General features: G+C 43.7%; 2 long non-coding RNA genes across 2 annotated transcripts; both read right to left on the reverse strand.

Annotated features, from left to right (window-relative positions):
• Positions 1–5,165: 5,165 nt before the first annotated feature.
• LOC143805175 (uncharacterized) lies at positions 5,166–38,827 on the reverse strand. Its single transcript, XR_013221197.1, has 3 exons — positions 38,744–38,827; positions 6,187–6,318; positions 5,166–5,522 (listed from the first exon to the last, which is right to left on the reverse strand). It is a non-coding gene; the product is annotated as an uncharacterized LOC143805175 (long non-coding RNA).
• Positions 38,828–48,101: 9,274 nt separating this feature from the next.
• On the reverse strand, positions 48,102–52,664 carry LOC143768718 (uncharacterized). Its single transcript, XR_013213999.1, has 4 exons — positions 52,547–52,664; positions 50,740–50,853; positions 48,456–49,132; positions 48,102–48,116 (listed from the first exon to the last, which is right to left on the reverse strand). It is a non-coding gene; the product is annotated as an uncharacterized LOC143768718 (long non-coding RNA).
• Positions 52,665–72,089: the final 19,425 nt, after the last annotated feature.

Here is a 72,089-nt window from a genome sequence, read left to right on the forward strand (position 1 = left end):
ATTTTGCTTTATGTTTGGGATCATTGTCTTGTTGGAAGACAAATCTCTGTCCCACTCTCAGGTCTTTTGCAGACTCCAACAGGTTCTCTTCAAGAATGGTCTTGTATTTGGCTCCATCCTTCTTCCTTCTTCTTCTTGACGAGGGCCAAGAGCCCGAAACACCATGTCTGCGAATTGAGATACTGATTTGGCTTTTATCCTAAGTCATATTGCACGACTCATTAAAGGGTTGATTGTGACTTGTAGGATCGCTACTTCCAATAGGTGGCGCTATAGAGTTAAGTCCTTTTTTTCTCAGAAGAGGCAATTTGCATATTTAATTTCCCAGAGGAGCATTGCACGGCGAATAAGCCTCCTTACCTTGACAAGCCAGCTGGTATGTCACTCTCCATAAGGAGAAACGTTACCCCTTAGACCCCAGTCCAGAGCCTCTCACCTAGCCAAATCAGTTCTCATGCTTCGCACTGACGAGGGCCAACAGCCCGAAACAACGTGTCTGCGAACTGAGATACTGATTTGGCTTTTATCCTAAGTCATATTGCACGACTCATTAAAGGCTTGATTGTGACTTGTAGGATCGCTACTTCCAACAGGTGGCGCTATAGAGTTAAGTCCTCTTTTTCTCAGAAGAGGCAATTTGCATATCCTTCTTTCCATTAATTTTAACCATTGTCCCTGTTCCTGCTGAAGAAAAGCAGGCCCAAACCATGATGCTACCACCACCATGTTTGACAGTGGGGATGGTGTGTTCAGGTTGATGAGCTGTGTTGCCTTTACGCCAAACATATCGTTTGGCATTGTTGCCAAAAAGTTTAATTTTGATTTCATCTGACCAGAGCACCTTCTTCCACATGTTTGGTGTGTCTCCCAGATGGCTAGTTGCAAACTTTAAATGACACTTTTGATGGCTATCTTTGAGAAATGGCTTTCTTCTCGCCACTCTTCCATAAAGGCCAGATTGATTTGTGCAGTGTACGACTGATTGTTGTCCTATGGACAGACTGTCCCACCTCAGCTGTAGATCTCTGCAGTTCATCCAGGGTGATCATGGGCCTCTTGGCTGCATCTCTGATCAGTCTTCTCCATGTTTGAGATGAAAGTTTAGAGGGATGGCCGGGACTTCGTAGATTTGCAGTGGTATGATACTCCTTCCATTTCAATATGATCGCTTGCACAGTGTTCCTTGGGATGTTTAAAGTTTCGGAAATCATTTTGTATCCAAAAACTTTAAACTTATCCACAACAGCATCACGGATCTGCCTGTTGTGTTCCTTGGTCTTCTTGATGCTCTCTGTGCTTCAAACAGAACCCCGAGACTATCACAGAGCAGGTGCATTTATACGGAGACTTGATTACACACAGGTGGATTATATTTATCATCATTAGGCATTTAGGACAACATTGGATTATTCAGAGATCCACAACGAACTGCTGGAGTAAGTTTGCTGCACTGAAAGTAAAGGGGCCGAATAATATTGCACGCCCCACTTTTCAGTTTTTGAATTTCCACAAAAATTTAAAATAACCAACAAATTTCGTTCAACTTCACAATAGTGTTCCTCTTGTTGATTCTTCACCAAAAAATTTACATTTGGTATCTTTATGTTTGAAGCATGATATGTGGGAAAAGGTTGAAAAGTTACAGGGAGCCGAATACTTTTGCTAGGCACTGTGTATAGCTGCTGCACGTGACCACGTTCTTAATTTTTGGGGTAAAAAATTGCCTATATTGTCATCCATTCAGTTTAACGTGCCTAGTGTTACATTATGGTGTGTCACAAATGCAGCTGGTGCATGTGGTTTCTGGACCCACTGTTCCACAGACTGGACTTACCTTGCAGCTATCTTGGTGTTCACTGGAGCCTCTATTGATGAGGTCAGACTTGTGTGGCAGGTACCTGCCAGGTGCCAGTCCAGGGCTGCGTCCAGCAGTAGCAGTTGACCCCAAGTGTCTAAGCTGTTAATCTGATTCCTAGACAGGACAGGACGTCCACTGCGACACAGGAACAAATACTAATGGAACACAGCACACAGGAAACAATAACAGACTAGGGATCGGGGGGCGTGGCAACATACAGTTGCTCACACTAAATCATCTCACAGAAACTATAGGGGTTACTCAGGCACCTCCCTATTGGGGGTGCCTTTAATACAAGATGCCTCCCAGCTATTGGCTGGGAGACACCTTGCATGTGCCCACATTAAATGCCTCCCAGCTGTTAGCTGTGGGCATTTTATGATGCGTGCGCTCTGCCCCTTTAACAACAGGTGAGCCCATGCACACGCACACGCACACCAACTAACACAGTGTGGACACAATGCACAGGGAAGGAGGAAGAAGCATGCGGGGAAGCTGCGGCGGCCGGGGTGGTGATCAAGCTGGTGTTTCAGCATGAAAAGACTAACAAATTCTGCAATTCAGCCAAGTTCCCACTGGTTTAGGTCTCTTGCAAAAACTGTGGATCAATTGATACCCCCAATGGACGTCTCCTTGTATGTGATTTTTGGCTTATTGAACTTAACATCTCCCAATGTTCCAATGTCTTTTTACCATTGATTTTGTTATCAAAGGTGCCAATAATAATTCCCTCCTAGCTGGGCTAAGAAGTGGATGCAGTATCTGTCCTTCCCCAGGGCTAGGATGTCAGTGGGATATCCTTCATGACTGATATTATGGTCTTAAGATATACCCTACGTGCACTGCCTTCATAATGCAGGTGTGAATGTGACCGTCTGATTGACTGCGCTGGTCCAAAAGACTTTATTTTTTCATGGGAGGACTTGTTTGTTTTGTTTTGCATTCATTCATTCATTCATTCATTTTGTTACATAATATTCTGAAATATTTGTGAAAAAAATTTAGGTGAGGTCAAATGGTGAAAAAAAACCCCTAAAACACAATTCTACCATGGTCTTTTGTATTTTGTTTGTATGGCTTTACCTGAGTAGGAACAATGACCCAGCTGTGCGATTTTCCAGGTCAGTATGAACATGACAATTACAAACTCTTAAAGGTAACCTGCCACCCCCAAAATCAAAGATGAGCTAAGCCCACCAGCATCAGGGGCTTATCTACAGCATTCTGTAATGCTGTAGATAAGCCCCCGATGTAACCTGAAAGATGAGAAAAAGAGGTTAGGTTATACTCACCCAGGGGGTCCCGGTTCCGTTCTGGTCCGATGGGCGTCGCGGTCCGGTCCGGGACCTCCCATCTTCATAGGATGACGTCCTCTTCTTGTCTTCACGCTGCGGCTCAGGCGCAGGCGTACTTTGTCAGTCCTGTTGAGGGCAGAGCAAAGTACTGCAGTGCGCAGGTTCCGGGCCTCTCTGACCTTTCTCGGCGCCTGCGCACTGCTGTACTTTGCTCTGTCCTCAAAAAGACTGACAAAGTACGCCTGCGCCTGAGCCACAGCCTGAAGACAAGAAGAGGACGTCATCCTATGAAGATGGGAGGCGCAGGACCGGACCAGCAGCGGGACCGCCCCTGGGTGAGTATAATATAACCTCTTTTTCTCATCTTTCAGGATACATCGGGGCTTATCTGCAGCATTACAGAATGTGGTAGATAAGCCCCTGATGCTGGTGGGCTTAGCTCTTCTTCGATTTTGGGGGTGACAGGTTCCCTTTAAGCTATTATTCATATACGAGTGGATAAAAAAAAATAGGGATTGTGTTGTCATTTTCTGAGACTATTTTTTTAATCAATCTAACAATGTTTACTCCTTATTGGCATGCCATGTTTGTGACCATCTATAATCTCCAGTATGTTTGATAGCTGATAATTAAACACCGTTCTGCCAACAGCTATTCCTCTGGACCCCATACAAGGCATATATGTGTTCTGAATGGGGAGAGAGACGTAGACCACTGTCAACACCTCTAGTGGCGACCTGTATCCCCATAGACCGAAGCAGCCATATTGTCAAATGTATGTTTTATTTAATGTTCCTTGTTAGAGCGCTTGGCCTTGTTAAGGGGGCGCTTGCTTTGCTTGTCAACACCTCTAGTGGCGACCTGTATCCCCATAGACTGAAGCAGCCATATTGTCAAATGTATGTCTTATTTAATGTTCCTTGTTAGAGCGCTTGGCCTTGTTAAGGGGGCGCTTGCTTTGCTTGTCAACACCTCTAGTGGCGACCTGTATCCCCATAGACCGAAGCAGCCATATTGTCAAATGTATGTCTTATTTAATGTTCCTTGTTAGAACGCTTGGCCTTGTTAAGGGGGCGCTTGCTTTGCACAGTCCTTTTGTGCTGATATACAGGTGCATCTTACAAAATTAGAATATCATCAAAAATTAATTTATTTCAGTTCTTCAATACAAAAACTGAAACTCATATATTACATAGAGTCATTACAAACAGATGGATCTATTTCAAGTGTTTATTTCTGTTAATGTTGATGATTATGGCTTACAGCCAATGAAAACCCAAAAGTCATTATCTCAGTAAATTAGAATACTTTATAACACCAGCTTGAAAAAATGATTTTAACATCCGAAATGCTGGCCTACTGAAATGTATGTTCAGTAAATGCATTCAACACTTGGTTGGGGCTCCTTTTGCATCAATTACTATATCAATGCGGTGTGGCATAGAGACGATCAGTGTGTGACACTGCTGAGGTGTTATGGAAGCCCAAGTTGCTTTGATAGCAGCTTTCAGCTCATCTGCATTTTTGGGTCTGGTGTCTCTCATCTTCCTCTTGACAATACCCTATAGATTCTCTCGTTAAGGTCAGACAAGTTTGCTGGCCAATCAAGCACAGTATCACTGTTCTTGATTACACAGCAAACTCGCCTGACCTTAACCCCATAGAATCTATAGGGTATTGTCAGAGGAAGATGAGAGACACCCAACCATGCAGATGAGCTGAAGGCTGCAATCAAAGCAACCGGGGCTTTCATAACACCTCAGCAGTGCCACAGGCTGATCGTCTCTATGCCACACCGCATTGATGTGGTAATTGATGCAAAAGTAACCCTGACCAGGTATTGAGTGCATTTACTGAGCATAATAGTTCAGTAGGCCAACATTTTGGATGTTAAAATCATTTTTTCAAGCTGGTGTTATAAAGTATTCTAATTTACTGAGATAATGACTTTTGGGTTTTCATTGGATATAAGTGTAATCATCAACATTAACATTAATAAACACTTGAAATACATCACTCTATTTGTAATGACTTATCTAATAAATGAGTTTCACTTTTTGTATTGAACTGAAATATTTTAATTTTTTTATTATATTCTAATTTTGTGAGATGCACCTGTAGTAGTGCACATCCTGATTGGAATATGCAAATCATAAGACAAATGTGTTTTGGCTCACAAATCAGATACATATTTGAACTCTAGGTATATATTACATTTATAAGATAATTCAAAAGAAGACATGTTTATTTTCTTCCATATCCCCCACTTTGTCCACATCTGCCTCCTGAGCAACCTCCTCCACACGAGCCACCGGAACATCCTCCACAGTCATTACAGGAAAACAGATTTGAGATGGCATCAAGGAATCCTTGAAAGGAAAAAAAAGTTTATTACCCTTTATGTTTTATATTTTAACCTTGAAAAGACCAGAAAATTATAAGGGTGTCAAAGAAAGGGCAATAGTCACAAATATTGGGCTTTTATGTCATGCACCCAGTTACTACTTAAATACGACACAAAAACAATTTTGTAATGCAAAATGTTTAGGGCAGAAAAGGGATTTGAATTTTTGAGGTCTTCTTCATATGGCTATCTAAAATTAGAAAAAAGTGGGCACCTTTTTTTTTCAAAAAACAGAGCCATACCTGTTTACATAACATGTGTAAAATTGGGGCTTGATCTCATTCCCTTTTAGTAGAGCTGCAATACCAACCTAAACCTGTAGACAGGAATTGGCCTGTTTTAGGAATCTTCTACTAAACAGTTCATGAAAAATGTACAACAAATGGAAGGCATCTGAATGCTGTCCTATTTATTTCACAGGTCCATAGACTTGTATTGGAGAGCTTAATCCGACACTTGAATCAATATTGGAGAAGTCCAGTCTGAGTGAAAAAATTGGATATGTGAACAATCCCTTACACTATCATATGTATGAGGGCTATCCGTGGAAAAACTCTGATAGCACTCGGAGAATGAATGAGCCCTACCTTTGTATTTTCAGTAATAATCTCTGAACAGAGGCCACTTACCGCTAACAGAATAGCAGCGTAAACCGCATCCGGAATCACAACAACTCTGAGTTCTTGAACACTGAGAATTTTGCTGACATTGGCTGACAGAAACTGACTGACAGCTAGTACGGGAAACAACTGGAGGACATCCTAAAACAGAGAGAAATTTCGTTTAAGAAGCATTTGGAAAAAAAGCGGTCGTCCTAACATTCATCTATTTCTACAGGTCTCTGCTAATTACTTCCTCTCAAAATGTCCAAATTGATCATTGAGCCAATCATTAATCATTAGCTGATGGGGAGGTTACTGCCATTTCCTGTGTTTTGGGAGGGACCATAAAGTAGAGACCAGCTGGGGACCTTGGAAGCATCGGGACAAGAGCTCCAGTGGGTCAGTGAGAATCACTTCTTTTGTGTATTTATGGCTATAGGTTATAATTAGATCAGTGTTTGAAAAAAGAAATATTGAACTTGATGGGTCTATATCCCACCCCCTAAATTCCTACCACTGCTTAATTGATTACATTAGTGGAGGTTCAATAGCTTATAAAGCTTCTGTCTTTGATTTAGGGCAGGATAATGCATTCTTCATGTTTCTTTGAAGTGCATATGTGATAAGATTGGCCAATTTCTGGTAGATATATCAAACTTCTGGTTTGAACTCATAAACGCACCCCCTTGATGCAGAAAAGGGCATCAATCACCATGAGGCTGCAAATAAGTGTGGCGCCCCTAGGGGTATTTGCCACAAAAATAGTTATTGACACCAAATATAAATATTAAAATAGCAAGACTGCACTACCATCTCCGGCCAGAAGGGGGAGCTCCAGAGACTCCCCTTGATCTATTCTGGTCTGAGAAAAGGACTGGCAGTTCGGTTGAGGAGTTGAAAGTGAGAGATCGTATAACTGAACTCCTAACAGACCTATGACGGATTATAGGCCCGTAATACCCATAGTAGGAAAAAAGGAATAGAGAAAAAGGACATTGTGAGAACCGGGTAGCAATAATTTCTACCCAGAATAGGCGCAGAGACGGATACCGGATCCGTGGCTATATTCATTATAAATAATACAGCAACCGGAAGGAAGTGAGGTGATATCAGCTTCACCAGGGTAAGACGCAGCAACAGACACAGAGTTCAGCGGTACTCCCAAAGGGGGTAAGCCGACAAAAAGGACTCGGGTTGTCCGTTGAACCAGAGCACAGAAGAGACAGATTGGGTCGGCAGCCAGTTCACAAACAGCAGCAGGGCCATACAGAAACTGCGCATAATAAGAGGTGGAAATCCCGACAGGGTCAAAGTAATTCAGAGTTCTTATACAGACTCCGGTGACAGTATTGGTTGCAAATCCCTTTTTGTTGAAGTAAACTGGTTAAACGTTTCAGCACCTCAGTCTTTCATTTGGACAATAGCCATCGATCCAGGATCGGGGTCATCACAGCTGAGAGGACCTGCTGCTGATCAAGTAAGTGTCTGTTCCTTCATGATATCCCTTACACTGTGCATCGCCTGAGGCCACAGCACCGGGTCAAGCCACTAGTGACATCCCCCTCAAAAGACGGACCTCTTTGATCTGGTGCTGGGTACCTCGGTCTCTCGGGCATCACAACTGGCGTCACGAACAGGATCGGGTCAGCCCGTACACCGAGTATTGTGTGCCGTAATTGGAGTCTGAAACTGTGAAAATTTGGATAAAAAATCTTGGAAATTGACTTTGTTAAAGAAAATCCCGCTCCCCATTGAAAACTATTGAAAGTGACTTTTCTCCATTGGTTATAATGGGGTAAAAATGGCCGCCATCCCCTGATGTGATCATCTCATAACCGTTAGGCACAAAACTGTTAATCGAGCTACGTCATTACCCAAGCCCCAGTCTAACTGAAAAACTTCAAAATCCACCATCACAGAGCGTGCGGCAGTTAGAGGCAGCAGGGGGCGTGTCATTTTCATCCTGCTGCATAGAGGAACGAATCTACATTATGTAGACGGAAGCTGGGACCGGAGGGGTCTGGATTAACTAAGGGGGTACAGTATGTCGCAGCACGGAGACGCCGCAGCACCTGGCGACCCTAATGCAGCTGAAAGACAGAGTGTCGATAGAGAGCCTGGCAGCGCAGCAGTGCAAGGAGTGGCGCCCATCATGCCGGTGTTGATGCCATATACCCCGGGTGGCCCGTGGCTTCCAATGTATGAAGGTGAACCTAATACCCTTGACGGTTTCAGGGAAAAGATGCTGGCTCATTTTGATATGTTTCCCGTGGTTGAAGCTCAGCGTGTTAGTCGCCTCATGATGCAATTAAGTGGCCATGCTAAGCGAGAAGTCACGGCATGGGCAACTGATCTAAAAGGTACTGTTGAATGCATATTTGCTGGATTAAAAGCTACATTTGAAACCACTGCCAGCAGCAAAGCTAAAGTACGATTCTTTAATTGCAAACAAAAAGCTAATGAGGGCGTGAGAGATTTTGCCTTAAACCTGCAGGAAGCCCTTAAATCACTTACACTGGCTGAACCCATTTTTAACACAGGAGCCGATAAACTGCTAAGAGATCAATTTATTGAGGGACTCTACACCCCTTCTCACCGGGGGCATGTGAGCATGCTTGTTTTTAAGAACCCTGAATTGACATTTGCCCAATTAAAGGAGAGCGCTATACGTCTCCAGCTGGCAGAGGCACCTCGGGATCAGGATCTCACACAACCCATGGCAGATGCACTTCAGCAACGGGGAATGCCAGTGACATCAGCTACGTCCGGTGCCAGTGCTAAGTCCCTGGGGCCCATTACAAATGAGACTCTTCAGCAAAAGCTTGACTCTTTAACTGATGTTGTTGCTTCAATGGCTAAAACCATGCAGGAGATGAGAGAACCCAAGATGGAGTTGGTAAACCGTAGAGAGGATGTTCCATGGATGAGGTCCCGGAGATACCCGACATGGAGAGGACGGCCCCGTGACCGCTACCAACCGGATGGACAGCCCATTTGCCGCCGTTGCCAGCAGCCAGGCCACTTTGCACGAAATTGTGATTTAAACGGGAATCCCCTGGGAATGCGGGCTGCTTCGCAGGAATTAATTTTCAAGGCCCAACACCCTGGCACGACAGATACATCGGAGGACGACCCATCATCCCTATCGTGCTGGACGGAATTCCCCTCAACGCTTTGCTGGATACAGGTTCCCAGATTTCATCTATACCATATATCCTTTATAAGAGGTACTGGGCTGAGGTAGATATTGATAAAGGACCCTCTGATGTTGAACTAGATATATGGGCCAGTAATGGTAAGTTGGTACCGAAACTAGGATTCAGGGAGATGACCATAAAGATTGGTAAAACAGAATTGAAGAAACAGGGTATAATTGTCGTTGATGTTGACCGGCAGAACTGAACCAACTGTATTGATAGGGATGAATGTGTTAGAGAATTGCTTTTTCGAAGTTATTTCTGTCTTACAATAAATTGCTGAAACTGCCCGATCCTGCCAGCAGAGAGTTCTCCGGAGGGAAATAAAAGTATTAATGTTAAGGCAACAGATAGAAGTTGCAGGTGGAGAAATCGGTAGTGTGAGGGTGAGTGATCCAACGTCTATTGTAATCCCACCAAAAACAGAAATGCTGGTATGGTGTAGAGCGGCCATTGGTACTAAAGGACGAGACTATCAAGCCTTAATAGAACCAGCGTACACCGACAGCAGGCCCACTATACTCACGGCACGAGGGGTGGTCGAGGTACACCGGGGAAGGGTGCTGGTACGACTTTTGAACTGTGGAGAGGAAGAGGTCACTTTGCCAAGGTACGCTACAGTGGCAAAGTTATATACTGTTGACAACAATGCCATCACAACCATTGAGCCCTTAAAATCGACCTGTCAGGTGGAAAATAACGGCTCAGATGGAGAATCAGAGGATTGGTGCCAACAGCTAGACGTGGGTGTAGATTCAACATCTATCCATCAAAGACAAGGGGTGTATAGATTAGTGACAGAATATGAACAGGTCTTCAGTAAACACCCATTGGACTTCGGATGGATAGAAGGGGTGGAACATACAATCCCCACCGGTGACCATCCCCCGATAAAAGAAAGATATAGACCCATACCGCCCGCTCACTATCAATGCACGAAGGACATGCTGAGAGAGATGAAACAGGCCGGGGTAATAAGAGATAGTTGTAGCCCTTGGGCAGCCCCTCTGGTGATTGTCAAGAAAAGGACGGAACCATGAGAATGTGCGTAGACTACCGGCGGATTAATAATATCACCCATAAAGACGCCTATCCCTTGCCTAGGATAGAAGAGTCCTTGACTGCTTTGAAATCTGCTAATTATTTTTCCACCTTAGACTTAACAAGCGGGTATTGGCAAGTCCCTGTGGCTGAGAGAGATAAAGAAAAAACGGCATTCACCACACCAATGGGTCTAAGCTAATTGAATCGCATGCCGTTCGGACTCTGCAACGCATCCGGTACTTTCCAGCGACTGATGGAATGTTGCCTCGGACACAAGAACTTCGAGACCGTCCTCCTGTACCTAGATGATGTGATCGTCTACTCAAAGACTTACGAACAGCACTTAACAGACCTGGCAGAGGTGTTCGTAGCCTTATCCAAGTATGGTATGAAAATCAAACCATCCAAATGTCACCTTCTCAAGCCAAAGGTACAATACTTAGGGCACATCGTGAGTTCGGAGGGAGTAGCACCGGATCCCGAGAAAATAACTGCCATAAGGGATTGACCAAGACCTACCAACGCAAAAGAAGTGAGGCAATTCTTGGGATTAGTGGGTTACATAGTTATTAAGGTTGAAGGAAGACTTTAAGTCCATCTAGTTCAACCCATAGCCTAGCATGCCCTAACATGTTGATCCAGGGGAAGGCAAAAAAAACCCATGTGGTAAGAGTAAGCTCCATCATGGGGAAAAAAATTCCTTCCCGACCCCACATACGGCAATCAGACTAGTTCCCTGGATCAACGCCTTATCAAGGAATCTAATATATATACCCTGTAATATTATACTTTTCCAGAAAGGTATCCAGTCCCCTCTTAAATTGAAGCAATGAGTCACTCATTACAACATCATACGGCAGAGAGTTCCATAGTCTCACTGCTCTTACAGTAAAGAATCCGCGTCTGTTATTATGCTTAAACCTTTTTTCCTCCAGACGTAGAGGATGCCCCCTTGTCCCTGTCACCGGTCTATGATTAAAAAGATCAGCAGAAAGGTCTTTGTACTGTCCCCTCATATATTTATACATTAACATAAGATCACCCCTTAGTCTTCGTTTTTCCAAACTAAATAGCCCCAAGTGTAATAACCTATCTTGGTATTGCAGACCCCCCAGTCCTCTAATAACCTTGGTTGCTCTTCTCTGCACCCACTCCAGTTCAGCTATGTCTTTCTCATACACCGGAGACCAGAACTGTGCACAGTATTCTAAGTGTGGTCGCACTAGTGACTTGTATAGAGGTAAAATTATGTTCTCCTCATGAGCATCTATGCCTCTTTTAATGCATCCCATTATTTTATTTGCCTTTGTAGCAGCTGCCTGACACTGGCCACTGAATATGAGTTTGTCATCCACCCATACACCCAGGTCTTTTTCATTGACGGTTTTGCCCAGAGTTTTAGAATTAAGCACATAGTTATACATCTTATTACTTCTACCCAAGTGCATGACCTTACATTTATCCCCATTAAAGCTCATTTGCCATTTATCAGCCCAAGCTTCTAGTTTACATAAATCAGCCTGTAATATAAAATTGTCCTCCCCTGTATTGATTACCCTGCAGAGTTTAGTGTCATCTGCAAATATTAAAATTCTACTCTGAATGCCCCCTACAAGGTCATTAATAAATATGTTAAAAAGAAGAGGGCCCAATACTGACCCCTGTGGTACCCCACTACTAACCGTGACCCAGTCCGAGTGTGCTCCATTAATAACCACCCTTTGTTTCCTATCCCTGAGCCAACTCTCAACCCACTTGCACATATTTTCCCCTATCCCCATTATTCTCATTTTATGTATCAACCTTTTGTGTGGCACCGTATCAAAAGCTTTTGAAAAGTCCATATACACTACATCTACTGGGTTCCCTTGGTACAGACCAGAACTTACCTCTTCATAGAAGCTGATCAAATTAGTCTGACATGATCGGTCCCTAGTAAACCCGTGCTGATACTGGGTCATGAGGTTATTCCTCTTCAGATACTCCAGTATAGCATCCCTTAGAATGCCCTCCAGGATTTTACCCACAGTAGAGGTTAAAGTTAAACTTACTGGCCTATAATTTCCGAGTTCAGTTTTTGTCCCCTTTTTGAATATTGGCACCACATTTGCTATACGCCAGTCCTGTGGTACAGACCCTGTTATTATGGACTCTTTAAAGATTAAAAATAATGGTCTATCAATGACTGTACTTAATTCCTGCAGTACTCGGGGTGTATCCCATCTGGGCCCGGAGATTTGTCCATTTTTGTGATTTTTAGACGCCGCCGTACTTCCTGCTGGGTTAAGCAGGTAACATTAAATTGGGAATTATTATCACTAGTCATATTGACTGCCATGGGATTTTCTTTTGTAAATACTGATGAAAAAAAGGCATTTAGCATATTGGCTTTTTCCTCATCCTCATCCACCATTTCACCCAGACTATTTTTAAGGGGGCCAACACTATCATTTTTTTAGTTTCTTACTATTTATGTAGTTAAAGAATATTTTGGGGTTATTTTTGCTCTCTCTAGCAATGAGTCTCTCTGTCTCAATCTTTGCTGCCTTGATTTGCTTTTTACATAATTTATTTAATTTTTTGTATTTATTTAATGCCTCCTCACTACCTACTTCCTTTAATTCTCTAAATGCTTTCTTTTTGTCACTTATTGCGCCCCTTACAGCTCTATTTAGCCATATTGGTTTCCTCCTATTTCTAGTATGTTTATTCCCATACGGTATATACTGTGCACAGGTCCTATCCAGGATGCTAATAAATGTCTCCCATTTTCTTTGTGTACTTTTATGTCTCAGGATATTGTCCCAGTTAATTGCACCAAGATCCTCTCTCATCCGTTGGAAATTTGCCCTCCTGAAGTTTAGTGTCCTTGTCACCCCTCTACTACACATCCTATTAAAGGAGACATGAAAACTTATTATTTTGTGATTACTATTCCCTAATTGACCCCCAACCCTTATATTTGATATGCGGTCTGGCCTGTTGGTTAATATTAGGTCTAGCAGTGCCCCCCTTCTTGTTGGGTCCTGAACCAGTTGTGAAAGGTAATTGTCTCTCATAGTTGTCAAAAAACGATTACCTTTACTGGAACTGCAGGTTTCTGTTCCCCAATCTATTTCAGGGTAGTTGAAGTCCCCCATAATAATGACTTCTCCTTAAGTCGCAGCTTCATCTATTTGCTTTACAAGGATATTCTCCATTGCTTCCATTATTTTTGGAGATTTATAACAAACCCCTATCAGTAATTTATTATTTTTTCCCCCTCCCCTTATCTCCACCCACAGGGACTCTACATTTTCATTAGATTCACCTATATTATCACGGAGGATGGGTTTTAAGGTCGATTTTACAAACAGACACACCCCACCCCCTCGCTTATCTGTACGGTCATTTCTGAAAAGGCTATAGCCCTGCAAGTTAACAGCCCAGTCATGGCTCTCATCCAGCCATGTTTCAGATATCCCCACCATGTCATAATTATGTTCCAACAACATTAGTTCTAATTCGTCCATTTTGTTGGCGAGGCTTCTAGCATTAGTATACATGCACTTGATGTTCCTCTCTGTACCTCTATTCTTTCTTAAATTACTAATTGTTCTAACCCCACCCCCCATGCCTCCGCCACCCCCAACTTCCTTATTTGTGCCCAGGTCTCTATCTGCACTATCTTCCCCACCTATAAAATGAATACCCTCCCCCCCGTTCCCTAGTTTAAACACTCCTCCAACCTTCTAACCATTTTCTCCCCCAGCACAGCTGCACCTTCCCCATTGAGGTGCAGCCCATCCCTAGCGTAGAGCCTGTAGCCAACTGAGAAGTCGGCCCAGTTCTGCAGGAACCCAAACCCCTCCTTCCTACACCAATTCTTGAGCCACTTATTAACCTCCCTAATCTCCCGTTGCCTCTCTGGCGTAGCACGTGGTACAGGCAGTATTTCAGAAAATACCACGTTGGAGGTCCTTGCTTTCAGCTTGCAGCCTAATTCCCTGAAATCATCTTTAAGGACCTTCCACCTACCTCTAACTTTGTCATTTGTGCCAATGTGCACCATGACCGCTGGGTCCTCACCAGCCCCTCCCAGTAATCTGTCCACCCGATCAGCGATGTGTCGGACTCGAGCGCCAGGTAGGCAGCACACCGTTCGACGATCCCTGTCTTTGTGACAGATTGCCCTATCTGTTCCCCTAATAATTGAGTCCCCCACTACCAGCACCTGTCTGGCCTGCCCTGCTCTCCTATTTCCCTCCTTACTGGAGCAGTCACTCCTCCGGCTTTCAGAGGACATGCCTGGCTGCAGCAGTGCTACCCCTGTACTGGCACCCCGCTCATCTGCCAACTTAGCAAACTTATTGGGGTGTGAAAGATCAGGACTAGCCTCCCTGGCACTCTTCCCTCTACCCCGCTTTCTGAATGTCACCCAGCTACCTACTTCACTGTCCTGCAGCTCCATCCTACCATCCCCCTCCTCATCTATCCCATTGAGCGTCTGCTCTGTGAGCAGAAGACTCCTCTCCATATTGTCTATGGATCTCAGTGTTGCCAGCTGCAAATTTAGATCCAGTATCTGGGTTTCCAAATGCACAACGTGCTCACATCTCGCACAGCAGTATGCACCCTCGACCGGCTGATCAAGGACTGCATACATGTGGCAAGATGTGCACTGGATGGCATTAACAATTGTGGAGCACATTTCCTAATGGGGATTGCACCAGACAGAAACGTTAAATAAAAATAAATACAAAGTATTAATTAACACTTGGAACAGCAATTCCTCCCTTGGAATCTACTATCGTAGATTTATAAAAGGATTTACCAAATTGGCAGCGCCCTTGCAAGATGCTTTGATAGGACAGACGAAGAAACCTTCAAACTGAAACCCTCCTTTTCAGTGGAACGACGAAAGAGAAGACTCCTTTGAACAACTAAAGAAGGCACTAACCGGAGAAGAAGTTCTGGCGTACCCGGATTACCATCAACCTTTCATCCTCTACACCGATGCCAGCAATGTGGGATTGGGAGCGGTGCTGTCACAAAAGCAAGAAGGTCGGGAGAAAGTCATCGCCTTTGCAAGTAGAAAACTCCGGCCTACTGAAAGAAATTCAGAAAATTATAGTTCCTTCAAATTGGAGCTACTGGCAGTAGTTTGGGCTGTGACTGAACGTTTCAAACACTATTTGACTGGTGCAGAATTTATTGTCTATACTGACAACAATCCATTGACCCACCTAGACACGGCTAAATTAGGTGCGTTAGAACAGCAATGGATAGCCCGGTTATCTAATTACAACTTTGTGATCAAGTATCGAGCAGGTCGCAAGAATGGAAATGCCGATGCCCTATCCCGGATGCCACACTTGAGAGATGTAGAAGAAGAAACGGGGGAGCTTGAAGAAATTGAACTACCAGCCTTTCATCAGCCCAAGGCAAAACATTGTCAGTCAAATACCTATCAGAAGCAACAAGAAGTGAATTTTAATCCGTTAGCACACCATAGATGGGCTGACACCCAAGATAGCAATCCGACTGTGAAGCTAATGAAGGTACTATTGACTGAGCAAAGTGTATATCCCGATGAGGATGCCCCAGAAGAGACGCATCAACTCTGGAAAGAGAGAGGCAAAATGTTCCTGTATCAAGGGAAACTCTGTAGAAGATACACCAATCCGAAAACACATGAATTGGTTTGGCAGATTATCATGCCTAAACAAGATGTGAAGATGGTCCTCGAGGCTTACCACAATGGTGCTGGTCACTTTGGTTGGAAAAAGCTAGAAGTACTTCTGAGAGAAAGATTTTATTGGGTCGGGATGAGAAAATCAATCGAACAGTGGTGTAGAAACTGTGGCCCGTGCAACCTCAGAAGGAACGATCCAAAGAGCCAAAGAGCACCACTGCAGCCCATAATCACCAAACAACCACTTGAACTTGTAGCCATGGACCACGTGAAGTTGACACCGAGCCGGTCCGGTTATGTCTATGCCTTGACCATCGTGGACCATTATTCACGCTTCTTGGTAGTAGTACCTGTAAAAGATCTAACTGCAAAAACAGCAGCCAAAGCATTCCAAATGTACTTTTGTAGACCCCATGGATATCCGGAACAGGTTCTCACTGACCAGGGTACAGCCTTTGAATCAGAGATCTTCAGAGAATTCTGTAATATGTATGGTTGCAAAAAGATCCGGACGACGGCCTATCATCCGCAAACAAACGGCTTATGTGAGAAGATGAACCATATTGTGATAGACCTACTAAAGACTTTACCTGAAACAGAAAGGAATGAATGGCCAGAGAAATTGCCTGACTTGGTGGATCTGTATAATCATGTCCCGGTGAGCTCTACCAACTGCACCCCAGCTTATCTTATGCGTGCAAGACCCGGCCAATTGCCAATCGATCTAGAAATGGGAATTCTGAAACCAGACGCAGAAGTTCAAGACTCCAATTGGGATGTCGTACGGCAAAAGCAGTATCACCAAGTGCAAGAGAGTGTGGAAAGAAGCCTCCAGCAAACCAGAGAAAGACAAGAGCGAACTTTCAACCAGAATGCTCTAGCAACTCCATTAAGACTGGGTGACCAAGTACTCAAGAGGAATCGTCGAACCAATAAACTGGATAATCAATGGGAAGCCGTACCCTACACAGTTTTACCAACAAGAATGGATAATCCTAAAATGTGTCTCATTAGCAAAAACGGAGGTTTAACATCTGTACAAGTGTCAAGAGACAATCTTAAATTATGTCCGGAAACGTTGAAAGAGCCAGAAGTTGTCCAGCCAGAATCAGAAGTTATTCAACCTATACAGGTTCAACCAGTAAAGGAAAAAGAGGAGGAAATGTATCACACCTGTATAGGAGACTTTCCCAAAACCCTACTAACATACCATGGTGCTGTAGTGGTTCCCATGGTGGCCTTTTATCCAACACCGAACCCAATATTAGAAGTCCCAAGACAGGAAGAGGCTGACCCCGTACTACAAGAGGTTCCAGGTCAGGAAGAACAGATTCCTGATCAGAGTGATCCCATTCACGGTGGACTTGCCAACCCCATAGTGGTGGAATTATCTATAGCAGAGAGGGCAGATACTATATCCGCAGTAGACAGAAGTACACTACATAAAGAGACACCGCTATTACGTAGATCCCAGCGTAGTACCCAGGGTCAATTACCAGCCAGGTATGCGGATTACCAACTATAAGACTATAGTCATTGTTATCGTTCTGTAATGTTTAAGCCCAGTACCTACAGAGACTTACCTGTATGAACTCCTTGCATATTCTTGAACTTTTATCAGCCCGGAAAAACTAAATCAAAGCTCCGGAAAGACTGCTTTGTGAACTTTGCTTCCTAGTACCTTCAAGGATAAAACTGTATTAATGGACGCTATTTGAAGTGACTTTTTACAGAATTCCATTTTTTTTGTTTCTTTGAGTGGTTTTTGTAACTTTTCATTTTTAAGACTCTGTACATATCAATTGTTATTTCAAAATGTTATCGTCCCACAGTCCCGGAGTACTGTTCTTAACTAAGGGGGAATGTGGCACCCCTAGGGGTATTTGCCACAAAAATAGTTATTGACACCAAATACAAATATTAAAATAGCAAGACTGCACTACCATCTCCGGCCAGAAGGGGGAGCTCCAGAGACTCCCCTTGATCTATTCTGGTCTTAGAAAAGGACTGGTCTGGTCTGGTCTGAGAAAGTGAGAGGTCGTAAAACTGAACTCCTAACAGCCCTATAACGGATTATAGGCCCGTAATACCCATAGTAGGAAAAGAGGAATAGAGAAAAAGGACATTGTGAGAACCGGGTAGCAATAATTTCTACCCAGAATAGGTGCAGAGACGGATACCGGATCCGTGGCTATATTCGTTATATATAATACAGCAACCGGAAGAAAGTGAGGTGATATCAGCTTCACCAGGGTAAGACGCAGCAACAGACACAGAGTTCAGCGGTACTCCCAAAGGGGGTAAGCCGACAAAAAGGACTCGGGTTGTCCGTTGAACCAGAGCACAGAAGAGACAGATTGGGTCGGCAGCCAGTTCACAAACAGCAGCAGGGCCATACAGAAACTGCGCATAATAAGAGGTGGAAATCCCGACAGGGTCAAAGTAATTCAGAGTTCTTATACAGACTCCGGTGACAGTATTGGTTGCAAATCCCTTTTTGTTGAAGTAAACTGGTTAAACGTTTCAGCGCCTCAGTCTTTCATTTGGACAATAGCCATCGATCCAGGATCGGGGTCATCACAGCTGAGAGGACCTGCTGCTGATCAAGTAAGTGTCTGTTCCTTCATGATATCCCTTAGGCCGGAGACACACTGGTGCGAGATACGGCCGAGTCTCGCTGGTTAAAAGCAAGCTGTGGCGCCAGCACTCCGGAGCGGAGCGTGCAGCTCCATGTATTGCTATGCAGCTGCACGCTCCGCCCTGGAGTGCTGGTGCCACAGCTTGCTTTTAACCAGGGAGACTCGGCCGTATCTCGCACCAGTGTGTCTCCGGCCTTACACTGTGCATCGCCTGAGGCCACAGCACCGGGTCAAGCCACTAGTGACATCCCCCTCAAAAGACGGACCTCTTTGATCTTGTGCTGGGTACCTCGGTCTCTCGGGCGTCACATAAGGTCAGGGTCACACTTGCGAGTTCAATGCAAGAAACTTCTGCGAGTCTCACTCATCAAGTCCCGGCACTGCCGCCGGCACTCGGGACCGGAGTGTGTGGCTGCATCGAAATACATGCAGCTGCACTCTCTGTTCCCGAGTGCAGGCGGCAGTGCCGGGACTTGATGCGAGAGACTCGCGCGAGTTTCTCGCATTGATCTCACAAGTGTGACCTAGGCCTAAAGCTGGGGATCAATGCACTTGCAAGGAATCAAGGTTCAAGGTTGATGTGTTTAGGGAAGAAAAGCCATTTCCCCTTAAAGGAAGACTCATAGCCCAAATGTTTTTAATCTACACTATGATTCATACAGGGGAGTTATCCCCTATAAAATTATACCTTTTCTTTATTAATTGTTGCCTCTGTTGTGGATAAAAAGCTCTTTATGAAGTAAGTAAATTAGGGAGCTCGGCCCACGCTTGGCATGGCCCAGCAGATTATTCACCGCACCACCCACTGGTTTATGGATGTGTAAGGGGGTGGCAGGTCCCCTCAGTTGCTCCCACCTCTCCTTCCGCATGACCCCCCTGTGCACTGTATATAAATATGTTATGTATTCTTAATATATTGTGCTGTGTTTGCCTGGTCCTAACATTTACTATTGTAATGTACACTCACCGGCCACTTTATTAGGTACACCTGTCCAACTTCTTGTTAACACTTAATTTCTAATCAGCCAATCACATGGCGGCAACTCAGTGCATTTAGGCATGTAGACATGGTCAAGACAATCTCCTGCAGTTCAAACCGAGCATCAGTATGGGGAAGAAAGGTGATTTGAGTGCCTTTGAACGTGGCATGGTTGTTGGTGCCAGAAGGGCTGGTCTGAGTATTTCAGAAACTGCTGATCTACTGGGATTTTCACGCACAACCATCTCTAGGGTTTACAGAGAATGGTCCGAAAAAGAAAAAAAATCCAGTGAGCGGCAGTTCTGTGGGCGGAAATGCCTTGTTGATGCCAGAGGTCAGAGGAGAATGGGCAGACTGGTTCGAGCTGATAGAAAGGCAACAGTGACTCAAATCGCCACCTGTTACAACCAAGGTAGGCCTAAGAGCATCTCTGAACGCACAGTGCGTCGAACTTTGAGGCAGATGGGCTACAGCAGCAGAAGACCACACCGGGTACCACTCCTTTCAGCTAAGAACAGGAAACTGAGGCTACAATTTGTACAAGCTCATCGAAATTGGACAGTAGAAGATTGGAAAAACGTTGCTTGGTCTGATGAGTCTCGATTTCTGCTGCGACATTCGGATGGTAGGGTCAGAATTTGGCGTAAACAACATGAAAGCATGGATCCATCCTGCCTTGTATGGAGCATCTTTGGGATGTGCAGCCGACAAATCTGCGGCAACTGTGTGATGCCATCATGTCAATATGGACCAAAATCTCTGAGGAATGCTTCCAGCACCTTGTTGAATTTATGCCACGAAGAATTGAGGCAGTTCTGAAGGCAAAAGGGGGTCCAACCCATTACTAGCATGGTGTACCTAATAAAGTGGCCGGTGAGTGTATGTGACTGTGTTAGAAGTAGGGAAAAAGTTAAGTAACTTAGGGGGCTGGGTCAGCAGCATCTAGAGCAGACAGGAAGTCTCAGTTTGCAAGCAGAAAACCCAGGCAGATATGTGCTACAGAAGGGGCATTGCCAAACTCCCAGATGAGAGTGATCTGCTGCCCCTGACCAAAGAGTAATACGGACTGAAGGCTTACAACACAGGCCCCCAGGACTTGGGAAGGGCCTTTGCTGAAGGGGTGTTAGGTGTCAAGTTCCCACCTCTGCACAAGGGGAACCTTGAGCCAACTCCGCTGTGGTCTCCCATCCTTCTCCAGCTGCAGTGGAGTCTGCTCAGCAGAGATGTTGATCCCAGTGTCTTGCTCAGTCTCACTCTGTGCATAGGTTACTGCTGCTTTTCCAGCTTCTGCCATTGAAGCCAGTGCTGGGCAGTGGCGAGCAGACGCTTTTGGGGCTAAGTCCCCTTCTGAGCATGCCCAGGGCAAGATCTCTCATTGGAGATCGAGGGTCACATGCTCAGATACTGCAACAGATCCCATTGGTCCTCCAGGAAGGTCCTGTACATGCTGCAGCTATAAAAGGTTCGCATGACCGCACGGCCATTCGCTAGTGTACATTTGTGTACGTGTGTGTGTGTTGATGAGTGAAAGTCGTCCTTAAATATCCCATCCCTATTGAATGACTGCTCGCGTAAGGTGGATGATTGATATCTAGCGCCCGACTTAGTCATCAGCACGTGACACGCAATACAGCGTCAGATTGCTGTGACCGCCAGTGCTGCACCGTGTGCTTTCCCATCGCTTTCCTGTCCCAAGTCTGGGTGGTTAGTGGCGTCCGCCAGTGCGGCACCGCACACACTCTCGTGCATCTTTATTAATATTATTTCTTTCACTATGACACCCCAGTTGCGGTGTTGAGCGCAAGAGGTCTATATGAACTCAAATTCTGTGTCTTGGGATTGAGTTCTGGGACTCCATGCTTGCGCTCTTGGTGCGGTACCGCGGCCCTGTGACGCAACAGGGTTCGCTTCCTTCACACAGGGTGAAGTTAACCCGTGTGTGTATCCACATTGTACCGCCATATAGTCCGTCATCACTTAGCAGCAGGTTCCATCTCTGCACGGTGGACCCCGGGCTGCGAACGCACCTTACTCTATCTTTCTAATTATTTGGTGCGTTCCGCTAGCCCTAACAGGGGGTCTCAGGGACCCAGATGCCAGCGATTGGATGACTGCGAATCTCGACCACTGTGGACGTGGGTACTGCCCCAGCACATGTCAGGGAAAGAGCAGGAAGCCAGTGTTGAAATTGTCTTTTTGGCCATCCTTCATCGTTTATTCAATAAAAGTTCCTTTTCCCTGTTGGAGTACAGCTACCTTCCAGACCTTTATTTACCTGGACTGCTGTGACCAGATGAAGAGAAGGTAACCTCTGTGATGGTCCCATCTATCTATGTGCAACGGACTGGGGGTGCTCACTGAACGTTTGTTCAGTGGACTCTGTCTATGTACTGTGCCTTTAAACAACTCACCACAACTACCCCCTCGGTCACCCTTGTTACAGATACAGCCGCCTTCATCTGCCCTGATTGACAGCTGCAGCTAGAAGGATAGCGGAGCAGTCACAGAAGTAAGGACAGACCTACGGATTGTCTCTGGACAGTGCTCCTTCTGGACAAGCCACAGGAACCTACTGCATCCAAAAACCACTGGGCATAATGGCTGATCCACGCCAAGGATTCTTTGAGCACCATAGTTTGCATATTAGAAAAACCACTTTTTGAGCACAATGGAGGCAAGAATTAATAAAGTAACGGTAAAGGCAATTCTTAAAGAGACTAAATCCCCTATAAGTACGTTTGGTTAGATTAAAAAATGCATTGGGGCTGACCAAGTCCCTTTAAGAACCTTGCCTCAGTGAGAACATTATTCTTGGTCCCTTTAAATCCATCTGTTTAGACCTTCTTTAAGTAGCATTTTCAGACACGCAAAGATGAAGAAATATAATAAATACTTATATTAATAATTATAACGACACTTCCGCACTGTTCTGTCTGAAAACCCCCACTCCACTCACTCTGCAACCAGCACGGCTTCAATGTATATATACATAGCCAGAATTGCGGATTGAAAAAAGTACCACAGTCCATAGTAAGGATACAGAACATAAGAAACTTGAACACCCCAGTATAAAGTATATGGAAGGCCGGCGTCACACTCGGCGTAAGACAATACAGTCCGTATTTTACGGCCGTAATACGGAGAAATGTTCCCAAAATAGTGATCCGTAGTCAGGGTGTGTCAGCGTATTTTGCGCATGGCATCCTCCGTATGTAATCCGTATGGCATCCGTACTGCGAGATTTTCTCGCAGGCTTGCAAAACCGACATCTAATGGATTTATGTACTCAAATGTTCGGTAAAACATATATACAGTATATATATATATATATATATATATATATATATATATATATATATGTCATTGAGACACATATATATATATTCTGTATTTATGTTTACTTCAGCGCGATATCTGTGAAAAGCCGGTAATTCAATTGCCGGCTTTTCATTTCTCCTGCACAAACCTGACAGGATATGAGACATGGTTTACATACAGTAAACCATCTCATATCCCCTTTTTTTTTGCATATTCCACACTACTAATGTTAGTAGTGTGTATGTGCAAAATTTCAGCGCTGTAGCTGCTAAAATAAAGGGTTAAATGGCGGAAAAAATTGGCGTGGGCTCCCGCGCAATTTTCTCCGCCAGAGCGGTAAAGCCAGTGACTGAGGGCAGATATTAATAGCCAGGAGAGGGTCCATGGTTATTGGCCCCCCCCGTGGCTAAAAACATCTGCCCCCAGCCACCCCAGAAAAGGCGCATCTGTAAGATGCGCCTATTCTGGCACTTGGCCACTCTCTTCCCACTCCCTGTAGCGGTGGGATATGGGGTAATGAAGGGTTAATGCCACCTTGCTATTGTAAGGTGACATTAAGCCAGATTAATAATGGAGAGGCGTCAATTATGACACCTATCCATTATTAATCCAATTGTTTGAAAGGGTTAAAAAACACACACACATTATTAAAAAGTATTTTAATGAAATAAACACACCGGTTGTTTTAATAATTTATTGCTCTCTCAATCCTTTTGCAGTCCCTCGCTTGGCAAAATAATAAACGCACAAGATACATACCCTCAGATGAACTGTCACGTCCCACGAGGTAATCCATCTGAAGGGGTTAAAATAATTTACAAGCAGGAGCCCTGCTAATGCAGCTGTGTGCTCGTGCTTGTCATTCCCCGGCGAATGAAGGAAATGTAGGTCATTGACCTACATTTCCTTCAGTCGTGGTGATGCGCCCCCTGCTGGATGTCCTCATATGACCTGGAGCGTGGGAAAAAGTTCCCAGGCTGCAGTTCATGAGAACATCCAGCAGGGGCGCATCACCACGACTCAATGTAAGTACAGATCCAGCTTTCCTTTCAGCACCCGGGGGATTACAGACACGAGCGAGTGGTTTATCGCAGCTCGTGCCTGTAATATTAGTTAACCCCTTCAGATGGATTACCTCGTTGGACGTGATAGGACATCAGAAGGTATGTATATTGTGTGTTTATTATTTTGCCAAGCGAGGGTGTTCCTGATGGATTGAGAGAGCAATAAATTATTAAAACAACCGGTGTGTTTATTTCATTAAAATACTTTTTAATAATGTGTGTGTGTGTTTTTTAACCCTTTCAAACAATTGGATTAATAATGGAGAGGTGTCATAATTGACGCCTCTCCATTATTAATCTGGCTTAATGTCACCTTACAATAGCAAGGTGGCATTAACCCTTCATTACCCCATATCCCACCGCTACAGGGAGTGGGAAGAGAGTGGCCAAGTGCCAGAATAGGCGCATCTTCCAGATGTGACTTTTCTGGGGTGGCTGGGGGCAGACGTTTTTAGCCACGGGGGGGCCAATAACCATGGACCCTCTCCTGGCTATTAATATCTGCCCTCAGTCACTGGCTTTACCGCTCTGGTGGAGAAAATTGCGCGGGAGCCCACACCAATTTTTTCCGCCATTTAACCCTTTATTTTAGCAGCTACAGCGCTGAAATTTTGCACATACACACTACTAACATTAGTAGTGTGGAATATGCAAAAAAAATGGGGATATGAGATGGTTTACTGTATGTAAACCATGTCTCATATCCTGTCGGGTTTAGGCAGGAGAAATGAAAAGCCGGCAATTGAATTACCGACTTTTCACTAACACCGCTGCGTATTTCTCGCAAGTCACACTGCTGGTCCGTGTGGAATCCATATTTTTCTCGCCCCCATAGACTTTCATTGGCGATTTTTTTGCGCAATACACTGACAAACGCAGCATGCTGCGATTTTGTACGGCCGTAGAAAGCCGTATAATACTGAACCGTAATATACGGCTGATAGGAGCAGTCCCATTGAGAATAATTGTGCCGTTTATTTTGCGAGTTTTACGGACGTATTTTCTGCGCTCTTACGTCCGTAAAACTCGCCAGTGTGACGCCGGCCTTAAAGTCACATAACAGATTATAGTACAAACATATCCAAATAGAAATAACAATTCTACAAACAAGCGGGCAACCATACAACCATGGGGTAATAGTAGAGGCAAAATTATGATGTCCAAGGGGGAGATGCTGATATATAAATGTCACCAAATATTAATTAATATCAAAAGGGTTCAAACTCCCTATGGGGAAACGGTAGAGGAGCGTGCATATGCCACCAATCCAAGGGCCGTGGAGTGTATACACATTAAAAAGTGCAGAAATAGAGGATATCATGGATGAAATGTGTCGAAGGTCATAAGTTACAGACCCTCTACAGTTCATGACTCCTGACATCCCCTGTAGTCTCTGTCATTACATAATGGTGTGATCATGAATGGCAGGGGCAATGGATACAAACATGAAAAGCACCAATATAGTCCAATATAGATGGTAGCAAGTCAACTAGACAGTAAAAAGTACTTTTACTCATGTCTGATGGAATGTCTGTATGTCATGCAGAGGCCCCAACACGCGTTTCACATTGGCTTCCACGTGGAATATCTGCACGTCACACCACGTGGAGGAAACCCACGTAAAACACGCTTTGTAGCTGCTTAGGTACTTGGTCCACCTGGGTGATAGATGGGTAAGAAATACTAAGAACTAGTATTTGCAGTTTTGGTTTCCAGGGATCATTATGGTTATGGTTTCTCAGTGCAGTCACAATGAATTACCTTACTGAGGAGTTTACATGGTGTGTTTTTGCACTGGCATAAATGTTATATGATGATGGCAATTTAAATATGTTTGATATAATATACGGACTCCTATACTGTACTAGATACTATATTCTAATGAATTTCATTAAATAATATCTCTTCCCAAGCCAAATACACATATGTGGCATGTACTATATTGACACCTATATCTTGCTTATGCTTTTGTCTTCATGTGTCTTCCAATTGTTAAATGTCATTTTTTAAGATATTTGTGCATAAACATTAATACAATGGACTACTCCATTTTTTCTGGTATATGAATTATAGTTGTCCATACAGTATAATGGCCCCACACAGTGCACCATACAGTATAGTGGCCCACAGATTGATCCATACAGTATATAGGCCCCTATATAATGTTCCATACAGTACAATTTGGCCTCATATAATGCTCCATACAGAATAATGGACCCATATAATGCTCCATACAGAATAATGGGCCCCAAATAATGCTCCATACAGAATAATTGGCCCCATACAAAGCTCCATACAGAATAATGGACCCATTTAATGCTCCAAACAGAATAATGGGCCCCAAATAATGCTCCTTACAGAATAATGGGCCTCATACATTAATTGCCCCATATAATGTTTCATACAGTATAATGGGCCCCATATATTGCTACACACAGTATATAATGGCCACCATATATTGTTCCATATGGAATAATGTGCCCCATATATTTCTCCATACAGTATAATGGGCCCCATATATTGCTCCATACAGTATATAATGGGCCCCATATATTGATATTGCTCATACAGAATAATGGCCCCATACTGTATATTGCTCCATACAGTATATAATGGGCAACATATATTGCTCCATACAGTAAAATTGTCCCATCTAATGCCCCATACAGTATAATGGACCCCATATATTGCTCCATACAGTATAACGGCTCCATATAATGTTTCATACAGTGTAATGGGCCCATATAATGCTCCATATAGTATAATGACCCATATATTGCCCTATACCATATAATGGCCCCATATATTACTCCTAATGGTATAATGAACTTCATATAATGTGCCCAACGGTATAATGGGCCCCATATAATGCTCCATACAGTATATTAGGGCACATATATTGCTTCATACAGTATAATGACCCCATATAATGCTCCATACATAAAAAAATCAAATATCCATCTCTCTTGTTCCTGCAGTTCTGGTCTCCTCAGTGACTTCTGACTCTGCAGTGCTCATGACATAGGGCGCGCTGTAGTGACATCCTCAGCCCAGAGACGTCAGAGTCAGAAGACTCTGAAGAGCTGCACAGCTGAAGGGAATGAGGAGAGGTGAGTATTTGAGGGAAAACCGAGCTCCCCTGACTCACGGACCCTGTAGCATACAGGTGACCCTGACGTCTAGTGCCTCCCGTTCATCCAGGGCCCCGACACTTACCCACGTGCACTGGGTGGTGACCCCAGCCCTTGTCATTGCAGCGGGTCAGGTGTGCATGCATGCACCCCTGACTGCCCTTTTAAAGAGTCTGTGCCCCTAAAAGCATTTTTTCTTCTCTCTCTAGCCTACTGGGAATTTCACTGGTACCTCGCCAATCCAACCCTGTATGTACATGAGTCGCCCGCCAAGGCCGTGGGGTACTTAGTACCGGGTCCGGTGTTAACAGAGAATTTATGTGACGGTGGCTGCAACCCGGTCCATGGCCCTGGACGCCCATGTAAAAGGGAAAGGTCTTTAAAGGGAATAAAGTTTATGTTCGTGACGCCACCTGTGGTATTCGGTCGGGGTGACCGACGCTGCTTTAACCCCTTCCCGACATCGGACGTACTATACCGTCCGATGTCGGGACCCCCGCTTTGATGTGCGCTCCGGCGGTGAGCGCACATCAAAGTCGCTACATGTCAGCTGTTTTTTACAGCTGACATGTGCGCGCAATAGCGGCGGGTGAAATCGCGATCACCCGCCGCTATTAACTAGTTAAATGCCGCTGTCAAACGCAGACAGCGGCATTTAACTACCGCATCCGGCCGGGCGGCCGGAAATGAGCGCATCGCCGACCCCTGTCACATGATCGGGGGTCGGCGATGCTTGGATATTGTAACCATAGAGGTCCTGTGGTCGGCGCTCACAGCACACCTGCATGTTAGCTACATAACAGCGATCTGATGATCGCTGTTATGTAGCAGAGCCGATCGGGCTGTGCCTGCTTCTAGCCTCCCATGGAGGCTATAGAAGCATGGCAAAAGTTAAAAAAAAAAGTAAAAAAAAATGTGAAAAAAATACAAAATATATAAAAGTTTAAATCACCCCCCTTTCGCCCCAATCAAAATAAATCAATAAAAAAATAATCAAACCTACACATATTTGGTATCGCCGCGTTCAGAATCGCCCGATCTATCAATAAAAAAAAAGCATTAACCTGATCGCAAAACGGCGTAACGAGAAAAAAAATTGAAACGCCAGAATTACATTTTTTTGGTCGCCGCGATTTGCATTAAAATGCAATAACGGGCGATCAAAAGAACGCATCTGCACCGAATTGGTATCATTAAAAACGCCGTCTCGGCATGCAAAAAATAAGCCCCCAACCGACCCCAGATCATGAAAAATGGAGACGCTACGAGTATCGGAAAATGGCGCAATTTCATTTATTTTTTTTTTTGCAAAGTTTGGAATTTTTTTTCACCACTTAGGTAAAACATAACCTAGACATGTGAGGTGTCTATGAACTCGTACTGACCTGGAGAATCATAATGGCAGGTCAGTTTTAGCATTTAGTGAACCTAGCAAAATAGGCAAGCAAATAACAAGTGTGGGATTGCACTTTTTTTGCAATTTCACTGCACTTGGAATTTTTTTCCCATTTTCTAGTACACGACATGGTAAAACCAATGGTGTCATTCAAAAGTACAACTCGTCCCGCAAAAAATAAGCCCTCACATGGCCAAATTGACGGAAAAATAAAAAAGTTATGGCTCTGGGAAGGAGGGGAGTGAAAAACGAAAACGGAAAAACGAAAAATCCCACGGTCATGAAGGGGTTAAGGGGTCCTCTGGGGTGATGTTATGGCAGCTAGATGGTATTACTTCCCACAGGTGAAGTATGTCCCCAGGGCTTCCCAGTTTATAGATGGTAGAATGGTGAGAAGTGCAGTAAGGAACGAGGACACAGGTTTGCAGTCTCTTGACCTCATTTACTGAAGACTTCAGCAGCCACAGTCCAGGGCACTGGATCACAGGGCAGGTAGGGCCCGGCCAGTTTGGAGGCAAGTCCAGAGACCCCTTATCCAGGTGGAAAATAGAAGCCTTACTTTGTGCTGTAGTGGTGTAGTCCCTTACTGCTTGGGGCTTCACATAAGGTCCTCACAGATGTTATCTCTTTCTCTCTGTCCCCCGGATAGGATAGGACAAAACCTGTATGACTGGTGACTTGAGCCTGTTTATAGAGTCTCTTACATGACCCGGCTCTGTGGGGTGTCACCGTGCCTCCTGGGTGTGGGTGTGGACAGGTAACGTGCAATTAGCTGTCCTGCCAGTCTCTGATGTAAGGCGTGTAGGTCCTTACAACCTCGGTGTTCTGGCTACCGGTGTCCTGAGCCTCAGAGGGAGGCAGCCTGCTCGGGGCTGGTCCCCTTCTGGTATCCTCTCCTGTGCTTCCTCTCCTGCACGCTCACTGCAATCAATTCTGCTTTCTAAATGTCTCTTTCTGGGAGCTGCAGCTCTGTGGCATGCACAGCTCCGTAAACCCTCTGTCCTCCTCAGACTGCTGTCTGGAACTCACTAACTTTCCCTACAGACTACCAGTTATATATATAGGGAGTCACCTAGTAAATAGGATCAAAAGCTTCCCCTGGTGGCCTGGAGTGTGAATGTGTTGCATGTTTGTGGTTACTGGTTACAGTTATCCTTTCTTGCCTCCAAATGTAGCATCACTCTCCCCGTGAGGAAAGCGACATTACTGTGACTACCAGGACCCTGGGGGGCGCCACCCTTATGTAGTGTGCATATGTATATAGTGTGTATATGTTGGGTATATATGAGGTGTAGATATGTATATTTATATATAGTGTGTAGATGTATATGTAGTGTATGGCTGGAAACAGCCAGTATATATATATATATATATATATATATATATATATATATATATATATATATATATATATATATATTGTTAAGTCCTTCTCAGTCCCTGGCTTACTGGAGGTAAGCTTCCAGGTAAATGACACGCAAACAAAGTATTGTGTGATCATATACAGGGGAAGCTCAGGAGCGCGTCTGACTCTCTGGGCTTTACCCCTCCTTTATATAGAAAAAAACATACATTTACAGACATGCGTACAAGCGCTCATTATTTCACATTCTCTTACAAAGCTTATCTATACTGTGAAATTTACAACCTCTAGTATGTAGGTAAAAGGCTATAATAACAGAAGGAATGCGTGCATAAAAAGGAAATGTCAACTTGCTCAAGTTTCTTGATATGAGCCAGATGTTTCAGGAGAAAGATACAATGGATTCTTTCAGTCTAATCTCTACAATTCCCCCCTTTGACATATTCCTTTTATTTATTACCATAGGGCCAAAGACAAAGCCTTTATTTTTGGTATTACACATACACACACTTATATTATTAATAAGAGAATCAAATCTAGTATTAATTCTTCTATCGCAAATTATTTTCTTCTTTAGCAGTATACTAAAATATAAAAACAAAAATTAGTACAGTAATATTAATCAGAATCACTAGAGGATAACATAAGAATAAAGGAGAAAGAAAAAAAAACCTTTATACTCTTGCATCTATTACACAAAGTTTATCTGTGCATACTGAGATACCCTTGAGCACAATCTGGAATAGTACGTATATGACTACAATAATCATAACTATATGTATTATGCTCTGCATGATCCCAGCAACCCACCCACCGATTCCTCTGAACCAGTTGGCTGGGTTAAGAAAAGAAAAGGTATCTGACCACCAGTTATCCTTATTCTGGTCATTATCTTTGTCATACTGATCTCTGAGTCGTTGTACGTCCTTTAATTTAAATGTCATACTCATAGTACTATTCGGGTCTATATAATGACAGCAGGTGGGTCCGATGATTTGACACATACCTCCTTGTGAGGCAGTTAGGTAATCCAATACCAGAGTATGTTGGTTGATGACTATTATAAGCTGATTCTGTACAGCTATACTAGTGTTTAGTATATCCAATATATCCCAAATCTGATCATCTAGATAATCCGTGGCTCTAACTAATTTATCCCACATCTGTGTTAACATTATTAACATCAATATCATGAGTTTTGTACTGCTTTTTTGCAGTGGCTTGCATGTATCCATGATGCCTTTCCTTCAAGCTTGACTGATGTAGGTGTTGTCAACAGGACTTGGAAGGGTCCGTCAAATCTTGGTTCAAGAGCCTTTCTGGTGTGTCTTTTTACATAGACTTGATCACCTGGTTCCAACTTGTGACTTCCTTCAATGTTGTCAGGATCTGGAAGGGAAGCAAAAACTTGTGCATGCACCTTAGTTAATTGTTTCTGAAGATTTTGCACATAAGAAGTCAATGACTCAATATTTAACACAAGTTGTTGTGGAAAATAACATCCTAAATTGGCAGTCCTACCAAACAAAATTTCATATGGAGACAGTTTAGTCTTACCCCTTGGGGTATTGCGTATTGAGTAAAGGGCCAGTGGAAGGCATTCTGTCCAAGGCATTCCTGTTTCAGCCATGGCTTTCTGTATTTTTAATTTTAAAGTTCCATTCATGCGTTCCACCTTACCGGAACTTTGAGGATGGTATGGAGTGTGTAACTGACTTTCAACACCCAACATTTTCAGTACATTTTGAAATATTTCTCCAGTGAAATGAGTACCCCTATCTGACTCGATCACTTCAGGGAGACCGTAATGGGGTATCAGTTCGGCAACTAGCTTTACAGCAGTGTTTTTAGCTGAAGCCTTCCGAACTGGATAGGCCTCTGGCCACCCTGAGAACATGTCCACACACACCAACACATACTCATACCCATTACTTTTTGGCAGCTGGATAAAGTCTATTTGTAATCGCTGAAACGGATAGAGAGGTCGGACGTGGTGCTTCATAGGGGTCTTTGTCGTCTGTCCGGGATTATGTGCCAGGCATATAACGCATGCAGCACAATAGTCTCTTGCGTAGTTGCCAAAACCTGGAGCCAACCAGACTTGCTTTGCCAGTAGTGTCATTGCATTTGCAGACACATGAGTAGGGTGGTGTAGTCCACCAACTACAATCGGGTACCAGGCTCTAGGTAGACATATTAGTCCATCTTTCTTCCAAATTCCTGCTTGTTCTTCTGCCCCTTCCTTTTTCCACCTGTCCCTCTCCTCTTCTCCTGCATCTTCCTGTGCTTGTCTCAGTCTATCTTCAGTATTTTCTGTGAGGTTTACAGTATGAACCTGCTGTAAGGGTTTGACCGCTGCTGCCTTGGCTGCTTTATCAGCCCTATCATTTCCCCTAGATTCCCTAGTGTCGAGTCTCACATGTGCAGCTACCTTAATTACTGCTACTTCTTTTGTTTCTTGTGCAGCCTCTAAGATCTGTTTGATCAGAGAAGCATGTTTTACAGGTTGGCCTGACGCTGTCATGTAACCTCTAGCTCTCCAGATTACTCCAAAGTCAAACACAATACCATGTGCATACCTAGAATCAGTGTATATATTAGCTGTCTGATTCTCAGCTATTTTTAGCGCTTCGATCAATGCTGTTAGTTCTGCTTCTTGTGCAGACTGTTTCGGTGGAAGTGGTTCTGCTTTGAGAGTTTCAGATTCTGACACAACTGCATACCCTGTATGGAAATTACCTGTGTCATCTGCAAACCTACTACCGTCTATAAACAGCTCTAAATCTGGATTTTGAAGTGGTGTTTCGGATACATTGGGTAAGCCTACCGTCTCTTGTAAAATGAGCTCTGTACAATCATGTGTGTCTGTAGGGAAAAAATTTGCGTGTGGATCAGTGTCCTTATTCCCCCCTTCAGACTCGAGAGGTAGCAGTGTAGCTAAATTGAGAGTCTGAAGCCTTGCAAATGTGATAGTAGAGGGAAGCAGCAAAGAACACTGTAGCCGCAAATGTCTGGCCATGGAAATGTGTTTTGGTTGGACCTGGTTTAATATCCCATAAACATCATGTGTAGTTTGAACTGTGAGTGGATGCTCTAGGACAATTTCTGATGCTTTGTCCAACAATAGCGAGACAGCAACAACCACACGTACACAGGTTGGCGCTGCCCTGGCTACTGGATCTAACCTTGCTGAAAGATATGCAATTGGTCTTTGTTTCCCTGCATGCTTCTGGGTAAGAACTCCTGTAGCATGAGAATCAACTTCTGCAGCCATAAGCTGAAACGGTTTGGTGTAGTCTGGTAGCCCTAACGCTGGAGCTGAAACAAGGGCATCTTTTAATTGTTGGAACGAAATCTGACCTTCTTTTGTCAACAAATAAGGTTCACTTTTTACACAGTCATACAGTGATTGCATTAGTTGACTGGCATGTATAATCCATTGTCTACAATGAGACACTATTCCTAAAAATGCTCGTAGCTGTTTATGATTTCTAGGCTCATTCATCTGTCTTATTGCTTCAGTTCTTTGAGGTGTAAGATGCTTTTTACCTTGAGAAATGCAATGACCTAGAAAGACCACTTTGGTCTGACAAACTTGTAGCTTTTGTCTATTCACTTTACACCCTTCTTTTTCTAGAAAACATAGTAAACTCACAGTGGACCTTTCTGCAGTTTCTAAATCTGGGCAGCAAAGTAGTAGGTCATCCACATACTGCAAAATTACTACCTGTGATTCAGGTTCAAACCTTTGAAGAACTGTTTGTAGGGCATTTGAATAAAGAGTAGGGGAGTGTATCATTCCCTGTGGAAGGCGTGTCCACGCCAACTGTTTGCCCTTAAATGTAAATGCAAACAAATGCCAACTATCTTGGTGTAAAGGAACCGAGAAAAATGCATTTGAAAGATCTATTACAGTAAACACTTGAGAACTGGCTGGTATCTGTGATAGTAACGTATGAGGATTGGGTACAACTGGGGTGATTGGATCTAGAACTTTGTTTATTTCTCTTAGATCATGTACCATACGATATTTGGGCATGGAACCCTTATCAAGAGTTCTCTTCTTGACTGGATACAGAGGAGTGTTAGCAGGTGATTGTATCTCTACCAAAACTCCTTTCTCTCTATATCCCTCTATCTGTTTTGTAATTGCTAATTCCTGCTGGGCACTCACAGGGTATTGTCTGAGCTGTGGGAGAACAGTTCCTGGTTGCACAGATAATTTTACAGGAGAAATATGCAATAATCCCACATCAGTGTCACCCTGTGCCCACAGTGTTTCTGGGATCATTGAGAGGTCTAGATCTGTGGTGTACTCTTTTTCTTCAGTATAATCCTCAAAAGCCTGAATTCTGACATATTGTTCTAATGATTCTGCATCATCAGGGATAGTCAACATAACTGTGCCATCGTCCCTAAATTTCTTTAGTACATCAGTTCCTAACAGACATGTTGGGGCACCTCTGGCATACAAAAATCTGGATGCAAAACATTTAGGTCCTAATGAGACCTCTAGGGGCACAGTATATGGCAGTGTTCGAATTACCCCATCAGCACCAGCTTCTCTAAAAGGTCTTGGTACTACCCTAACAGGGGCAAGTACAGCGCCATATCTAGGTGTACCACAGGCTAGGCAATCATTTCTCCAATCTGGATTTTGTTGTCCACAGTGTGAACATTCCCATCCTCCTACCCCACCAAGATTGGGATACAAGGCTGGAAATTGTTTTCCTCCTTCTGCTCTTCCAGATGGTACAAATGATTGGGCTTTTGGATCTAGGTAAGGTGGCGGGATTATGTCACAACTTTTTCCCTTCCCCATGATCCATTTGGAAGTGTCTGGATCATACTTCCAATTCTCCTCTTTAGCTGTTTTTGAGACCTCTATCATACAATGTATGATTTCTTCCCACCCATTGTCTTTGATAATTCCACCTCGTTCTTTACTCAGTCTTTCCCATTCTGTACTGAACATAAGTGCTTCTGAAATTCCCAATTTTCCTCTTACCCTTCTAATCTGCCTTCTGACTGTCTTTCCACATCTTTCCTGTATGATATCTGCTGCTTCCACTTGTCCTAAGACAGTTTTGGTCTGTTTATTTCCCATTTTTCTTTTCAATATTAGCTATGACTACCCTAGGTGACGTTTGGACAATCACTTACTCTATGGTGATGTCTCGTTGCCTTCTCTCCTAGGGAGCTAAAATATTGAAGGGCTTGTCTGCTCCGTTTCTTCTAATATGCAGGACGTACTTAAGTGCTATTATGCACACAAACAGACCCATCAACACCATACAGATCACAAAACTTTCTGTGTCAGTTAGCATACTTGTCCCAGGCTCATGAAAACCCGCGTCCTGGGCTCATTCTATCAAACCTTATCCAGAAATGAAGGAAGTTAAGCACTTAATTAATAGTCAAGCATGGGCGGAGGTCTCCCAGAAGGACGCAACCACATGACCCAGTTAGGCTGACTTCCGTGTATAAGGCTTATACCCCAACTATTTCGGCTTATTTTTCTACGCACTTTTGCTCTTCTTTCACAACATACCACAACCTTCACACTGTTCACACACTGCCAGGGACAGGACTCATAAGTCTATACAATATGGTAACCCGAGTTTTATAGGTATCTACTCACTACTAGACTAACCCAGCGTGACACGGCTCATAGAGATCTTTCGGATAATACAGGGCAGATAAAAGAGAACTAATAATGTCTCTTACCTGGCCAGGTTTTTCAGTTCATTTGCCGTCCATTATCCCAGATCTCCGTTGTCCGTATCCGCAGGTAAATCTCGAGCAAATACTCTTATCTCAGGTCCCTGTTCGATGCGCCAAAGAAATGTTAAGTCCTTCTCAGTCCCTGGCTTACTGGAGGTAAGCTTCCAGGTAAATGACACGCAAACAAAGTATTGTGTGATCATATACAGGGGAAGCTCAGGAGCGCGTCTGACTCTCTGGGCTTTACCCCTCCTTTATATAGAAAAAAACATACATTTACAGACATGCGTACAAGCGCTCATTATTTCACATTCTCTTACAAAGCTTATCTATACTGTGAAATTTACAACCTCTAGTATGTAGGTAAAAGGCTATAATAACAGAAGGAATGCGTGCATAAAAAGGAAATGTCAACTTGCTCAAGTTTCTTGATATGAGCCAGATGTTTCAGGAGAAAGATACAATGGATTCTTTCAGTCTAATCTCTACAATATATAGTATGTACGCATATGTACAGCATATATACTGTGCATATGCATATATGTAGAATGTATGTGTATATATGTAGTGTGCATATGTATATAGAGTATATATGTTGTGTATTTAAATATATGTATATACCGTGGGTATGGAAAGTATTCAGACCCCTTTAAATTTTTCACTCTTTGTTTCATTGCAGCCCTTTGGTAAATTCAAAAAAGTTCTTTTTTCACATTAATTTACTCTCTGCACCCCATCTTGACGGAAAAAAAAACAGAAATGTAGTAATTTTTGTAAATGTAATAAAAAAGAAGAACTGAAATATCACATGGTCATAAGTATTCAGACCCTTTGCTCAGATACTCATATTTAAGTCACATGTTGTCCATTTCCTTGTGATTCTCCTTGAGATGGTTCTTCTCCTTCATTGGAGTCCAACTGTGTTTAATTAAACTGATAGGACTTGATTTGGAAAGGCACATACCTGTCTATATAAGACCTCACAGCTCACAGTGCATGTCAGACCAAATGAGAATCATGAGGTCAAAGGAACTGGCCAAGGAGCTCAGAGACAGAATTGGGGCAAGGCACACAACTGGCCAAGGTTACAACAGAATTTCTGCCAAGGTTTCTAAAAGCACAAGAGCCTCCATAATGCTAAAATTGAAGAAGTTTGGGAGCACCAGAAGTCTTCCTAGACCTGTCCGTCCAGCCAAACTGAGCAATCGTGGGAGAAGAGCCTTGGTGAGAGAGGTAAAGAAGAACCCCAAGATCACTGTGGCTGAGCTCCAGAAATGCAGTATGGAGATGGGTGAAAGCTCCACAAAGTCAACTATCACTGCAGCCCTCCAACAGTCGGGCATTTATGGCAGAGTGGCCCGACGGAAGCCTCTCCTCAGTGCAAGACATATGAAAGCCCGTATAGAGTTTGATTAAAAAAAAAAACACATGAAGGACTCCCAGACTATGAGAAATAAGATTCTCTGGACTGATGAGACGAAGATAGACCTCTTTGGTGATAATTCTAAGCGGTATGTGTGGAGAAAACAGGCACTGCTCATCACCTGCCCAATACAATCCCAACAGTGATACATGGTGGTGACAGCATCATGCTATGAGGATGTTTTTCAGCTGCAGGGACAGGATGACTGATTGTCATTGAAGGAAACATGAATGCGGCCAAGATCAGAGATATCCTGGATGAAAACCTCTTCCAGAGGGCTCTGGACCTCAGACTTGGCTGAAGGTTCATGTTCTAACAAGACAATGACCACACAGCTAAAATAATAATGGAGTGGCTTCAGAACAACTCTGTGACCATTCTTGACTGACCCAGAAAGAGCCCTGACTTTAACCCAATTTAGCATCTCTGGAGAGACCTGAAAATGTCTGTCCACCAACTTTCACCATCCAACCTGACAGAACTGGAGAGGATCTGCAAGGAAGAATGATAGAAGATCCCCAAATCCAGGTGTGAAAAACTTGTTGCATCATTCCCAAGAAGACTCATGGCTGTACTAGCTCAATAGGGTGCTTCTACTCAATACTGAGCAAAGGGTCTGAATACTTATGACTATGTGATATTTCAGTTTTTCTTTTTTAATAAATTTGCAAAAATTTCTAGATTTCTGTTTTTTTTCAGTCAAGATGGGGTGCAGAGTGCACATTAATGAGAGAATTGGGGAACTTTTTTGAATTTACCAAATGGCTGAAATGAAGCAAAGAGTGAAAAATTTAAAGGGGTATGAATACTTTCCGAACCCATTGTAGTGCCCTTCGGTGAAATGAACACTATGATTGCATCACTCCTACCATATGACAATATTTATGCATCCTTTAACAATCAGCAGCAATCAATCATCAGTGGGGCAGATTGTTGTATTATCCTAAACCTCTCCGCATTTCCCTATCTGCTGAAATCTCCTAATATTAGCAAGTACGGTAATTATTTGAACATTTTGCATCTTGAAATATATAACATTGCAGATGCAAATTGATGTAACATTATTGTTTTAAAACCATATCATTCCCTTTATATTTTCTGTGCAATAGTCTGATCAATAAAACATGATAGAAAATGTTTGCAATGAAAATAATCAAATATATATAAAGCAGTCAGTAATTAATATTCCAGTAATAATGTCCCTTCCAGATCCCCCCCCCCATATTAAAGGGACTCTGTCACCTGAATTTGGAGGGAACAATTTTCAGCCATAGGGGCGGGGTTTTCGGGTGTTTGATTCACCCTTTCCTTACCCGCTGGCTGCATGCTGGCTGCAATATTGGATTGAAGTTCATTCTCTGTCCTCCATAGTACATGCCTGCGTAAGGCAAGATTGCCTTGTGCAGGCATGTACTATGGAGGACAGAGAATGAACTTCAATCCAATATTGTAGCCAGCATGCAGCCAGCGGGTAAGGAAAGGGTGAATCAAACACCCGAAAACCCCGCCCCTATGGCTGAAAATTGTTCCCTCCAAATTCAGGTGACAGAGTCCCTTTAAGGCCCAATCATACATCCACCACACACATCCCCTGTTAGTAGTCACAGCAATGTCTGGCCTCAGCATTCTTACTTGGTCTTCTTATGTAATATCCCGATATTGGGGTTATTAGCGCAATGAGCAGGAAGGACAGCAGCAGGCATCCCGGAGACTTCATGTTGTGTCTTTGCTGTGCTGGCACCGCCCGGTTGATTTTATCTTCTTCTTCATGTAATAAACAAGGGTGTTGCCTAATGAAGGAGATGTAGCTTCATCGCTTGCTTGCACAACTCTCTTGATTAATACATCATTTCATGAATTTGCATAATAACATATCAGGTATATATTGGGAAGAATCCTTGCACGAATGGGGACATTGGATGGGCAGAATAGGCAGCTGCATAGGACACACATCCATCAGAAGCTCCCCGGTCCTATCCTGCCTCACTTGAAAGAAAACAACAATAAAAGCATACTGATACACATTTTAGTATCTTTTAAGAAATGGTTTTTCATTTGGATAAGACCCTACTTGCACTTTTTCCTCGCTCTCAGCTTCTACTATTACACTGCTCACATGTAGCTCCTTAATATCAGGAGCCGTAAGAAAGGTGGTATCAAGCAGTGTTGACTACATCTTGCACATAAGGGGGAACTATGGTGCGGCATTATGGAGGAGCTTTCTCTGGAACCATAATGAGGATTTGGGACTTGAACTAATTGGGAGCGGGGGCTATCAAAAATGGGGGTGACTGAGTCTAGTAGTCATGAGGACATTCTGACACATCACTGGTACTGTTAAGGGAGCGTCATGGCTGATACTCATTGAAGGGGGGCACTGTGCGTTTTACTCTAATGCTCTTATTAGGGCACTGCACCATTGTGAAGTTACTGTAGACTGCACTGTAATAATGATGGCACTATAAAGGGTCACCATTGCTGACATTAATCAAGTGGATACTGATGGTTGCACTTTTTGGATGTAGGACACTGCTTGGTGCCTCTATGTGAACCTTCTTACTCTACTTTCTCATTTATCTTATACTACTCTTATCTTTTATAGGATGTATTGCTCTGATAATGAGGTCTCTTGACTATCAGTCTTATGGGGCACTGTGGCAGTACTCTGAGAATTTACTGGTTATCACCTAGTTTGAAAGTATCTTGATTGGCACTACTATGGGACACTTGTGGTTGTTACTATAACATTTACTGTGTGGTTTTGCTGTAGTTTGTGAATCTTAACTCACTTGATGTTAGTGTTTCATCGACGGTTGGGATTTGGGGATGAAGTTCACTTTAACATTGTTCAGAACCAGAGTGGAGACAAAGTGGCCCCCAATATCCCCTAGAGTCTAAGGTCAGAGGTGTATCTAGCCTTTCCTGCACCCAGGGCAAAGGATCAGTTTGGCGACCCCCCCTCTTCCCCATTTGAACCTTAACTCTATTGAAACATAATGTCCAGATTTGTGCCCCCATAATGTCTTGATTTGTGCCCCCATAATGTCCGGATTTGTGCCCCCATAACGTCCAGATTTGTGCCCCCATAATGTCCAGATTTGTGCCCCCATAATGTCCAGATTTGTGCCCCCATAATGTCCTCATTGGTGCCCCCATACTGTCCTGATTTGTGCTCCCATATAATGTCAAGATTTCTGCCCCCATCCCCCCCATATCACATGTTCCTCAGTCTTTCATCCAGCCCCTGGTTTTGCTTCAGTCCTCAGTCACAAGTGTGACACATACCGTTGCTTTGCCCCTGCCGCTGCTCCCGACCCTCCCTATCATGCTTGCAGGCTCCATTTAGCCGACCCCACCAACCAGCCAGCCCCCTTAAATTTCAAACATTATCATTCTGACTGATTCTCTGTTAAGTTCGGTCAGAGTCTTCAGACTTCAGCTCCATTACCCGGTCCCCGCAGCCGTGGTCTGGAGCACTTACCACCGGCACCGTCCAACAGTGCACTCTACACCCGAACACCGGCGCAATGCAGCAGCAGCCTGTCACAGTCACGCTCAGTGACGTCAGCCGCTGCTGGCGCTTCCCTGATATGGAAGTGCCAGCGGCGGACAGCGCCTCTCAGCGGTCGTCAGGGGCTAGTGCTTAAACTGGCTGAGAAGGGACTCATCTCACACAGATTCACAGTGACAAGGCAAGCGGCAAGCGAAGGGTATTACTAGTGACAGCGGCGCCGCCGCGGCTTCGCTGTACACCTTGGGATTCGACGAGGACGTGCAGCACTTTCTCTGAGCCGGCTGTCAATTTGACAGCCGGCTCAGAGAACAGGATTATCTCAGACTGTGGGGGTGGCAGATGCCACCGACGAGGAGCCTCCTTGGACCTCCGCATCATCAAGCGGCCTGCTGACGCCCCCCTGTCGGCTGCGCCCGGGGCACATGCCCCGGCTGCCCCCCCCCAGGATACGCCACTGTCTGAGGTAAATAAATGTGGCTCTTGTCTTGATCTGTGATTGGATGGATGGAACTGCTGTGCCATCTTAGAGACTTCTTGTAGTTTTTATTTCGATTATATAAAGAAGATATCTTCAGTTTGGTCATTTTTTCTTTAAGTATAAGAATGCAGCGCCCCAGAGTCCTGGTCGTTGCAGTAACGTCGCTCTGCCACTAAGGGGAGTAATGTTACGTCTGATTGCACTAAAAGAGTTCACCTGATCAGGTAACACACACTACACTTCACACTCCGGCCACCAGGGGGGGGTGGTTCTATTTAGTAGGCCACTCCTCACACTCTGGTAAAACTGGGGGTTGGACAGGAAGACAGAGAGTGAGAAGTAACTGGGGAGAGCTGGAGAGAGGACCTGTCAGGGATGGGATCCTGGCAGACTCCTTAGAGCAGAGCAAACCAGTGAGCAACGGGAATACAGTTAAGAGGCATTAGGACCAGAAGGAGTCGTGCTGTTAGACCGAGGCAACATCCTTCTGAGGCGCAGCAGTCGGTGGCCGGAACGCCGAGCAAGTAAGAGACTCTAAGCCATACTGCAAACCACGGCCGGACAGCCAATTATAGGTTGTCTGTCTCACACAAATCACCTAAGCAGACAACGGAGGCAGCTGTGGGAGAGGGGCGACTCTAGGGTCCCGGAAGAACTCCAGGCCTACCCTGTCATACGGGTGCGTCCTACCACACCATCTGGGGTACGGAGAGAACGAACATCAGAGACAGACAGAACCAGTTGTGAGGACTATCCCGGGAGCTCAGTAGGGAAGGACTACAACACACAGGAGCTAGAAGGTAGACACTGATTCCCACCTGTTAAGGGAACTCCGGATGTGCTTTCGGACCGGCCGGTCTCAGACAGCCCTGTTGACAGCGTATTCCGGACTGAGGACCCTGAATTCATCAGTAAAGAGACTGCACCCCTGTGTCCTTGTGATTGATCGCGTCCTGCACCATAACATCATCACTATTCCCTCCACCTATTATTGGGCGCCCCCACGGCAGGGCCACGGACCAGGCCTAGCCACCGTGACAACCGCCAGAGCAGAGACTCAGAGGCCCGGTACCGGGTACCCCTCGGCCCTGCGGCAGTGGGGGGCGCTGCAAGAATATTCTTTATTTGGAAGATGGGGTATTTGTTTTAGATCCATTCAATATATCAATATATAAAAAAAAGTTGCACTCTGTAGTGCTAAAGCATGTCAATATGAAATATATGAAATATGAATAGCAATACTGCTCTGGATAATAAGGAAAAATTAAGACACTTAGCACATAATTTGGCCAATTCATGCATGCCCAGCAACCAACTACAAGGTGGTCTCACGCTGCTGGGACCCTATGTGTCTAGAGTGAATACCACTCTTAGACATAAGTTTCAGTTCCTGGGTGAATACGAATACCTCTCTCAGAAAAGGGTAGGTAGGCTCCTGCTGTAATTAAGATCACCACATGTTGAAGGGCTGAGTGCTTGGTCAGAGAGCTAATATACAAATAACAATAGACTGACTGGCACCTCCAAGCTAATGTGAATAGGTGCATACTAGGAGCAGCTACCTCCATATAAAATATACAGTGGGTACAGAAAGTATTCAGACCCCTTTAAATTTTTTACTCTTTGTTTCATTGCAGCCGTTTGGTAAATTCAATTTTTTTCTCATTAGTGTACACTCTGCACCCCATCTTGACTGAAAAAAAACCCAGAAATGTAGTAATTTTTGCAAATTTTTTAAAAAGGAAACACTGAAATATCACGTGGTCATAAGCATTCAGACCCTTTGCTCAGTATTGAGTAGAAGCACCTTTTGAGCTAGTACAGCCATGAGTCTTCTTGGGAATGATGCAACAAGTTTTTCACACCTAGATTTGGGGATCCTCTGCCATTCTTCCATGCAGATCCTCCCCAGTTCCATCAGGTTGGATGGTGAACGTTGGTGGACAGCCATTTTTAGGTCTCTCTAGAGACACTCAATTGAGTTTAGGTCAGGGCTCTGGCTGGGTCAGACAAGAATTTTCACAGAGTTGTTCTGAAGCCACTCCTTTGTTATGTTAGCTGTGTGCTTATGGTCATTGTCGTGTTGGAAGGTGAACCTCCGGCCAAGTCTGAGGTCCAGAGCATTCTGGAAGAGGTTTTCATCCAGGATATGTAAGTACTTGGCCGCATTCATGTTTCCAGCAATGACAATCAGTTATCCTGTCCATGCAGCTGAAAAACATCCCCATAGCATGATGCCGCCACCACCATGTTTCACTGTTGGGATTGTATTGGGCAGGTGATGAGCAGTGCCTGGTTTTCCCCACACATACCGCTTAGATTTATCACCAAAAGGTCTATCTTTATCTCATCAGTACAGAGAATCTTATTTCTCATAGTCTAGGAGTCCTTCTTGTGTTTTTTAGCAAATTCTATGCGGGCTTTCATATGTCTTGCACTGAGGAGAGGCTTCCATTGGGCCACTCTGCCATAAAGGCCCAACTGGTGGAGGACTGCAGTGACAGTTGACTTTGTGGAACTTTCTCCTATCTCTCTACTGCATTTCTGGAATTCAGCCACAGTGATCTTGGGGTTCTTCTTTACCTCTCTTACCAAGGCTCTTCTCCCTCGATTGCTCAGTTTGGATGGACAGCCAGGTCTAGGAAGACTTCTGGCGGACCCAAACTTGTTATATTTAAGCATTATAGAGGCCACTGTGCTCTTAGGAACCTTGAGTACTGCAGAAATTATGTTGTAACCTTGGCCAGACCTGTGCCTTGCCACAATTCTGTCTCTGAGCTCCATGGCCACTTCCTTTGACTTTATGATTCTCATTTGGTCTGACATGCACTATGAGTTGTGAGTAGTGTTGAGCGATACCGTCCGATACTTGAAAGTATCGGTATCGGAAAGTATCGGCCGATACCGGCAAAGTATCGGATCTAATCCGATACCGATACCCGATACCAATACAAGTCAATGGGACTCAAGTATTGGAAGGTATCCCTGATGGTTCCCAGGGTCTGAAGGAGAGGAAACTCTCCTTCAGGCCCTGGGAACCATATTAATGTGTAAAATAAAGAATTAAAATAAAAAATATTGATATACTCACCTCTCCGACGCAGCCTGGACATCACCGCTGGTAACCGGCAGCCTGCTTTGTTTAAAATGAGCGCTTTCAGTACCTTCCATGACGTCACGGCTTCTGATTGGTCGCGTGCCGCTCATGTGACCGCCACGCGACCAATCAGAAGCCGTGACGTCATCCCTCAGGTCCTAAATTCCTAGAAGGGAATTTAGGACCTGAGGGATGACGTCGCGGCTTGTGATTGGTCGCGTGGCGGTCACATGAGCGGCACGTGACCAATCAGAAGCCGTGACGTCATGGAAGGTACTGAACGCGCTCATTTTAAACAAAGCAGGCTGCTGGTTACCAGCGGTGATGTCCAGGCTGCGTCGGAGAGGTGAGTATATCAATATTTTTTATTTTAATTCTTTATTTTACACATTAATATGGTCCCGATACCGATTCCCGATACAACAGAAGTATCGGATCTCGGTATCGGAATTCCGATACAGCAAGTATCGGCCGATACCCGATCCTTGCGGTATCAGAATGCTCAACACTAGTTGTGAGGTCTTATATAGATAGGTGTGTGCCTTTCCAAATCAAGTCCGATCAGTTTAGTTTAACACTACTGGACTCAAATGAAGGAGTAGAACCATCTCAAGGAGGATAACAAGGAAATAGACAGCATGTGACTTAAATATGAGTGTCTGAGAAAAGGGTCTGAATACTTGTGACCATGTGATCTCAGTTTTTCTTTTTTATTAAATTTGCAAAAATGTCTAGATTTCTGTTTTTTTTTCAGTTAAGATGGGTACATGAGTGTACATTTATGAGAAACAAATGAACTTTTTTGAATTTACCAAATGGCGGCAATGAAACAAAGAGTGAAAAATTTAAAGGGAACTGAATACTTTCCATACCCACTGTACAAAAAAAATTGCACTCTGTCATTCTAAAGCATGTAGACATGGAATATATGAAATATGAATAGCAATACTGCTCCTTGTAATTGGAAAAAATTTAGACGCTTAGCACATAATTTGGCCAATTCATGCATGCCCCGCAACCGACAAGGTGGTCTCACGCTCCTGAGACCCTATGTGTCTAGTGTGAATACCTCTCTTAGTCTGAAGTCTGAATTCATCTGACATTTCATCTTCAGTTTCCAAAATATTAGCAAACATATAGCGGTTATCTATTTGAGGAATATGCCAACCTTTTGTATTTCATGGTATGCCACATCGTGAAGGGGCATCAAGTACATGTAAGACCATCCATGGCCTGTCCCCTACATACAGTACATCTCTGATCTACTCTTCCGATACCTCCTGTGACAAAGTCACTGATAAAGTACTGGAGGGGAGATACAGTGGGGCAAAAAAGTATTTAGTCAGTCAGCAATAGTGCAAGTTCCACCACTTAAAAAGATGAGAGGCGTCTGTAATTTACATCATAGGTAGACCTCAACTATGGGAGACAAACTGAGAAAAAAAAATCCAGAAAATCACATTGTCTGTTTTTTTAACATTTTATTTGCATATTATGGTGGAAAATAAGTATTTGGTCAGAAACAAACAATCAAGATTTCTGGCTCTCACAGACCTGTAACTTCTTCTTTAAGAGTCTCCTCTTTCCTCCACTCATTACCTGTAGTAATGGCACCTGTTTAAACTTGTTATCAGTATAAAAATACACCTGTGCACACCCTCAAACAGTCTGACTCCAAACTCCACTATGGTGAAGACCAAAGAGCTGTCAAAGGACACCAGAAACAAAATTGTAGCCCTGCACCAGGCTGGGAAGACTGAATCTGCAATAGCCAACCAGCTTGGAGTGAAGAAATCAACAGTGGGAGCAATAATTAGAAAATGGAAGACATTCAAGACCACTGATAATCTCCCTCGATCTGGGGCTCCACGCAAAATCCCACCCCGTGGGGTCAGAATGATCACAAGAACGGTGAGCAAAAATCCCAGAACCACGCGGGGGGACCTAGTGAATGAACTGCAGAGAGCTGGGACAAATGTAACAAGGCCTACCATAAGTAACACACTACGCCACCATGGACTCAGATCCTGCAGTGCCAGACGTGTCCCACTGCTTAAGCCAGTACATGTCCGGGCCCGTCTGAAGTTTGCTAGAGAGCATTTGGATGATCCAGAGGAGTTTTGGGAGAATGTCCTATGGTCTGATGAAACCAAACTGGAACTGTTTGGTAGAAACACAACTTGTCGTGTTTGGAGGAAAAAGAATACTGAGTTGCATCCATCAAACACCATACCTACTGTAAAGCATGGTGGTGGGAACATCATGCTTTGTGCTGTTTCTCTGCAAAGGGGCCAGGACGACTGATCCGGGTACATGAAAGAATGAATGGGGCCATGTATCGTGAGATTTTGAGTGCAAACCTCCTTCCATCAGCAAGGGCATTGAAGATGAAACGTGGCTGGGTCTTTCAACATGACAATGATCCAAAGCACACCGCCAGGGCAACGAAGGAGTGGCTTCGTAAGAAGCATTTCAAGGTCCTGGAGTGGCCTAGCCAGTCTCCAAATCTCAACCCTATAGAAAACCTTTGGAGGGAGTTGAAAGTCCGTGTTGCCAAGCGAAAAGCCAAAAACATCACTGCTCTAGAGGAGATCTGCATGGAGGAATGGGTCAACATACCAACAACAGTGTGTGGCAACCTTGTGAAGACTTACAGAAAACGTTTGACCTCTGTCATTGCCAACAAAGGATATATTACAAAGTATTGAGATGAAATTTTGTTTCTGACCAAATACTTATTTTCAACCATAATATGCAAATAAAATGTTAAAAAAACAGACAATGTGATTTTCTGGATTTTTTTTTCTCAGTTTGTCTCCCATAGTTGAGGTCTACCTATGATGTAAATTACAGACGCCTCTCATCTTTTTAAGTGGTGGAACTTGCACTATTGCTGACTGACTAAATACTTTTTTGCCCCACTGTATGCATCACTTAGGTTATAAGCTTCAGTGGTATGAATTTAGGAAAATGCTCCAGCACACTTAGTGCTGAGAGGGGTTAATTGTTCATTATTAGGACTAGGTTTAGTGAACAGATGATGAGTGGGTGGGAGGCTGAGGACAAATATACAACCTTCTGGCTCATTCAGATGGAAGATGGAGATGGAAGCTCCAGAGTTGTGTTTGAGGATAACAAAAGTTGAACTTTTCTTTAGCTGTTTCTTGAATGGGTGAATCCCCGCAGCAACACGGACTGCGCCATTTGTTTTATTTTGCTTTCCGTCAGGCCAGAAAATCCATGTTTATGCTGCTAACCCTGCCCTGGTTTATGCTGTACCGCAATAAACTAGTGAAAAATGTAAGGAGAAAGCGCTCCTGTGTCTACCTCTATCAGCAGCCAAGTATTCCAATCTACCACACCTCCTACACGTAATCTTCATTCCTCCTAGACATCCTTCTTCACTCTCCACTTGTCTTCTATCCCAATATTGTCTCAATGCTTTCTCCAGAGCATCCTCTATATTGTGGAAGACACTACCTTAGTACATCAGATTGTTTACCATGATTGAAGCTTTTAAACATAACCCAAAAAACATAATCTCTTTAGAACGATCTAAAGCCTTTCATAACACTCCTCCCACTTCATTACTGCCTGAGTTGGTTCAATCCCTGACCTACTGTCTCCTTCTCTATGTCTTGTAATATGTAAGCCCTGCAGGGCAAGTCCCCTCTCCTTCTGTACCATGACAGAAGTTTTTACACCAAAAGACTTTCCCCAGGCTATGACTTCACACAATAAACATGTTAATGTAAGGAATCAACTTTTATTCCCTCCCAACTAAACAGATTTTAGTTCACCAATGAGAAATTTTTAGAAATGGTCTATGCTACAAGCCATGTTATAAGGCAGACTAAAAAAGATGTTTAAAGGGTTTCTTGTGAAACATCACTTTTTCACCAGTTTCCTGCTATACCTCCAGGGCCGGACTGGCCATCTGGCAACTCTGGCAAATGCCAGAAGGGCCTGTCTGGTTGTGGGCTGCCTTGTCGGCTACATTGTTAACAGAATCGGTGTTCTCAACATACCCATACTGTTGAGAGTTGTGATGGAGCACAAAGTTGCTGACTCCATCACTTACCCTAGAAGGCCACGGGTATCATTAGAAATATTGGTCTTGTAGAAAATTTCCCTTTCCTCCATCCAGGATAATATTAGTAATACATTCCATATTGTTCATGGGGACGGGGACAACATGGGCCTGTGTGATTTCTAATGCCAGGACTGAATTTCAGCCCAGTCCGTACCTGTATACCTCCATGTACTGACCTAGCCGGTGGATCAGAGTCCTGATAATCAGTCCACCCATCTCGAAAGGCAACACCTTAAAGTAATAAGAATTTATGTAAATTCTTGTAAAAACTGTTGCACGTCTAACCTTAGGTTCTCATGTTTAATTTTTTCACATTTTTGCATTTTGTTGATTTGTCCTTTAATAGGTGGTCCCAGAATTTACCGCAATTATCGTAAATAAATGTTTGGAACTGAGCATGTCAGCAAGTTTATTTGTACAAATGAATACAGAGTATCCAGATATTTTCCTAAATGTAGAAAAATTACATTTGTTTATTTAATATATCGATAGGGCCTGTGTATTTTTTTTTTTAAATGTTTAAAATTTTCTAGATAAAAAGGAAACTACAATGCTATTTTTAGATATTAAATGTTTTTTTGCGGAACATAAAAATATTTCAGTGATACAATTTTTCATTTTTATGTATTTAATACTTTTTTTAAATTATTCAAAATAAGCTTATTTCTTTTTCTTCCCAAAAAATCCTCCAAATTGTCCTCCATATTGTCCATATTGTCCCCCAGATTGTCCATATTGTCCACTAGATTGTCCACATCTGCCGCTAGAACATCCGCTGTTTGACTGTCCACATGGTCCTCCTCCGCATGAAAATAAATTTTCGAAGAAACTGAAAAATTCTTGGGAAAAAAAGAAGACGGAAATTAAAGAAGAGAACAATTGAGTTGGTCTACTACTTTCAATCCAGGAACTCTAACATGATGGATTAGTACAGTCCTCTACTTGTGTATACATATGGCAAAGAAATCCTCCAACCCAACTCTAATCCATTATCCAAACAAACAGAAAAAAATAAAAAAAGGTTGTCTAAAATTAAATGCTTAGAGACATTGAACTCCTCTTTTAAACATGTTTTTTTTAACTCCACTAGTTTCCAAGCCACTTATAAAGCAAGCCTCAGACTGAATTCCCTGTCTCAATATATGCACTTAGGAATGCCAGAGAGCAATTAACACCTCCTAACTAGGCAAACAGTAAACTTGTCTATAATATATCAATCATTAGGGCACATGTCAAACATAATTATATATGGGTTCTCCGCCAACCACACTCTGCTCTACACTGATGAGTGGTAAACACCCCCAAACAGGCTGTCTGTAGCAGAGTTTTGGGCCTAACTTTTATCCAAGGCTCATTAAAGGCTTGGCATTGACTTAACCACTTAGTGACAGAGCCAAATTTAAAAAATCTGACCAGTGTCACTTTATGTGGTAATAACTCTGGAACGCTTCGACAAATTCCAGTGACTTTGAGACTGTTTTTTCATGAAAAAACAAAAAGAACCTTATATCATAATGATATTGTAGATAAAACTTAACATTTTATTAGTCACTTTAAAACCATAGACAGAATCAACATACAGACAACCGTGCTGAACTAACATAACCCTCACACTTTTAACCTGATTGGAACTGCCAGTCAGTGGAGGTTGGCACCCTACAGATAGAAAGAGATAGGTGCACCAAAGTAGGGCTCTGATGTCACAACATGTGTCACTTGTGGCCTAGTCAAAGGTTCGGATGGAGTACATCATGGCATCTGAAATTTTTAACGTGCAGGGTCTAGAGAAGATGAAGATGGTGGAAGAAGGATGTTGCTCATTGTGACGAAGGAAAGAAGAGCCCCCGTGAGCTTCACAGAGGACTGCATTGGGGACTAGTGATCAGCAATATGAGTACTAATTTTACATTCACCCTCCATTTATTATGTTCTAGTGTCTAAAGGGACCTTGGAGCTTAATTGGGATCATTCAATTTACATTGATTAACTTTGATGAAAATCAAATTTCCTGAACAAATTTGACCAAACTGCTGAATTTGAATTAGTAGAGTCACTTATCACTAGTAGTTACCTCTCCTAAGTGGTTATTACAAGATAGGTTATTTCATTTTGTGTAGAGCTAATATGCATAGTGCTGTAGAACAATCGATGCCATTATGTCAAAAGGCTCACTAGAGGAGCACACCAGCAGAGTCCTGTCTTCTGGAAAAAGCCAAGCTCTGAGCTCTGAGGAGCATTGTTGTTGGGAATGGTGGAAGCCCCAGCAGTTGGACATCAGCTGTCAGGATAGGGGATAACTTTTAAAGGTTGGAATAACCCTTTATAATTTGATTTCAACACCGAGAGGAAATTTATCTAACCCTCTTACTTTGAACTATAAAAAAATAAAAAATAAAAAACACATTTACAAATCACAAAAAGATTTAAGTAGAAGATTAGCACTTACTATTAATACATCGTAGACCACATCCACTACTACAACAACTCCCTGTGCTTCCGCATTGAGAATCTGACGTGCAAGAAGGTAGATTCTGACAGCTGTTCACAACCGTAGGACATTCTGCAACAGAAAGAAAAATGTTGTATTCTATGGTTGCACATCAATTTGTGCATGTGTTTGCATCTTTGTGGGTGAGAAGTAAAATGTTTAAAGCATTCTTTGTTGATACATGCCACACTTGCCTACTCTACTGGGAATGTCCAGTAGGCTCAAAATCTCCTGCAACTCCTAAAAGAGTCATTAAATCTCCTGTGCCCAACCGTTACCTTCTGGAAATCAGATTCAGATTCTAGAAAGGTTTCTTGTGCCTCAACACCTTATTGAGATGGAACCAAGATGTGGAGGGGGTAGAGAATTATGGAGTGGCATGACTACAACCCATAACTTTCTGATGAAAGCCTCCAACATATGTCAAATATGATGCTTTTCACTCAGATGTTATTGTTGACTATTTCAAAAATACATTTTGGACTTTTTAGATCAAGGCACTCAAAATTCTGAAACCTGGAACCAAAGTTTCAGTCTTTATCGATTAATATTGTTGAACATTGGATAGATTTTAAAATAGTGTCTTGTTACACCCTGGAGAGTGGGACCTATTTCCCTATGAAGACATATGTTCTGTTAAGCCTCTACTGCTATCTACTGCCCTTGTTAATACTTAAATTTCTTTCCACATTCAGGGCAACTTACCTAGTTTTTGGGAACCTAAGGGACACAAGAACTTTGCTAAACTCTATTGCCATGCCAAGCAATTTACTGCAATGACCATCTGATAAGATGTCATCATTGACCACCATTTGTTATGGTGTTGGAAGCAGATCATGGAACCCTGGAGATGAAATCATGGTGGCTTTGGATGAATTCTATCAATATTTCAAGGTTATTAATACAAATTATATGGTTCTTCAAATGGTGGATATTCAAATGTAATCTGTCAATTAGTTTATTATTATCGTGTCAGAGCAGTAGAACCCATGCTAAATAACTTACAGTAATTTTATGAAAAGCACTGCAAGGAAAAAAAAAAGGAAATTACCTAAAGATGGAATAAGGGTGTAAGGCAAAATGACCCAAAGATGGAAGAAAGGTCTCTGGCAGTAGTTGCTTCTACTTTTTGAAAGTGATTAGACAAGGCATCTCAAGTGAAGAACATCAGTATTTGATGATGCTCATGTGACACCAATTCATTAAAATGTTTTTTTGGTAGAAATTTTGATTAAAATGTTTTGATAATTCACAAAATATTTGTGCAACCTGTTTAATATGACATACATATTTAATGCTATAAAACATTTAGTACAATATTTCGGAAAAACACTTTGAATTCATATCTTTATAAAATAAGGAAAGTCCAAAATAGCCTCAAGCTTGTTTATGAGCCGCGTTCTAGTATTGCACTCCTGCCCCCTTCTCAGCACATTGACAAGTGTGGCACTGTTTCTACAGAAAAAAAGATTACATTTTCTATTTTTTTAAAACCTCATACTTTTGTACAATATGCTTTACAATTATATTGTTAGATTATACTATTTTTATATCCAATTACCTATATAAGAAAACTATGACATAGTGCAAGATAAGAGGACGTTATCTGAATATGTCATAGACATGGCATCTGCATATATAATACCTAAGTCTACACATGGCATGTACATATTCCCGTGGGGTCTGTACAGCTGATAAAACACTTGCTATTCATTCTAAGTTACAGACAGATCTGTGAAACAGTGTCTGCTTTCTTGAGTCTTACGTGGTTTTCCGTAAGATAATCCTGATGACGGGGATATTAATGCAACAGCCAAGGATAACAGCAGCAGGTAACCCAATGACGGCATCTTGTCACTTTGCTGTATTGTGACCGACGTGCCGCTTTTATACCTTTTTTATGGGAGAAACAAGGGCGTTGTCCATTGAATCAGCTATAGCTTTCTACTTTCTCATGTGCCTCCCTCGATTATTGCTTAATAACAGGAGTCTGTCTAATAACATAGTACAGATGTAATGGGAGCAGCTATGGACGGTGTTAAAGTAGTTCACATAAATTATGTATCCAGTGTTTTGAAAAGTTTTACACAATTGGTTGTTGCTAAGTAGTAGTAAATCCTGACAACTTTGGGTAAACAAGTCATTGATGCCCTACTCTTAGCAAGGCCTTGTAGACTAGTATTTAGAGCTTTTCATTACAGTTAGGTCAAATTTTGCTATTGGTCTTTGGTCATTCTTTTAGACCAGTCAGGGGCTGATTCATGCTACCTGAGGTTTTGGAGGGATGAATCAGCTGACAAGATCCCTTTAGGCCACATCACTCTGAGATTATTGGGTAGGTGACCAAGATGGGAGAAAGGTAAATCAAGTATTGGGGCATATTTACTGGTGCATTTCCAGTATTTTTGGGCTGCAGATATAGAAATGTTTAGGTGAAAGGCAGACAACATTGAGCACAGGCGTCACATTGACAGTTCTTAGGGTACGTTCACACAGGACTTTTTTGCTGCTTTTTTTTTTGCTGCTTTTTTTTATGCTAATTTAGGTGCGTTATTTTGGTGCGTATTTGGTGCGTTTTTTGGGTACGTTCACACAGGACTTTTTTGCTGCAGATTTTTGCTGCAGTTTTTTGCTGCAGATTTTTGCTGCAGTTTTTTTTTAATGCCAATTTTCAGCTGCTAGGACACCTCACAATGGCTCTTCACACCTCACAATGGCTCTTCACACCTCACAATGGCTCTTCACACCTCACAATGGCTCACAATGGCTCTTCACACCTCACTAACCACACCCCTAAGCTCTTGGCTGTGAGATCCCTTCCTGCTGGCCATGATTTTCTGCACAAAAAACGCAGCAAATAATGCTACATGCGTTTTTGTAGCGTTTTTGCTGCGTTTTTTTCATCACCCATTCAAGTCAATGGGTGAAAAAACGCTGCAAAAACGCAGCAAAAACGCTGAAAGAAGTGACATGCCCTATGTCCAAAAAAAGCAGCAAAGCAGAAAATACTGATCAAACAAAAAACCAACGTGTGTGCATGAGATTTCTGAAATCTCATAGGCTTTACTGGTACTGTAAAAAGCAGCTGAAAATTAGCATAAAAAAAAGCAGCAAAAAAAAGCAGCAAAAAAGTCCTGTGTGAACGTACCCTTAGGGTGCCAGCTGGTGTAGCCAAGATGGGCAGTTTAGAGTTTGTAAGGTGGCAGTTGGACACCTCGTTAACAAGAGGTACTGTATGTGTCCCCGAGGTGCCAAGCCTCTGTGATGTAGGACCCAGAGAAGAAGGATCAAGCACACATAGTTCAGAGAGAAGTTTAACGGGCCCGTATTATGTGTCCCGGTTTTACAAGCAGCTGAAAGAGCTGGGTGGGATCGACTGCTCACATACCTCCAGTAAGGACTTGCAATGTCTGATTTAAGGCAGCTGGGGCTATCTCACGGGGTTCTGTGTGTGTGTGCACGGTGAGGAGGCCTTGTATTTGCTGCTCAGACCCTTCTGGAGTCTGAGAGTTGAGACCTAACATTTAAACGATTGAGCCCATGCTTTATATCGGGGTGGGGAACGTCTGGCCCCCGAGCCGTATACGGCCCGCGCCACTTTGCCTGTCTTTAGCCACGAGCCCTTTAATTCTTCAGAAGTGCATGCGGTTTTTTTGTGTCCCTGTGCTCTAACCATCACTGCCCAGTGGGGAGAATCCTGCGGAGCAGCTCCATGCAGGTAAGGGACAAGTTGTAATCTGGGTGGATGGTGGGATCACAGGCACGGGGGGATTATAATGGAGAGGTGCAGAAGTTTCGGCAGCAAATTGTTTGGAGGTAACGCTGATGATGCGTCTCCTTCTACATTGTCAGTGAGCCTGCACCAGGGAGACTCTCTCCACTGGAACCACCCTGGAGTGGAGCCGCTGCCTCAGCTCCATCCACAGGGGGTGTACCTGTCACTGCTGAGCACCCAGCAATGTGGAGACCACCCATGTACACACAGAGAACTTAGTAGCAGAGCCGAGAGTGTCGCATCCTCCTGTGTGGCTGCAGCATGTGAGCACAGGGTAATCACAGCATGCAGAAAGCAGGGGGGTCTACCTGCAGTCCTACGTGCAGTGTGAGGGGGGCAGGAGACAAACACAGCTCTGCTGTACAGGGCACAACTGCAGGCACCGATTATATCAGGGGGAGCGAGGACACAGGAACATACATACACAACACTGGGCAAATATGCACTCATCACACGTATTCATCACACATCCATACACTACACATCAAACATACATACACTACACACATACACTACAAATCACACATACATGCATTATATACATGTGCTGTACACATACATACACCCATGTGCTGTGTACCTCAGGTCCCGTGTACCCCACATGTGCTGTGTACCTCAGGTCCCGTGTACCACCCATGTGCTGTGTACCTCAGGTCGCGTGTACTCCCCATGTGCTGTGTACCTCAGGTCTCAGGTCCTGTGTACCACCCATGTGCTGTGTACCTCAGGTCCTGTGTACCACCCATGTGCTGTATACCTCTGGTCCCATGTACCACACATGTGCTTTGTACCTCAGGTCCTGTGTACCCTCATATGCTGTATACCTCAGGTCCTGTGTACCACCCATGTGCTGTATACCTCAGGTCCTGTGTACCATCCATGTGCTGAATACCTCAGGTCCCATGTGCCATCCATGTGCTGTATACCTCAGGTCCCGTGTACCACCCATGTGCTGCGTACCTCAGGTCCCGTGTACCCTCATATGCTATGCACCTCAGGTCCCATGCACCCCCATGTGCTGTGTACCTCAGGTCCCATGTACTCCCCATGTGCTGTATATCTCAAGTCCCGTGTACCACCCATGTGCTGTGTACCTCAGTTCCTGTGTACCTCACATATGCTGTGTACCTCAGGTCCTGTGTACCCCACATGTGCTGTGTACCTCAGGTCCCATGTACCACCCATGTGCTGTGTACCTCAGGTCCCATGCACCACCCATGTGCTGTGTACCTCAGGTCCCATGTACCACCCATGTGCTGTGTAACTCAGGCCCCGTGTAACACCCATGTGCTGTGTACCTCAGGTCCTGTGTACCCCACATGTGCTGTGTACCTCAGGTCACATGTGCCACCCATGTGCTGTGTAACTCAGGCCCGTGTACCCCACATGTGCTGTGTACCTCAGGTCCCATGTACCACCTATGTTCTGTATACCTCAGGTCCCGAGTACCACCCATGTGCTGTATACCACCAGCCCCGTGTACCCCCCACTTTCTGAATACTTCAGGTCCCGTGTACCTCACATGTGCTGTGTACCTCAGGTCCCGTGTACCACCCATGTGCTGTGTACCTCAGGTCCTGTGTACCACCCATGTGTTGTGTACCTCAGGTCCCATGTTCCCCACATGTGTTGCGTACTTCAGGTCCTGTGTACCACCCGTGTGCTGTGTACCTCAGGTCCCGTGTTCCCCACATGTGTTGCGTACTTCAGGTCCTGTGTACCACCCATGTGCTGTGTACCTCAGGTCCCGTGTACCACCCATGTGTTGTGTACCTCAGGTCCCGTGTACCCCACATGTGCTGTGTACCTCAGGTCCTGTGTACCACCCATGTGCTGTGTACCTCAGGTCCCATGTACCACCCATGTGCTGTGTACCTCAGGTCCTGTGTACAACCCATGTGTTGTGTACCTCAGGTCCCATGCACCACCCATGTGTTGTGTAACTCAGGTCCCATGCACCACCCATGTGTTGTGTACCTCAGGTCCCGTGTACCACCCATGTGCTGTGTACCTCAGGTGCCGTGTACCACCCATGTGCTGTGTACCTCAGGTCCTGTGTACCACCCATGTGCTGTGTACCTCAGGTCCCATGTACCCCACATGTGCTGTGTACCTCAGGTCCCGTGTACCACCCATGTGCTGCGTACATCAGGTCCCGTGTACCACCCATGTGCTGTGTACCTCAGGTGCCGTGTACCACCCATGTGCTGTGTACCTCAGGTCCCGTGTACCCCACATGTGCTGTGTACTTCAGGTCCCGTGTACTACCCATGTGCTGTGTACCTCAGGTCCCGTGTACCACCCATGTGCTGTGTACCTCAGGTGCCGTGTACCACCCATGTGCTGTGTACCTCAGGTCCCGTGTACCCCACATCTGCTGTGTACTTCAGGTCCCGTGTACCACCCATGTGCTGTGTACCTCAGGTCCCGTGTACCACCCATGTGCTGTGTACCTCAGGTGCCGTGTACCACCCATGTGCTGTTTACCTCAGGTCCCGTGTACCCCACATCTGCTGTGTACTTCAGGTCCCGTGTACCACCCATGTGCTGTGTACCTCAGGTGCCATGTATCCCACATGTACGGTGTACCTCAGGTCCCATGCACCACCCATGTGCTGTGTACCTCAGGTCCCATGTATAGTTGGCTAATGTTTAAGTTATTAATTTTATATGGCCCCTGAGCACTATCATAAAATTACAAATGGCCCTTGGCAGAATAAAGGTTCCCCACCCCTGCTTTATATGGATTAGTTATTTTCCATTTTTGTCCTGTTATATACAGGTCCTTCTCAAAAAATTAGCATATAGTGTTAAATTTCATTATTTACCATAATGTAATGATTACAATTAAACTTTCATATATTATAGATTCATTATCCACCAACTGAAATTTGTCAGGTCTTTTATTGTTTTAATACTGATGATTTTGGCATACAACTCCTGATAACCCAAAAAACCTGTCTCAATAAATTAGCATATTTCACCCGTCCAATCAAATAAAAGTGTTTTTTTAATAACAAACCAAAAAAACAACAAATAATAATGTTCAGTTATGCACTCAATACTTGGTCAGGAATCCTTTGGCAGAAATGACTGCTTCAATGCGGCGTGGCATGGAGGCAATCAGCCTGTGACACTGCTGAGATGTTATGGAGGCCCAGGATGCTTCAATAGCGGCCTTAAGCTCATCCAGAGTGTTGGGTCTTGCGTCTCTCAACTTTCTCTTCACAATATCCCACAGATTCTCTATGGGGTTCAGGTCAGGAGAGTTGGCAGGCCAATTGAGCACAGTAATACCATGGTCAGTAAACCATTTACCAGTGGTTTTGGCACTGTGAGCAGGTGCCAGGTCGTGCTGAAAAATGAAATCTTCATCTCCATAAAGCATTTCAGCCGATGGAAGCATGAAGTGCTCCAAAATCTCCTGATAGCTAGCTGCATTGACCCTGCCCTTGATGAAACACAGTGGACCAACACCAGCAGCTGACATGGCACCCCACACCATCACTGACTGTGGGTACTTGACACTGGACTTCAGGCATTTTGGCATTTCCTTCTCCCCAGTCTTCCTCCAGACTCTGGCACCTTGATTTCCGAATGACATGCAAAATTTGCTTTCATCAGAAAAAAGTACTTGGGACCACTTAGCAACAGTCCAGTGCTGCTTCTCTGTAGCCCAGGTCAGGCGCTTCTGCCGCTGTTTATGGTTCAAAAGTGGCTTTACCTGGGGAATGCGGCACCTGTAGCCCATTTCCTGCACACGCCTGTGCACGGTGGCTCTGGATGTTTCCACACCAGACTCAGTCCACTGCTTCCTCAGCAATCTTCCTCAGGGTCCGGTCACCTCTTCTCGTTGTACAGCGTTTTCTGCCACATTGTTTCCTTCCAACAGACTTACCATTGAGGTGCCTTGATACAGCACTCTGGGAACAGCCTATTTGTTGAGAAATTTCTTTCTGGGTCTTACCCTCTTGCTTGAGGGTGTCAATGATGGCCTTCTTGACATCTGTCAGGTCGCTAGTCTTACCCATGATGGGGGTTTTGAGTAATGAACCAGGCCGGGAGTTTTTAAAAGCCTCAGGTATCTTTTGCATGTGTTTAGAGTTAATTAGTTGATTCAGAAGATTAGGGTAATAGGTCATTTAGAGAACCTTTTCTTGATATGCTAATTTATTGAGACAGGTTTTTTGGGTTATCAGGAGTTGTATGCCAAAATCATCAGTATTAAAACAATAAAAGACCTGACAAATTTCAGTTGGTGGATAATGAATCTATAATATATGAAAGTTTAATTGTATTCATTACATTATGGTAAATAATGAAATTTAACACTATATGCTAATTTTTTGAGAAGGACCTGTATTTTTGTCCCCTGAAGAGGCTGTTTAACTTTGTTAAACTGATCGATTCACGGATATTTAATAAACTGCCCATTTGTTTTGAACCGCGAACTGAATCCCTGTGTGTGAACCAGAGTCTTCATAAGAGCCGATCCATCACAAGAACTATAGCAATAGATTGCTTGTGATGTTATTAGGTTACTTTACGCTGTTTCTTCTATATGAATGCATATCTGAGATATATAAGATTTGGAATTCCTACGTTTGACCCAACTGTTGCTTTGTATGTTATATATTTTGCACCCATTGTTACCTATCCAATAATCTTACCTTGTTATGGTTCAAGGGTTATTACCCTTGTCTTGTATGTCTTTTTTTGGCTAGGATCCACTGTAAATACAATTTTTAATGTAGTGTTTTTCCAATTTTAATATTCAAAAGTGCCGAGGGGCTGTCAGAGGAGGAGCTCTCCCTCTGTCTAACTCCTCACATGTTGTGATCACTAGTAATAGTGGCATGTGGGGGCTTATAGTGCTATACAACTGTATACCGTGTGCCTGATTGCAGTTAACTACTATTTGAACATACAGTTACTTACATTTATTGAAGGGATTAATGGTTTATGAAAAAAAAATGTTAATTTGCATTCCCCGGTTGCTATAGATTATGTAATATGTTGAAAAGATGCCAGATTATAGTTTTTTTTTAATACTTAATAGGGTTGTTTGTTTTCAATAATCCTTCCTTTTAAAAGAATGTCTTGAAGAGGAACCAATCATGGGGTGGTATACTATTGCTACATTGCTATGCTCCCTTGTGATCAGCTATGATTGGTGGAGATTCCAGCAACAGGTGTTCAATTACCCTGCAGCGCCTCTACAGGTGAAATGAAGCATTACGTAGGTCCTAGTGAATTCAGTGAGGCTTTTTGGATCTACTCTCTGGCTAATAGATTCAAGTTTGGCAAATCCTTTGAATATTACAGAACATTGCAATTAGCACTGAATGTATCCTCCATGAAATTATTAATCCTTATTGAGCTCACGGGATCTCACTAGACCCCAAAGAGGAATAAAAAATGGATGTAAAAAAAAAACAATAGTCTCTTCACTGATCACCTGTCCGGCCAACTCTGCAGCCCGCTGTCCGGTCCTCAGGACTTCTGTTCATTTTCCCTTGTTGAACTTATTATCATTGGCTTTTTCACTCCAGGGCCTGGGACATCACTGTGCATGAGCGCCATTTCTTCAGGATTTGTGCAGTAATGACAGATGATAAAACAATGTACAGAGCGCAGTGACATAAGTCAGAGGCTTTGTTGAGGGGGAAGGAAGGGCTTTACGTGAGGGAGGCTGAAGAGAGAGAGAAAAGAAGCGGCGCCAAGGACTGTTCGCGGGCTATGGAGACAGCAAAACACATGAGCGGTGTGTTAATTACTATTTTTTTAATCTCTTGGTTGACCCTCTATGGTTATTCACCATTTTGTTGAACTTGTAAGGAGTAGATTTCTAGAAATACATTTTCTGGACAATTATGCATGGTTGTAAAATCTGAGAAGAATTTCATTTTGCTCAAATAAATTCACTTAAAGGTCAGCAACCTAAATATGGGACGTTTCCTTCTCCAATAACCGAGTTTAATTTTTTTTTTTTTTAATTAAATTACAACAAGATCTCAGAAGGTTTCAGACTGTAAAATGCCAGGTCAATTTTGTCTCTTTATATGGGCCAGTTTCTGTGTGTATAGAGAAGGTGAGTGTTGTGCCAAGTATGACCAATCTCAGGATTATAAAGATATTTTATATACTAACAAATCTTACATAGGTGGTGGTTATATTTTGGGTGTCTACTGATTATGCTAAAGGTGTGAACAGGACTGTAGGGTTATACACCTACTTTTTTGGCACAGGATACAAAAGTGTATAAAAGAATACTTTATAACTGCTGTAACATTGCAATTAAATATACCTTCTATCAAGTTCAGACTCATAGAGATGGGCAGAGTTGTTAATCTTATATTGTAGTGTAGTGGGTGTTGTGTTTATCATCTTTTCTGAAATCTACTGTGCCCATAATAATGTGTCATTATGCAAAAGACTTAATAAAACACCGAAAGGTTTCAGTAGAGAATGAATTTTCCTTTACATTTAGATTTCTGGACAGTGGTATACCGCCAATGGCGGCAGGCGACATGACTGCTATAAGGCCCCAAGGGGTGAGGGGGCCAACTTTAGTCGGAGTGCAATGGCTGTGCCAGGGACGGATACCACATGTGCTCTGGGGGGCCCTTGCAGGGCAGCTAATAATGATGACCACTCATGTGCGGCAGGCAGGGAGAGATCCACTGCCTACAAGAGAAAATGGCATCAGAGCTGCAGCGATTCATCCTGCTCCCTGCCCGCGCTTCCTGCCTCACACAACAGTCAGCGGCGCGGCTGGATGATATCATCATTCAGCACCGCGGCAGCTATGCCAGTGAGATGAGGCTGCCGCTTATGGCGGGAGAGTGTGCGGAGAGGTGAGAGGTGCTGTCTGCTGTGTGTGTGTGTACGTACGTGTGTGTAGAGATGAGTGGTGGTGTGTGTGTGTGTGCGTAGAGCTGTGGGGAACGCGCAGAGAGGTGAATGGTGCTGTTTGTGTGTAGGTGATGGAGAGAGCAATTATAGGGGTGGTGGGGGAGAAAGCAATGAAGGGGTGGTCGAAGGGCAAAAATGGAGTGGTGGGGAGGAGGAAATGATGGAGGTGGTGGAATGGGCAATGATGGGGTGGTGGGGAAAAGGCAATGATGGTGGTGGTGGTGGAAGGGGCAATGATGGGGATGGTGGGGGAGGAGGAAATTATGGAGGTGGTAGAATGGGCAATGATGGGGGTGGTGGGGGAGAAGACAATGATGGTGGCAGTGGAAAGGACAATGATAGGGGTGGTGGGGAAGGAGGCAATGATGGAGGTGCTGAGGAATAAGGCAACGATGGGGGGTGGCAGAGAGGGCAATGATGGGGTGGTGGGGGAGAAAGCAATGATTGAGGTGGTGAAAAGGGCAATGATGGGGTGGTGGGGGAGAAAGCAATGATGTAGGTGGTGGTATGGGCAATGATGGGGTGGTGGGAAAAGGCAATGGTGGTGGTGGAAAGGACAATGATGGTTGCGATAGAAAGGGAAATGATGGACGTGATAGAGAAGGAGGACATGATGGAGATGGTGGAATGGGCAATGATGGGAGTGGTGGGGAGAAGACAATGATGGAGGTGGTGGAATGGGCAATGATGGGGTGGTGGGGAGAAAGCAATAATAGAGTTGATGGAAAGGGCAATGATGAGGATGGAGGAAAGGACAATAATGGGATGCAGAGGGAGGTGGACAATGAGGGGTGTGGAGGATTGGGAAGGGAGGAATGGGGATTTATAATGGATTTAGGAACAGGGGGAGGTGGAGGAAGACTTTATTGTTGCTTATTATGTTTAACACAGTCCCTTAGTATATAGTGTACTCACTTATTATGTACTAGATTGTGGCCCGATTCTAACGCATCGGGTATTCTAGAATATGCATGTCCCCGTAGTATTTGGACAATGATGATTCCAGAATTCGCGGCAGACTGTGCCCGTCGCTGATTGGTCGAGGCAACCTTTATGACATCATCGTCGCCATGGCAACCATTATGACATCTACGTCGATACTGTGCCCATCGCTGATTGGTCGAGACCTGGGGGCCTCGACCAATCAGAGACGCGGGATTTCCATTATGACATCATCGTCGCCATGCTGTGCCCGTCGCTGATTGGTCGAGGCCGCCAGGATTTCCAGGAGAGACAGACAGACAGACAGACGGAAAAACCCTTAGACAATTATATATATAGATGGGAGGTCAGACACCAAAAAGTGTGCAAAAACTGTGGCCCGATTCTAATGCATCGGGTATTCTAGAATATGCATGTCCCCGTAGTATATGGACAATGATGATTCCAGAATTCACGGCAGACTGTGCCCGTCGCTGATTGGTCGAGGCAACCTTTATGACATCATCGTCGCCATGGCAACCATTATGACATCTACGTCGATACTGTGCCCGTCGTTGATTGGTCGAGGCGAATTCGCGGCAGACTGTGCCCGTCGCTGATTGGTCGAGGCAACCTTTATGACATAATCGTCGCCATGCTGTGCCCGTCGCTGATTGGTCGAGGCCTGGCGGCCTCGACCAATCAGAGACGCAGGATTTCCAGGACAGACAGACAGACAGAAAAAACCCTTAGACAATTATATATATAGATAGCACAGTCCCTTAATATATAGCGTACTCACTTATGTATGGCGCCATCCCTCAGCATACAGTTTAGTCACTTTATATGTATAGCACAGGCCCTTAGTATATAGTGTACTCACTTATGCACAACACAGTCCCTTATGTATAACACCATTCTTAGTTACTTAGTTTCCTCTTTTATCATGTATAACACCGTCCCATATTACATACCATCCTCTCTAGGTATATATGGTACCATCCCTTATTATATAGCTTCCTCTGCTGTTATGTACAGTGCTGTCTTACATAGTGTATTCTTGTTATTTTTGTTATTCACAGCGCCTCTTTTATTGCATAATCCGCTCTCTTGTTAGATATAAAATGACTGCTGATGGAGGAGCCGGTGACCAGATGACCAGTTCATCATCTCCTCCATTAGAAAAGAAGCTTTCCCATGCTCCGTCAGCCATCATTGCATTATATATCTGACAAGAGAGGATGGTATGTAATAAAAACAGGGCACTATATAATCCAATATGTAAGGGATGGTGCTGTACAGAAGAGGGCAAGAGAAGGCACTGTATAAGGGACAGCAATATACAGTACATAATAAAGGAGACTATGTAATATATACATGTATGTGTGTGTGGATATATATATATATATATATATATATATATATATATATATATATATATATATATATATATATATACTAGATGGTGGCCTGATTCTAACACATAGGGTATTCTAGAATATGTGTATAGTTTATTTATGAAGATTTCAGAATAATGCAATGAATACACAGGATTGGGCTGGCTGGGCGTGACCAATTATTGAAGAGTGGTTCAAATCTTGCGCCAAATCGCGGCCGGACTGCGTCTGTCGCTGATTGTTTGTGGACGGACAGGCGTGATCAATGAGTAAAGCGAGGGCGAGCTCCAGGTTTTTGAGGGCCCCGTGCGAAAGAGTCTCACAGCCCACGTAGCATACAACACAGCCCACGTAGTATATAGCACAGCCACGTAGTATATAGCACAGCCACGTAGTATATAGCACAGCCACATAGTATATAGCACAGCCACGTAGTGTATAGCACAGCTACGTAGTGTATAGCACATCCACGTAGTATATTGCACAGCCACGTAGTATATAGCACAGCCACATACTATATAGCACAGCCACATAGTATATAGCACAGCTACGTAGTATATAGCACAACCACGTAGTATATTGCACAGCCACGTAGTATATTGCACAGCCACGTAGTTTATAGCACAGCCCATGTTGTATATAGCACAGCCACGTAGTATATTGCACATCCACGTAGTATATTGCACAGCCATGTAGTATATAGCACAGCCCATGCAGTATATAACAGCCAATGTAGTATATAGCACAGTCACATAGTATATAGCACAGCCATGTAGTATATTGCACAGAGATGTAGTATATAACACAGCCATGTAGTATATAGCACAGTCCACGTAGTATATAGCACAGCCCACGTAGTATATAGCACAGCGACATAGTATATAACACAGTCCATGCAGTATATAACACAGCCCACGTAGTATGTAACACAGCCAATATAGTACATAGCACAGCCCACGTAGTATATAACACAGCCAACATAGTATATAGCAATGTGGGCACTATATCCCTGTAAAAAAAGGAATTAAAATAAAAAATAGTTATTTACTCACCTTCCGGTGGCCTCTGGATCCAGCCCAGGCCTTTAGCGATGCTCCTCACTACGCTCCATTCCCAGCAATGCATTGCGGCAATAACCCGTGATGATGTAGCGGTCTCACGAGACCGCTACGTCATCTGGGGTCATTGCCGCAATGCATTCTTAGGACCGGAGCGTCGAGAGGAGTGGGAAAGGCTGACGCGGACGCCGGAAGGTGAGAGTATAATGATTTTTTTTTATTATTATTTTTAGCATTATATGTTTTTACTATTGATGCTGCATAGGCAGCATCAATAGTAAAAAGTTGGTCACACAGGGTTAATGGCAGCGTTAACGGACTGCGTTACACCGCGTTATGCCGCGGTGTAATGCAGTCCAATTAACGGACTGCTATAGAGGGGGCACTGACAGGAGGGAAGTAGGGAGGGGCCAATTCGCAGCCGGACTGTGCTGTCGCTGATTGGTCGTGGCTGGCTGGGCGCAACCAATCAGCGACGCGGGTTTTCCATTACAGACAGACAAACAGACGGAAGTGGACCTTACACAATTATATATATATATATATATATATATATATATGTATTTATTTATATATACATAGCTTTGTCGCCATAAAAGGAGGCGGCCCAGACACATTTCTTGCACAAGGGCCACAAGCTGTCAGTGTCCGCCCATGGGCTGTGCTGTGCCATGTGCCTTTAATTAAATGTGCACACGCTTTCCTGGCTCCTCCACATCCTCTTTTCTAGTCCTGCACTGCTTGTGGCTGAACTCTCTGGCTGGATTTGCATAAGGACAACACGCCTCCTGGCTGACATAGCTTTCCAGCCAGAGGGCCTGAAGTAGTTGCACATGTGAGGGTGGCTAGCGGCTGTTGGAGGCGGAATGTAAGGAGCTGAGGTTGTGTGAAGAGTAGACGCAAGACGGTGAGCTGGGCCCAGCGGTGAATTTTTTTTTTGGGGGGGTGGCCCATTCAGACTTTTGCTATGGGGCCCCATGATTTCTATGTATGCCACTGGTTCTGCACCTATAAACCCAGAGAACTGTTCTGAAGAAATAAACCCTTTAAGAGCAAAACATATTTTGTAACTAAAGGAGTTTTCCCATGATCAAAGTATGTTTTAATCAATAGATTTTGGAATAAAAATAAGTTCCACATCTTTTCCGTGCTGTGGATGTCGAAAGCTGATCAGCACATACCACAGCTAGTGACCAAGGAAGAAAGCATATGCCATTTATGAATAATATGTATACAGACAAGACACTAGACACTCACAACACAACTGCTGCTTTCTGAGGTAACACATTTCTCTGTTCTATTACAGGAGTAAGTGTGTCTGCTGTGTCTCCAGTAGTGATGAGCGAGTATATTCGTTCCTCGGGTTTTCCCAAGCACGCTCAGGTGGTCTCCGAGTATTTTGGCGTGCTCAGAGATTTAGTTTTTGTAGACGCACCTGCATGATTTGTGGCTGGTAGACAGGCTGAACACATGCAGGGATCGCCAGTTTGTTAGGGAATCCCCTCATGTATTCAGCCTGTCTAGCAGTCGCAAATCATGCAGGTGCGTCTACAAAAACTAAATTTCTGAGCATACCAAAATACTCGGAGACCACCCAAGTGTGCTTGGGAAAACCAGAGCAATGAGTATACTTGCTCATCACTACTGTAGTCTCCAGCCCTCCAAGCTCATCATAAATCAAGTCAATGACAGTGGCATGTAAAAGTTAAGTTTTGGCACCCCTGGTCAAAAATGTTGTTAATTTGAACACTTAAGCAAGTTGAAGATGACATTATCTCTAAAAGGCCTAAAGTTAAAGATTACACATTTCCTTTGTATTTTAGGCAATATACAGTATGTATATATATATATATATATATATATATATATATATATATATATATACATTTTTATTCATTTTCACTTTCAAAATTACAAAAAGGAAAACGGGGCCAGATAATTTTTACCAAGGTTTCAGATCTTAATTATTTTGTTAGGGTTGTGACATATTTACCATCATCATTAGGAAAGGCCAGGTGTTGGAAATTTCCCAGCTTTATGACAACCCAGCTTTCTCTAACCTTGTGCCAAAATAGAGCAGTCATGGGTTCTTCTAATCAACTGCCTAGAACTCTGAAAATGAAAATTGTAGAGGCCCACAAAGCAGGAGAAGGATATAAGAAGATAGCAAAGCGTTTTAGGCTATGTGCACACGTTGTGGATTTTGTTGTGGATCCGTAGCGTTTTTTCAGCGCAAATTTGCACCAAATCCACAAAGAGTGCTCAGGCAATGTTAATCAATGGGAATCCAGATTCCAGATATGGTGCGCACATGCTGCGGAAAATTCCACACTGATTCTCAGCATTTTATTTTCCGCACCATGTCATTTCTTTTTGCGGATCTGCAGCTTTCTGCACCCATTGATTTACATTGAGTCAGTCAGATTTGCGGGCCAAAAACGCTGGAGAAAGGAACGAAGAAGAGTGTGTGGGTGGAGACTGTGTGTGAGCGGAGAACATGTGCGGGTCTGTCTACTGGTGTCTGTGTGTGTCTGTGTGTCTGCTGGTGTCTGTGTCTGTCTGCGGGTGTCTGTGTGTGTCTCTGCCGGTGTCTGTGTCTGTCTGTGTGTGCTGGTGTCTGTGGGTGTGTGTAGCCAGGCATAATCTGATGAGACTACTACTCCCATCCGGCTATGTCTGCTGTCACATACAGCTCTGGCAAAAATTAAGAGACCACTGCACAGTTTTTTTTTAAAAAATCAGCTTCTCTACATGTCTGACAGCCATTCCATTCCAGTGTCAGTTGAATTCCACAACCAGAGTGCACCTCATTCTACTTAATATGCTTCTGATTAGGTGATCACCTGAACCAAATCTTATTTAATGAAGTAAAGTATAAAATACACTGCTGTGGTGTTCCCAATCCTCTTGCAATAGGACAAGCTGGATAGCAAAACAAGTGCTAGTAATATCCCAAAAGTAATAGGAATGAAAAAATAACTTTTAACCATGCCAAAAGAGTTGAAAAGAAAAGTCTTGAGTGAGGAAAAGAAGGGCTCAATTCTGGCTTTACTAGCAGAGGGACACAGTTAGTGTCATGTTGCTTCCATCCCTAAAATTTCTAAGACGGCAGTTCATTACAACAAGGTCAAGCAGCAGATATTGGGGACAACAAAGCTACAGACTGGCAGAGGGCGAAAACGACTCTCCACTGACCGGGATGACCATCATCTTATTCGAATGTCACTCAGCAGGATGACATCAAATGTTCTACAAAAGGAATGGCAAATAGCAGCTGGGGTGAAGTGCATGGCAACAACAGTTTATTACAGTCTCCTAGAGGCAGGACTCAAGTCATGTAAAGCTAGAAAAAAAAAACTTTCATAAATGAGAAGCAAAGGAGAGCCAGGCTGAAGTTTGCAAAAGACCATAAGGATTGGACCATAGAGGACTGGAATAAGGTAATTTTCTCTGATGAGTCTAATTTTCAGCTTTGCCCAACACCTGGTCGTCTAATGGTTAGACGAAGACCTAGAGAGGCGTACAAGCCACAGTATCTTGCACCCACTGTGAAATTTGGTGGAGGATTGGTGATGATCTGGGGATGCTTCAGCAAGGCTAAAATTGGGCAGGTTAATCTTTGTGAAGGATGTATAAATCAAGCGGCATACAAGATTATCCTGGAAAAACAGTTGACTCCTTCTGCTCAGGTAATGTTCTCCAATGCTGTGGACTGTTTTTTCCAGCAGGACAATGCCACACAGCTAGGTCAATCAAGGTGTGGATGAAGGACCACCACATCAATCCCTGTCATGGGCAGCCCAATCTCCAGACCTGAACCCCATTGAAAACCTCTGGAATCTAATCAAGAGGAAGATGGATAGTCACAAGCCATCAACAAAGAAGAACAGCTTAAATTTTTGTACCAGTTGTGGCATAAGGTCACCCAAAAGCAGTGTGAAAGACTGGTGGAAAGCATGCCAAGACACATGAAAGCTGTGATTAGAAATCATGTTTATTCCACAAAATATTGATTTCTGAACTCTTCCTGAGTTAAAACATTAATATTGTTGTTTCTAAATGATTATGAACTTGTTTTTTTGGGGTTATTTGAGGTCTGCAAGCAATGTATTTTTTTTTGTTATTTTGACCATTTCTCATTTTCAGAAAATAAATACAAAATGTATTCCTTGAACTTTGGTGACTTGTTGTCAGTAGTTTATAGAATAAAAGAACAATTTACATTTTACTCAAAAATATACCTATAAAGAGAAAAATCAGACAAACTGAACATTTTGCAGCGGTCTCTTTATTTTTGCCAGAGCTGGTATGACAGTGACAAAATGAGCCGTTGATGAGTCAGTAGTAGTCCCATCATCCAGCGACTGTGTTCAATTAAAAATTCCCTTATGCCCTCGATCTCCTGCAATAAAAATAAAATTATAAATCAACATATACTTACCTTTCTGCTGTAGTCCATTTAATAACGAGTGTCCCACGGCGATCTTACATGTAGAACAGTCACTTCGGGAGATGTGACTGCTCTACCCGACTTCCGATAATACAGTGACAGGAGGTAGACTCCCTCACTGTATCACTGCTCCGCCATCAGAGGTCACCGGAGTTCGTGCTGTCACTTGCGGCACAGCTGTGTGAGAAAATTTTCACACAATGAAAGTGCCATGAGTGAGAGCACAAACTCCGGTGAACTCTCAGTGTTTCTCCGAAGGCCATGTAGAGCAGTCACATTTCCCGATGTGACTGTTCTACACGTGAGATCGTCATGGGACACTCGGTAACTGGACTACATCGGACAGGGAGTATTTGTGTTGGTTTATTTTATTTTTACTACAGGAGATCGAGGGATTTGGGGATTATGTGATGCAGTAAGTATGGTAAATTAAGATCAATAAAGGAGTCTGTGTGATTATTTCAAATAAAGGACTTTATTCTGGCTGTGTCTTTATTTACCATATAGCTATAGGATTAGTAATGGATAGGTGTCTTATTGATGCTTCTCCATTACTAATCCGTGGGCTTGATGTCACCGGACAATACATAGGTGACATCAACCCCACAAATATTTCCCCACTTGCCACCGCTACAGAGCAAGTGGGAAGAGCGAGGCTAAGTGCCAGAATTGGCCATGATCACCACCATCTTGAAAAGGTTCCCCGCTCCGATATACTAATGTGCCACAAACAGGAAGTTGATATCACCAACTATTCCCATTTTATTTAGGTGTATCCACATAAATGGCTCACCATGTGTATATATATATATATATATATATATATATATATATATATATATATATATATATATCGTCTAAGGTCCACTTCGATCTGTTTGTCTGTCTGTCCCGGAAATCCCGCGTCGCCGATTGGTCGCGGCCGGCTGGACGCAACCAATCAGCGAAAGGCACAGTCCGGCCGTGAATTGGCCCCTCCCTGCTCCCCTCCAGTCAGTGCCCACTCCATGCTCCCCTCCAGTCAGCGCCCACATAGCATTTTAGCAGTCCATTAAATGGACTGCATTACACCGCGGCATAACGCGGTGTAACACAGTCCGTTAACGCTGCCAGTGCGGCCACCCACCTTGTGAGTCCCAGCCCCGCAGTGTGTTATGCATTATGCAGAGTGCGGGGCTAGGATTCACAAGCAGGGCGGCCGCACAGGCGCAGTCTACAAGCCTGGCTGTGACGTCAAACGGCCAGAGCTCACTGCGCCTGCAGCAGACAGTACTACACAGCGCAGGCGCCGGATTTCATGCGAAAACAGCGAGATGGGGGCGGCGCCCCTGAAGATTTGAGTGGCGGCAGTGTGGCGTTTCAAGCAGGGGGGTGAGGACCTACCTCCCTGGCGAAAGACAGGTATTTTGGAGAAGTTATAAAACGCTTTATTTTGGGAATACATGCACCAAAAACTAAAAGAGCCACCTTGTTAGAATGCAGCATTACTGCTGCACAAGGTGGCTCTTTTAGTTTATAACGGCTGGAGGGGGTGACAGTGGCCCTTTAACAAAAAAGTGTGAAACAACTGAAATTATGTCTTATATTCTAGGTTCTTCAAAGTAGCCACCTTTTGCTTTGATGACTGCTTTGCACACTTTTGCATTCTCTTGATGAGCTTCAAGAGGTAGTTACCGGGAATGGTCTTCCAACAATCTTGAAGGAGTTCCCAGAGATGCTTAGCACTTGTTGGCCCTTTTGCCTTCATTCTGCGGTCAGGGTTCAGGTCTGGTGACTGTGGTGTGTATATATACTGTATATATGTGGTGTGTATGTGTCGTGTCTATTGTGTGTATGTAAAGGCACAGATGATTGGCCTCGGGGAGACCAAAACATCCAACACCGCGGAGACACCATCACGTGTTTCTCAACGCAGTGATCCAGAACACTGCCCCCATCCCTTATGGGAAATATGCAAATGCATGTAGGATATCTGCGGAGACACCATCACGTGTTTCTCAACGCAAGCAGTGAATAGCCAGGCCTTTCCCCGGGAAGGAACAACCACGGGAAGGGCAGCATCCAATAAAGGAAAACATCCAATACAGGAAAACCACCTATGCCAAGCATGGTATCCATCCACAGACAGCTGTTTCGGGGTGTTTGCCCCTCATCAGTGTGGAGTATGTCATGATCTCAATGGCAAGAGATCATAGCATCAGCATATAAAGGAACTAGCTCTTGGAAGATGGGAACTGAGCTGACCATGAACTAAACCTAACGCACAACTAGCAGTGGCCGGGTAGCATGCCTACGTTGATTCTAGATGCCCAGCACCAGCCGGAGGACTAAATAATGCTAGCAGAGGAAAATATTAGTCCTAGCTCACCTCTAGAGAAATACCCCGAAAGGAGACAGAGGCCCCCCACATGTATTGGCGGTGAATTAAGATGAAATAACAAACGTAGTATGAAAATAGGTTTAGCAAATTTGAGGTCCACTTACTACATAGCAGAAGACAGAAAGGACACTTTCATGGTCAGCTGAAAACCCTATCAAAACACCATCCAGAAATTAATGCCAGAGTTTTAAAGTAACTCATAACACCAGAGTGGCAATTCCTGTTCACAAGAGCTTTCCAGACACAGTAACGAAACTACAGCTGTGAACTGGAACAAAAATGCAAAAACAAACATGGACAAGAGTCCAACTTATCTAGTAGTTGTCTAGGAGCAGGAACAAGCACAGAGAGGCTTCTGATAACATTGTTGACCGGCAAGCAACTAACAGAGCAGCAAGGTTATATAGCGACT

The sequence above is a fragment of the Ranitomeya variabilis genome, chromosome 1 (assembly GCF_051348905.1).
Source record: "Ranitomeya variabilis isolate aRanVar5 chromosome 1, aRanVar5.hap1, whole genome shotgun sequence".
NCBI classification, from domain to species: domain Eukaryota; kingdom Metazoa; phylum Chordata; class Amphibia; order Anura; family Dendrobatidae; genus Ranitomeya; species Ranitomeya variabilis.